The following is a 72089-nucleotide window of genomic DNA, read 5'->3' on the forward strand; positions in this document are numbered from 1 at the left end:
AAAGAGGTGAATAACGCCCTGAATATTCTGCCGTAATCGACGATTTTTGCGTTAGAATCAACAAAATATTAATATATATATATTATATATATACATATATATATATATATACACACATATACAATATATATACATATATGTATATATATATACATATATGTTTATATATATATATATACATATACATATATATATATACATATATATAATATATACATATATATATATATATGAATATATATAATATATATATATATATATATATATATATATATATATATATATGCTAATAAGAACACGGGTACGTGTGTTCACTTATGCAAAGTAGACCACTTGGAAAAAGAAACTAACGAAGCAGAGCGCTTTCGTATATTACATCTTCAGTGCAACAAGTGAAGATGTAATATACGAAAGCGCTCTGCTTCATTAGTTTCTTTTTCCAAGTGGTCTACTTTGCATATATATATATATATATAAATATATATGTATATACATATATATATATATATATATATATCCATTAGATACAAAATCTTAAATTTGTTAAATTATTTCACAAGCCAATAGCTAAAATGTCTGAGTGAGAAATTATTAAGTTTGACTAAAAATATCTACATTTTCTTTTTTATTTGGCGGAGGTGAAGAGGTGAAGGGAGTGATGGGAGTGGGAGGGGGGGGGGTGCTGAGAACTTTGCCCCGGGGCAGGGGCAGCGCTTTGGCATGTAAGGTCTCTGGTAGTGAGAAAGTTTGAAGAGCAAGGTAAAAAATCATGGTGGAGAGATGATGTTGAAGATGTGTTTAGCAATAAGAGTTGATGATAGTAAAAACATTGTTTATGAAGAAAGTCAAGCATAAATTTACATGTGAAAGGGTGGTGGATAGAAAGATGGGTGCTAAGTCATTATTTTAGTAGTATCCAAAGGAAGGATAGGAAGAGTTCTTATTATCTATATTCTTAGGGGATAGAGTAGGGGGAGTGTCTGATAATTTTTGGTGGAAGGGAAGTTGAGAGTGGAGGATAGGTGGAGAAAGAGGAAAAGGGCAGAAGGTAGAGAGGTGTTTAGAGTAAACATTTTAAATAAGAAGGAAAGGGGGAAGGAATACCAGGAAAAACTGAAAGGAGTGTGGGGGAGGGGGTAATGAAGGATAGAGTCAAGGTAGGAGTAGAAGAGGAATGGGTTTGTTTCAAAAAGGGAGCAACAAGGTGCACAATGGTGGTATGTGGAACTAGGAGGATGGCAGGGAGTAGAAAAGTAGCAAGTGGTGGTATGATGAGGTGAAGATTTCAGTAGAGAAGTGAGTATATATGGATTGGTTGTAAAGCATGACTCGGGAAGCATATAAAAGGTACAAGAAAAAGAGAGGAGATAAGAAAATGATTGTGATGGGGAGGAAAATGGAAGAGATATAGGAAAAGGTGAGGTACAAGGAGCTTGGAAAATTATGAGAGCTGGTAAGGCCCTGAGTTTGATGGATGTCAATTGGAGTATCTTAAAAAGGGAGACACAATCATAGTGGATTGGTTGGTGAGGTCGTTTAATGTGTGTCTGAGGGAGGGAAGATGACAGAGGACTGGAGATATAGTTCTGCTTTATATAAGAAAAGGGGGCAAATGGGAATGTAGTAATTTTAGAGGGATTAATTTGTTGAGCATTGTTGGGAAGGCTTATGGAATTTTGAGATGATTAAGAGAGGAACAGAGTGAGTTAGTGAGGAGAGGCAAAGGTATTTCAAAGAGCCAACAGATGTCCGGCTCTTTGGCAAGTAGCAGATCTAACCTCATGGGAATGTAATCTCCTCTTACTCTCATCACTTCCTATAAACACTGGGTCATTGTGTTCTCCATTGTTACATCTACCCCTTCCAGTTGACCTCACTACAATCAAAATCTCCAACAAAGACTATATTGTTACTTCAATATATCTATGTATGTATATATATATATATATATATATAGCCTAAGTGCCACCCCTGAGAAAGTTCTCAGTGACACCCCCCCTCCCCCATCACCATTTTCCATCTTCACCATCTCTTACAGCCTGTTTTAGCTATTGGCTTGTGATATTGAATGGATTTTAAAAATTGTACTTCATGTCCCGATTGCAGAAAGGATAACGTAAAAATATTTCATATTCTGTTGATTCTAATGCAAAATTTATATATTACGGTAAAATATTCAGTGTTCCTTTGACCTTTTTTTTATTATCATTTCATCAGCCTTGTGGGCAGCATGCCCAGACTAGAATTGCCACCCCCCTAAATGTGCCACCCCAGGGCATATGCCCTGCCCTCCCCCAATGTAAGGGCCCTGTATATATATATATGTATAATTTTTAGGAAGAGTTATATCCAAAATTTCTTGATATTCAATTTCATCCCAAGCTCTTGCTCTTGGGGTGTGGGGGTGTGGGGCATGGCATGTGCCACCATGAGTTATCTTCTATTCAACCCTTTAGTTCTAATTCTCAAATTGATTGCCACATCCTTGCCTTCATTCAGATTGCTTTTTTCACTACTATGACATTTCTCACAACATCCACCAACCCACCAGGCATTTTGTTTTCTCTATTCTCTAGGTTGCATATATATTATTCCCCAACTGTAGATCAACATTTTTATAGGTCTGTACTAGGCACAGTATATTAGTCATCTTTACCATATAGTAAAGGGCAGTGAGAAGAGCATGGAAGAAAGGGAGGCCTTTTGGATAGATTTAAATGAGTGCATAGAGGGTTTAGGAAGAAATGTCAATGTAATAGTACTGGGAGACCTTAATGCTAGAGTGGGAAATGGTCCAATCGATGGAGTGGTTGGGAAGTGTGGAGTTCCAGGAAAGAATCGTAGTGGAGAGTTGATGGTGGAAATGTGTCTAGAAAGAGAGTTGATGATAGCAAATACAGTGTTTCGGAAGAAAGTCAAGCATAAGTACACATGGGAGAGGGTGGTGGAGGGAAGGGTGGTAGATAGAGCGCTAATGGATTATGTAGTGGTAAATAGGATTATGATAGGAAGAGTTAAGGATGTACATGTGCTAAGGGGAGAGGGTGGGGGAATATCAGATCATTTTTTGGTGGAAGGTAAGTTGAGAGTGGAGGATAGATGGAGAAGGAGGAAAGGGACAAAAGGTAGGGAGGTTCTTAGAGTGAACTCCTTGAATGAAAAGGAAAAGGAGAAGGAGTACGAAAAGAAGCTGAAGGAGGAGTGGGAGGGAGTAAAGGATAGAGCAGAGATGGGTGTGGAGGAGGAATGGGGATGGTTCAAGGAGGGAGTCTTAAAGTGTGCAAGGATGGTGTGTGGAACAAGAAGGACAGGGGGAAATAGAAGAAAGGGTAGTGAATGGTGGGATGAGGAAACAAAGAAGGTTGTAGAAGAGAAGAAGCGAGCATTCACAGATTGGTTACAAAAGAGGACAGGGGAGTCATATGAGACGTACAAAGAAAAGAAAAGAGAAGTAAAGCAAAAGGTAAAGGAGGCAAAGAGGAGAGCAGATGTGAAATGGGGTAGGAGTATGACAGAAAATTTTGAAAGTAATAAAAAGATGTTTTGGAAAGAAATTAAGAGAGGAAGAGGAGGCGAATCAAGTAGGGAAGAAAAGGTAAAAGGTACAGATGGAGAGTTGATCATGGAAGAGATGGCAGTGAGGGGAAGATGGGCAGAATATTTTAGGGAGTTGCTGAATGTGAAGGAGGATAGGGAAGGAAAGATAGCTGCAGTGGGAAATACGAAGAAAATGAGAGTGATGAGTGAGGAGAATGGAGGAGAAATAAGGAAGGATGAGGTGAAGGCAGTTGTAAAGATGATGAAAGCAGGTAAGGCACCTGGTCTGGATGGATGTCATGCAGAATGTCTGAAAAAGGGAGGTTCAGTGATGGTGGACTGGTTGGTGAGATTATTTAATGTTTGCTGGAGAGAGGGTAGAGTACCGGAGGACTGGAGTAGTGCCTGTATAGTTCCTCTTTACAAGGGAAAAGGGGACAAGTGTGAATGTAGTAATTTCAGAGGGATTAGCCTGTTGAGTGTAGTAGGGAAGGCTTATGGGAGAATCTTAATTGAGAGGATTAGGAGAGGAACAGAAGGAGTAATTGGTGAGGAACAGTGTGGATTTAGGACGGGTAGAGGTTGTGTAGATCAGATCTTTGTGGTAAGACAGATATGTGAGAAAGCTATAGGAAAGGGGAAGGATGTTTTTTGGGCTTTTATGGATCTGGAAAAGGCTTATGATAGGGTAGACAGAAAGGCACTGTGGGAGGTTATGCAGATTTATGGGATAGGAGGAAAGCTTTTGGGAGCTGTCAAGAGTTTTTATGTGAGTAGTAGAGCATGTGTTAGGATTGGAAATGGAGAGAGTGAGTGGTTTGAAGTAAAGGTGGGACTTCGTCAAGGATGCGTTATGTCGCCCTGGCTGTTCAACTTATACATGGATGGGGTGGTGCAAGAGGTGAATGCTAGGGTAGTGAGTCAGGGATTGGAGATGGTTAAAGAAAATGGAGAAAAGTGGGAGGTGAGCCAGCTGTTGTTTGCAGACGACACTGCGCTTGTGGCAGGGTCAGAGGAGGGATTGAGGAAGCTGGTGGCAGAGTTTGGGAGAGTATGTGATAGAAGAAAGCTAAAGATAAATGTGGGTAAAAGTAAGGTGATGAGATGTACAAGGGGTGAAAGTGGCAGTAGACTGGAAGTGAACATTAAGGGAGAGCGACTGGAGGAAGTGGATAGTTTTAGATACTTGGGTGCAAGTGTAGCAGGAAAAGGTGGAGTGAAGGTGGAGGTAGAATGTAGATTGAGAGAAGCGAGTAAATGCCTTGGTGGTTTAAAGAGTGTAATGAGAAATAGACATTTGGGAATGGATGCGAAGAGGAGACTGTATGAAGGAGTGATTGTGCCAACAGCACTGTATGGGGCAGAAACGTGGAACATAAGAGAAGAAGAGAGAAGGAGTTTGAATGTGTTTGAGATGAGGTGTCTGAGAAGTATGGTGGGGGTTACTAGGCTAGAGTGAGAAATGAGGAGGTGAGGAGGAGAACAGGGGTGAAAAAGGATTTGGGAGAGAGGGTTGATGAAAGAATATTAGGATGGTTTGGACACATGGAAAGAATGAGTGAAGAAAGACTAGTAAAGGAGGTATGGAAGGCAGATGTGGAGGGAGTGAACATGAGGGGACGTCCTAGGATGAGGTGGATGGATGGGGTGAAGGGGGCTTTGGGGAAGAGGGGAATGTCTGTTGAGGAAGGAAGGGAGAGAGGACGGAAGACAGAGGTGAGTGGAGAATGGTTGTATATGGATGATGTTGTGACTGCATGAGGAGGAATGGGCGGGGGGGGGGTGGGGGGGGGTAGTATGTGTGAGTAAATTTTGACGCAGCCCGAAGGGATTTCTCCCCGTCCTCTCCTTATATGCAAAGGGGGACGGAGAGGGGGGGTCGCCGATTAAATGAAGCGGCCTTGCTGTGGATGTACTGTGTCTTGCGACACTGCTTCTGACCCAGGGCGGTGGGCAGGGTTCAGGGATGACCCGTCATCCAGGAGGTGCTCAGATGAGAGGAAGGGTGGGAGGGGTGTGGAGTGTATTTAGGGATGAAATGGGTGGGAGTGTTTTTATGCCTTTCCCTTTGTGGCTACCTCCCTTGGAAGGGGGAAAAAGCCTTGGTATATGTATGTATGTATGTAATTATTCATCTCCCAACTGGCCAAAATATTAGCATAGGTTACTTTCAGTTTTCTCATAGTGTTTCCTGTGCAATATTGCCTTCCCATCTTTTCAGAAACCATTTCCTCACACCCTGAAAAAGAACTCTCCAGAAAAACTGCTGTTTGTTTCCTCTTCCATTCATGTTTCACTTTCATTTTTGACATCCTGTACACCATTTCTCAAACTGGGGTAAATAATTACTCTACCTACTAGCAAAAAAATAAAATAAAATAAAATAAAATCTCAGCTAGATTTTCTCATGCCTAAGAGAGTATGCCTGTTGTAGATGAGTGGAGTAGCTTACTACGTAACTATATGTTTATCAGTATATTTGTACATTTTTTAAATATATACATATACCAAGGCTTTTTCCCCCTTACAAGGGAGGTAACCAAAAAGAAAAAAGGCATAAAATCATTCCCACCCAATCCATCCCTAAATACACTCCACTCCCCTCCACCCTCCCTCTTATCTTAGCACCTCCTGGATGACGGGTCACCCCTGCACCCTGTCCACTGCCCCGGGTCAGAGGCAGTGTCACAAGGCACAGCACATCCACAGCAAGGCCCCTTCATTAAATCGGCGACCCCCCTCTCCGTCCCCCCATGCAGAAAAGGAGAAGATGGAGAGAAATCCCTTCGGGCTGCTTCAAATTTTGCTCACACATACTACCTTACCCCCCATCCCCCTACCCATTCCACCTCATGAATCACATCATCCATATACAACCATATTTTTTAAATGAATTAGTAGTCAATATTCTGCCATGAAAGGGAAATCTGGATGGTTGAACTGGTCATAAGGGGAAATGACAGAAAAGTTTGGGAACCACTGCTGTACACATTCCATTTATATATATTTATTTGCATATTCATTATCAGTTCCATCTTTCCTAACCCAAATATATTTAAACTTTTCTTTTCCAGCTAACCTCCATAACTTGCTTACTACTTCATTTCCTTATGGCTTGGGATTTTAACTTTATTTTCATCTGACATGAGCCATTTCTCCAATACTGAGCTAACTTATATACATCATCAACCTGATCAGTTGCATTCATTTTCCATAAATGTAATTTCCCTAGCCTTATCTTGTATTCCTAGCATACTTCATTACGTGAAGTGGTCTTCCTGCCATCAAAAATAAAATGTATTGGTACATGACAGACTACAAAACAAAGTTGTTGATAATTGAATATCAATTTCATTGGTTTAGCTATCATTTGCTTAATGCAAATGACTGACGTCTGAATTTCAATGCAAGTATATCGAGTTTAAGTTATCAGTGTATTTTTTGTTTTTCTTGGGTGGAATTAGACAGTTACATTAAGTCAAAAGAGGGTTTGTAATCTATCACCCTCATTTATCAACATCTATACACATCCATTTTCCACTTACCCCTACCTCCTACCTTCTCCCTTCCTTTCTCAACAGACATTCCCCTCTTAATGCCCCTACCACCTCATCCATCTCATCTTCAGTCAGCCTCTCAAGTTCACTCAATCCACTTTTGCCTTCCACACACTCATTCTTTCCATGTGTTCAAACCATCCCAGTGCTCTTTTACCAGCCCTATCTGGCATCTACTTTTCCACCTCGCTCTCCTCCTCACCTCACTTCTCACTCTATTCAACCTTACAGCCCCTACCATACTTCTCGGATATTTCATCTCAAACACATTTAAACTTTTCCTCTATGCCTCTCTTACATTCCAAGTCTGAGGTCCCTATGAACCAGAGCCACACATATTGTCTGTATTAGAGGAAATATCTACTCATAAAGAAATGATGCTACTTTACGAGTATTGTACTGCAACTGTATCTTCATTATGCAGTTGCCCACCTCTTAATACTGCCCTTCACCACTTCTTTGAATAAATACTTACATTTCTGCCTGTCCCCTGTGGTAAGGGGAAAAAAGAATACTGCCATCATGTTTTTCACTCGGGTCATAAAAGGCAGCTAAGACAGGATGGAGTGATGGGACTAGGCATTCTACTCGCTGTAACCAAAGATAGGGTGGTACAGGAGATAAATGCAGATATGATGGGAAGGGGTTTGGAGATTTGGAGAATGAAAGTGGAGGTGAGCCAACTGTTGTTTGCTGATAACACTACTTGTGGCTGAGTAAGAGAAGAAGAATCTAAGTCAGTGGCAGAGCTTGGGAGGATATATGGGGTGAAAGTTGAAAGTAAAATGGGTAAAAGGTGATGAGATACACAAGGGGGAGGCTAGAGGTGGTGGAGAGTTTTAAATATTTAGGGTTGTGTGTAGCAGGGAATGGAAGAGTAGAGGCGGAGGTCAACTGTAGAGCAAGGGAAAGTAGATAATGTCTTGGGGGAATGAAAAGTGCAATCAGAAATCTAGGGATAAATGCCATACTTCTCAGACAACCTTGTAGGAAGGCAGATGGACAAGAAATTTTTGGCAAAAGGTAAGGATATTTTCTGGATTTTTATGGGTCTAGAGAAGGCTTGTAACTTGGCAGGAAGGCATTGCAGGAGGTGTTGCAGATGTATGGGATAGGGGGAAAGTTGTTAGGGGTAGTTAAATGTTTTTACAGGAATAATAGAGCTTATATCAAAGTTGCAAATGGAACATAAGATAGGAAGAGAGGAGTTTGAATGTGTTTGAGATGAGGTGTCTGAGAAGTATGATACATACATACATACATATACCAAGGCTTTTTCCCCCTGAGGAGGTGAGAAGGAGAACAGGGGTGGAAAGGGAGTTGGGAGATAGGGCTGATGAAAGAGTACTGGGATGGTTTGGACACATGGAAAGAATGAGTGAAGACTAGTAAAAGAGGTGTGAAAGGCAGAGACGGAGGGAGTGAACATGAGGGGTCGACCTACGATGAGATGGATGGGGTAAAATGGGCTTTGGGAAAGAGGGAAATGTCTGTTGAGGAAGGACGGGAGAGGACAGATGATAGGAGTGAATGGAGAATGGTTGTACATGGATGATGTTGTGATGCATGAGATGGAATGGGTAGGGGATGGGGGGTGAGGGAATATGTGTGAAATAATTCAATGCAGTCCGAAAGGATTTCTCTCCGTCTTCTACTTTTCTGCATGAGGGGACAGAGGGAGGGTAGCCAATTTAATGAAGCAGCCTTGCTGTAGATGAGCTGTCTTGTGACAATGCTTCTGACCCAGGGCACTGGGTGAGATACAGGTATGACTTGTCATCCAGGAGGTGCCAAGAGGGAGGGAAGAGGGTGGAGGGGTGGAGTGTGATAGGTTATCTCCCTTATAAGAGGGAAAAGAGCCTTTGATATATGTATGTACGTTAAAGTTGCAAATGGAAAGTGACTGCCACCCTCTAACACCAGAAGTAGGTGAATAGTAGTTATAAGAATGAGTCGGCCTCCCAGCAGTTCATAACACTGACTCATGGGAAAGACAGAAGTCAAAACCAGTCAAGTATTGCTATTTATCAAATAAAAGCTTGACTACCCTTCACCCACAAACAGCACCAGACACCTTAAGTTGACTTATGTTCCAAGCTACATGCTGAAAAATCCTCCATAGCCAGGCAAAAATCATTTGTGATGAGTGTACCTGTAACAATATGTGGAGTAGAAACTTGGAATCAAAGGGAGACAGGAGGAATTAAAATTTGTTTGAAATGAAGTGTTTCAAAAGTATGGTGGTGGGGGGTTAGGTGGATGAGCAGAATGAAATATGTGGAGGTGAGGCAGAGATCAGGGGTTATTGGTTGTTATGGAATGTAGTTTACCACTGCTTCTACCCTTTCGGAATAGCTCATGCTGCTCACCATCCTACTCCCATGCAGTGGAATGTGAGAAACCCCAGGTAAGGCAAGCCCTGTTATTTGCAACAGCCGCCCCCCCTGGCTAGGGCTGCTGGGAACCAACACAGTAAGCCCACAGTGGGTCCTGGGACTCAAACTTATGACCACTTGATCATGAGTTCGAGTTGGTATTCATTGGGCTATTATGCAGCCCAACACTTTGTCCATGTATCTGTTGGCAATACTACTATTTCAAACAGACCTAGATCACACTCAGAGGAACCAGCCAATCATAACCCAGTTATTCACCCATCTTGGACAGTTTCTAATGCCGACCAAGAGCATGACATCAACACACATGGAGAGACAGTGGCATCCAATCATAACCTGGTTATCCTCCCATCTCCAACAGTTTCTCAAGTTGACCAATGGCAAAACAGCAGTGTATGAGGAGACACAATGTAATCCAATCACATGGCAGGGTCATCCAGGAAATTGAGGAACAAAGAACCACCCTCTAATACTAGAAGCAGGAGAACAGCAGTTGAAAGAGCAAGTCAACCTCCCTGCAGTTCATAACACTGACTCATGATACACTAAGTTCAAACCATTCAAGTATTGTTATTTATCTAATAAAAGCTTTTGACTACCCTTCATCCACAAACAGCACCAGACATCTTAAGTTGACTTATGTTCTGAGCTACATGTTGAAAAATCCTTCAAACCCTAGCAAAAATCCCATGAACTTCTAGTAGTCACACCATCCCTCTATTGAAGCATACAGCTAACCTGACATGAATCATCTTTATATAATGAATGTTCAAGCTGCATATAAAATATTCCACTGAGCCAGGCTAAGATTTCAAACTTCTAGTGGTAACATCATACTTCTTTCAAGGAATACAGCTTACCTAATGTCAATGACTACATATTCTTTATACATACATACATATACCAAAGGCTTTTTCCCCCTTACACGGGGTGTAGCCAAAAAGAAAAAGGCATAGAAACCACTCCCACCCATTCCATTCCCTACATATTCCACTCCCTTCCACCCTCCCTCTTATCTTGGCATCTCCTGGATGACTGGTCATCCTTGCATCCTGTCCACTGCCCTGGGTCAGAAGCAGTGTTGCAAGACACAGCTTCTTTATAATGGAAGGATATGCATCATCACTTCCCCTGGCTCCTCTAGTGCCTCAAGGTCGTGACTCTCGATGTCCACTGGGACTACACATCATGCAACATTCATCATAGCAAAAGTTAGGATTTTTTTTTTTTTCTTACTATTCTGTGCTTTATACGTCTGGTTTTATCTATGTACCAAGGGCTTCTTCCACTCGTACAAGGAAGGTAGCCAGGTTGAAGGCACCCACCCACTACCCTTGCTTCCTTATCTTAGCTCTTCATCCCTGCATCCTGCTCAGGTGGAAAACAGTCCAACACACAGCACATCCACAGCTGGGCCACTTCATTTGCATGGTGGCCACCCCTTGTGTGGAGAATAGAGGACAGGGAGAAATCCCTTCGGACTGCATCAAAATCACCCATACACAACTACTCTTCACTCACCCTTTTCTTCTCCCTTTTTTGCTCAAGAGACACTCTCTTGCTCTCAGCCCCTTTCACCCCATCCATCTCGTCCTTGGTCATCCCCTCAAGTTCAGTCCACCCACCTCTGCCTTCCATATCTTTTTTGCTAATCTTCCTTCACTCATTCTTTAGTTTTAAAGGCATATATATTTTTCAATAAAGTTTATTTTTGCCATTTACTGCGCCCCATACTGGGATATTTACTGCATGTTATTGTGCAGTATCAGTTGCATAGTAGCATGCACTCAATGTTTTAGGTACTGTTTTAGGGTACCCCTACAGACTACAGCCACACATTACTTGTCTTTATTAGAGTAAAATTTCTACTAGTGGAATGACGCTATATCTTATACAACTATCCATCTGTTATGCTGTTCCCTTAAAACTGTTTTTTGCCAATTCTTCGAGTAAAACTGTTCTTTTCCCCTAGGTCCCCTGTGAGGAAAGGTTTCTGCCCCCATAAATCCAACATAAGCCATAAAAGGCGACAAAATAGGATGGAGTGATGGGACTAGGTATCCTGCTTTCTTTGTGTTCATCCTACAAGATAGTCAAGACATAAGGATCTAGGAGAACTCCAACCACAACCCTAAAATTTGGGTCATTAAATGTGCTTGGTGAAGGAAGACCGATGGGTTAACAATAAGTGAAACTAAGTTGAAAGAAAGGGGTGATTTTCAGTTCAGGAGTGTGTGGTGGGGTGTGTGTTGGGGGTGATGAGAGGATGACGGAGGGAAAGAGTGGCACTGCTGATAAACAAGATAGAAAATCATGTGGTGGAGTGGAAGGATCTTTAACCCCTTCCATACGGTGCCGCACACGTAGGCGTCATGGGGAGCGAGTGTATTCGCGAGGCTGCCATATCGGTGTCTTGATTATATTTATTGTAGTCGCCCCTCCATAATGACATTCTTTCTAATTCTTTTGTAATCGCATTTTCTATGATTATCAAAATTCACGGGTGAAGAGAGAACGATCGATATAAGCGGTGACTATATTTTATGATGCGAGTATTATTACGACACGTCGTACGGCTGGCATTGGCTGCTGCCACCGAGATCTAAGTCCATGACGCCTACGTGTGCGGCACCGTATGGAAGGGGTTAAGGTTCAATTGAACTGTTAAAGTTTCACCAAGTGGAAAATCTGCAGGCCCACAGTGGCTGACTAGTTCTCAGAGCCTCCCACAGATCTCTCTGGAAAGAAATTTTCCCATGTGGGGTGAGCAGAGAATCCTGAATAGGACTGCTCAGTTGTGTAGGCTGGTGCCAAGCTATTATTCCGTCCTACCACAGGATGACTACTGGGCTGACACTACCTGCCATGTGAGCTGTAACAAGGCATTTCAGAGATCACCATCTTTTGTCTTTGCCATTACACACCATTGCCAGAGGAATTATGATTGTTAATGATTTCAATGTTAGTGGGAAAGAAAATTGACAATAACTGAACATAACCTCAGTCTCAGTCATTTGCTCATTTTTGTCATAACCCTGAGGCACCACCTAAGAGGTGAAGTAACAGTTGGTTTCCTTTTGACCCAATTTCAAATTCCACTTCAAAATCTTGCCTTCCTCTCTCTAGGTAGGAAATAGGACACTGAGGGTTGCTAGACCTCACAACAGGATTGATAGGTGTTAAGGAAAACCTAACCCCTATAAAGTGATGTTGATAATTCATCACAACAGACTGAATGCATTCATTCACAATGATCAGAACAGGTACATGAGGCCATGCAAAAATTGTTACTATCCATGCTGAGATCTTTGCAATCTGCATCCATGTGAACTTTATTCATGAGGGATTTTTTTGGGATGTACTGAGCTTTTCCTTCTACAAATAATTGTTTGTCCATATTAAACACAAATATCCGAGATCCTCGTACAGTAACTCATAATACACAAGTTTTCTTTTCTATTAAAATAAACATAATTCATGTGCTGTAGGTAGATGGAAAAAATTATAGCAGTGTTTTAACAACAGAGATGAAATTAATTATAAATCACATGCTGAAAGAATCTGTCAGCTGTCCCTTGTTTTTCTAAAGGTTGTGGTGTGAAATGCCTCTCCAATTAACCTTTTAATCTTTTGATAACTTGCACATAGTGTTTTACAGGCATTTCACAACTTTATGATCACAGTCAACAAATAAAATCTATACATAAGCATTTGCATCTATATGCCTTCCTGTATAATGCATAGAGGTTTTTATTGAAAACTACAGAGCATGACATTTCAGGTTCAACTTTACGAATCAGTGAAATATTTATTTATTGTGATTTACAAAGATTTGTCTTCCATAGTCAAAGCCCTGGCTTGGTTGTGCATTAATGCTGATGTTAGATTAGGTAGAGGGCCCTGTCCTCAGCAGTAAATACATAAGATCACAGTTGTTCCTGTCTGAGACTGTAAACTACTTGAGACACTACTACTCCGTACTAATTGACTCAAAGGGCACAACATTCATCAAATCTTGCTCATTGTAATTAGAATTTGTGCCATCAATTACTGTATACATCTTCAAATATAAATATCTTAGAGCACTTTTTGTTGATGTAAAATATATTGACAATATGACAACTAACCAAGTCTTCAATATCACCAAGGAAGCTACTTTGCCACATTCTTGCACATACCAAAAGTCCAATTTGTATATTAACAAAACAAGGCTTATATTTCATGCATAATTTTCTTCACTCAACGCAGTTATCATACGTACTATGTTGCAATTCATAACCCATTACACTTTTCTTAAAAAACTTCATCCTCATAACTTAAATGCAATTCCTTTCATGATTTGAAACTCAAAACTAAAATTCAATATTTTTCATGATTTAAAACTCAAAACTAAACCTTCAGACTAGTCTAGGAACTTCTATGAAAAAAAAAAGTTCTGATTTACCAAGTAACATTCAATGGCTGCTAAATGGAAATGAGAACTGCCTCCTTTTAACATACATGTGACAGAATATGCAGGCCGGTAACCACAGCACAGCTCCTCTGAACTGCACTGAATGACAGAAGGTCACTTACAACAGTGAAGGCATGGAGGAATTGTATTCTTCTATTACAATAATACCTAATAGATGTCCAACAGTGTAACAAAATCAACTTAACATATGAGATACAACATATGTACATGGCTAGAGGTGATTATCTATTGACTTTCTATTAAATAATTTTATGAATTTCAGGTAAATCGTCCATTCAACTTCAAAAAAACAATACAGATTTTCTGGGTGTTAAGATGTGTGGAGCTAGATTCAAGATTTGACGAGGGTCTTTTGAAGAACATGAGCATCAGCGGGTTCAATACGTTTGTAGTAACACTGCTTTGTTTCTACTACCTCAAAGCCAAATTTCCTGTAGAACTCCAATGCTCCATCATTGTTGACTTGCACATGCCTTCATGAAAGAAAGGGAGAAAAATTAAAAAGTTCATAGAGATCCTAAAAAGAAGAGTTAACAAGTCCACTTCAAAATTCAATGTATCTACTGTTACTAATACCTTGATTTCATTGATAAAAAAAAATTCAGCTCTTTGATATGAATATACATACTTTAATTCAGCTTACCTGATGCATCCTTATTAAAATGATTCATCCCATTATGTTATTTTAATACTTACAAGAAAATGGAGTGAAAATTGCCATCCTTTTCCACATAATTTAGGACATGCTGAAGCATTTTAGTGCCAATGCCAAGACGTCGATATGGTGCCAAGCATCCTAGTGTCATTATGTAGAGTTTACGCTGACCGTCTGTAACGTTTACTCGGCAACATACTGCACCAACTACGATGTCATTGTAGTATGCTGTAACATTACAATGTCATAGGAAATTTACAATCCTCTAAACTCATTAATACTAGACCTTTAGTTTACATATTCCTTAACTATTCATGCCACGCAAAATGTTTTAGTTGGTAAGTTTCCCAATAACAATGGTAAAAGGAGCAGCTGCAGAAAAATGAGAGTATTCAAAATCTTAAGTATGAAGTTTAACACTTCCATAAACACAATGATCCTGACCATAACCATTACACCGACTATGTACATGGTACTAACAGGTATAAAGTAAATTTAAGACACTATACAGGTATTTCTAGGATTGTATGTTTTTGAAATCGCATTATTAAGAAAATCCAGAATTTATCTATTTGCACATTTTATCTAAAATTGTATCATTCAAATTTATATGTAATTTATAGTATCTCTATGTATACTAATGATAACTTACTTTGCACAAACTTGAATTACATAATTGTTTTTAGCAACATTTCCCTCATGCAATTCAAGAAATATAAATACTATGTTCTCTTTACAGATACATGATACCATTGGCTCCAGTTCTGTGTTAACCTGCTAATTGACAAAGCAATGAGAAACTCTTATCTGAGACATTACAACAGGGGCCACTGATGGATATGTGCCAATAATGGTCCTGCAAAATGGATGCTGAACAGAATCATCTCCCTGCCACCCATCTTCAAAACCCATCAATACCCTCACCACCATCTGGAAATATAAAGGGGCTACGTAGTCTTCAGATCAAGATCAAAAGCCCTCTCCATCAATTTTAAATATTTCCCCTTACTTTTTCATAAAGGCGAGCCAAAAACCAGCAACTGTTCCCTTCCTCCTCCTCCTTCACCTTGCTTGTGACATAGAAACAGACCCTGATAAATAAAAAAGAGACAACCAAATTCATTCCCAAAGATCTATGGGAGCCTATGAAATAGTTGATGTGGGGCTCCAGGTTTCCAATAAGTGTAATTCAAGGCATTCCCACAGATAAACAACAAGGGTAAACAAGGATACAAAATCTACTGTTCATGCATGCATACTAAAAGACCTTTTCCCATTATACGCCCATCTCACACCTATCCAGAACATATTTGTCACATCCCTGTCACATTACTCAGGTCAAAGGCAATGAAGCAAAACACTTCCAAAGCAGGAAATGATTGATGAGTTGGTTTGCCCCTACTGCTTCATTACAGAAAGACCCGCTTTCCACTCATCTACTTAGAAATATGTATGGAGTAGATAAATCAATCAATTAATGGCCCAGGTCTCTTTTGTAGAGATAGGATTGAAGAGTGTTTAGTAGGGGAAGGTAAGGACCCAGTAGTTTGCTTAAGTGCCGGGGGAAATGATATAGGGAAGTTAGGGAGTGAGGAATTGTTTGCACAGTTCCGGGATGCACTAGACAAAATTAGAAATAGGGGAGGTGTTCTTGTTGTATGTGGAATCCTTGCGAGGCATAGAGTTGGAGGCATGTGGCATTCCAGGGCTATTGCAATGAATTGCAGGCTGGCAAAACACTGTAAGGCCAATGGATGGGCATTTGTCGACAACTGAGACCGCTTTTATGGTAAGAATCACCTATACACAAGGGACGGGGTGCACTTGTCGCCCAGAGGATTTCGGCTCCTTGCTGAATCCCTTGAGTGAGAAGTAGGCATCCTACAGGGTTTTTTCAGATAGATTACGTGGGAATAGGGGGGGAGGTATCGGAATATAGTTTAGGCAATAGAAGCAACTTAGAGAGGGACTGTGAAAAGAATCACCAAAGCAGGTGGAGGGAAGATAAACTTAAAGTTTACTATACAAATAGCAGGAGCATAATTAACAAAATTGATATGCTGCAAGGTAAAGCATGCGTAGAGAATTTTGATATTATAGCTATTACTGAATCCTGGATCAACATGGCTGATAAGCATTTCCTTCTGGAAATCGAAATAGAAGGATATAAGTTTTTTCACAAGGATAGGGTTGGCAGGAATGGGGGAGGTGTAGCACTTTTCGTTAAAAATACATTAAACTGTATAATTAATAATTCGATTAAGGAAGAGGACTGTACGGAATCTATTAGGGTAGAGATTATAGGCAAGAATACATACATACATACATACATATACCAAGGCTTTTTCCCCCTTCCAAGGGAGGTAGCCAAAAAGGGAAAGGCATAAAAACACTCCCACCCATTTCATCCCTAAATACACTCCACACCCCTCCCACCCTCCCTCTCATCTGAGCACCTCCTGGATGACGGGTCATCCCTGCACCCTGCCCACCGCCCTGGGTCAGAAGCAGTGTCGCAAGACACAGTACATCCACAGCAAGGCCGCTTCATTTAATCGGTGACCCCCCCTCTCCGTACCCCTCTGCATATAAGGCGAGGACGGGGAGAAAACCCTTCGGGCTGCGTCAAAATTTACTCACACATACTACCCCCCCCCCCCACCTATTCCTCCTCATGCAGTCACAACATCATCCATATACAACCATTCTCCACTCACCTCTGTCTTCCGTCCTCTCCCTTCCTTCCTCAACAGACATTCCCCTCTTCCCCAAAGCCCCCTTCACCCCATCCATCCACCTCATCCTAGGACGTCCCCTCATGTTCACTCCCTCCACATCTGCCTTCCATACCTCTTTTACTAGTCTTTCTTCACTCATTCTTTCCATGTGTCCAAACCATCCTAATATTCTTTCATCAACCCTATCTCCCAAATCCTTTTTCACCCCTGTTCTCCTCCTCACCTCCTCATTTCTCACTCTATCCAGCCTAGTAACCCCCACCATACTTCTCAGACACCTCATCTCAAACACATTCAAACTCCTTCTCTCTTCTTCTCTTATATTCCACGTTTCTGCCCCATACAGTGCTGTTGGCACAATCACTCCTTCATACAGTCTCCTCTTCGCATCCATTCCCAAATGTCTATTCCTCATTACACTCTTTAAACCACCAAGGTATTTACTCGCTTCTCTCAATCTACATTCTACCTCCACCTTCACTCCACCTTTTCCTGCTACACTTGCACCCAAGTATCTAAAACTATCCACTTCCTCCAGTCGCTCTCCCTTAATGTTCATTTCCAGTCTACTGCCACTTTCACCCCTTGTACATCTCATCACCTTACTTTTACCCACATTTATCTTTAGCTTTCTTCTATCACATACTCTCCCAAACTCTGCCACCAGCTTCCTCAATCCCTCCTCTGACCCTGCCACAAGCGCAGTGTCGTCCGCAAACAACAGCTGGCTCACCTCCCACTTTTCTCCATTTTCTTTAACCATCTCCAATCCCTGACCCACTACCCTAGCATTCACCTCTCGCACCACCCCATCCATGTATAAGTTGAACAGCCAGGGCGACATAACGCATCCTTGACGAAGTCCCACCTTTACTTCAAACCACTCACTCTCTCCATTTCTAATCCTGACACATGCTCTACTACTCTCATAAAAACTCTTGACAGCTCCCAAAAGCTTTCCTCCTATCCCATAAATCTGCATAACCTCCCACAGTGCCTTTCTGTCTACCCTATCATAAGCCTTTTCCAGATCCATAAAAGCCCAAAAAACATCCCTCCCCTTTCCTATAGCTTTCTCACATATCTGTCTTACCACAAAGATCTGATCTACACAACCTCTACCTGTCCTAAATCCACACTGTTCCTCACCAATTACTCCTTCTGTTCCTCTCCTAATCCTCTCAATTAAGATCCTCCCATAAGCCTTCCCTACTACACTTAACAGGCTAATCCCTCTGAAACTACTACATTCACACTTGTCCCCTTTTCCCTTGTAAAGAGGAACTATACAGGCACTTCTCCAGTCCTCCGGTACTCTACCCTCTCTCCAGCAAACATTAAATAACCTCACCAACCAGTCCACCATCACTGAACCTCCCTTTTTCAGACATTCTGCATGGCATCCATCCAGACCAGGTGCCTTACCTACTTTCATCATCTTTACAACTGCCTTCACCTCATCCTTCCCTATTTCTCCTCCATTCTCCTCACTCATCACTCTCATTTTCTTCGCATTTCCCACTGCAACTATCTTTCCTTCCCTATCCTCCTTCACATTTAGCAACTCCCTAAAATATTCTGCCCATCTTCCCCTTACTGCCATCTCTTCCATTATCATCTCTCCATCTGTACCTTTTACCTTTTCTTCCCTATTTGATTCGCCTCCTCTTCCTCTCTTAATTTCTTTCCAAAACATCTTTTTATTACTTTCAAAATTTTCTGTCATACTCCTACCCCATTTCACATCTGCTCTCCTCTTTGCCTCCTTTACCTTTTGCTTTACTTCTCTTTTCTTTTCTTTGTACATCTCATACGACTCCCCCGTCCTCTTTTGTAACCAATCTGTGAATGCTCGCTTCTTCTCTTCTACAACCTTCTTCGTTTCCTCATCCCACCATTCACTACCCTTTCTTCTATTTCCCCCTGCCCTTCTTGTTCCACACACCATCCTTGCACACTTTAAGACTCCCTCCTTGAACCATCCCCATTCCTCCTCCACACCCATCTCTGCTCTATCCTTTACTCCCTCCCACTCCTCCTTCAGCTTCTTTTCGTACTCCTTCTCCTTTTCCTTTTCATTCAAGGAGTTCACTCTAAGAACCTCCCTACCTTTTGTCCCTTTCCTCTTTCTCCATCTATCCTCCACTCTCAGCTTACCTTCCACCAAAAAATGATCTGATATTCCCCCACCCTCTCCCCTTAGCACATGTACATCCTTAACTCTTCCTATCATAATCCTATTTACCACTACATAATCCATTAGTGCTCTATCTACCACCCTTCCCTCCACCACCCTCTCCCATGTGTACTTATGCTTGACTTTCTTCCGAAACACTGTATTTGCTATCATCAACTCTCTTTCTAGACACATTTCCACCATCAACTCTCCACTACGATTCTTTCCTGGAACTCCACACTTCCCAACCACTCCATCGATTGGACCATTTCCCACCCTAGCATTAAGGTCTCCCAGTACTATTACATTGACATTTCTTCCTAAACCCTCTATGCACTCATTTAAATCTATCCAAAAGGCCTCCCTTTCTTCCACGCTCTTCTCACTTATAGGCAAGATTATAGGCAAGAATAAGAAAGTTATTATTGGCGTCTTGTATAGACCTCCTAACCTCAGCATTGAGCAAACTGATCCCCTGCTTCATGAAATTCACAGAGCGTCCCAGTGCAAAAACGTGATCATGGGAGATTTTGATTATAGAAACATTGACTGGGAAACTTTAATAGGAGATCATAAGGCGAAGAAATTCCTAGGTGTGGTGCAGGATAATTTCCTAAAACAAGTGATTACCGATCCTACGAGGGGACAAATTACCCTGGACTTAATTTTAACTAATAATGAGCACCAAATTAGCAGCGTAATAGTAGAAGATAGTCTAGGCTCTAGCGATCATCAAGAAATAAGATTTAATGTTATTTGGGACAAATTAAAAAGTAGGAATAACATCCAAGTACCAGACTTCAGGAAAGCAAACTTTGACAATATAAAAACCTATTTGAAATTGAATACGAAATGTCATACGGACATTTCGAACATTGTCAGGTCTTGGTGCGTGACTGGGGTCAGGTCAGGACTAGGGGTCAGGTCACGGAAGGTAATATGCATACCGTGGGTCAGGTCATTTGGGGACGAGGGCTCAACAGTCAGGTCAGCGATTTGGATGAAATGCATAGCAATCTAACTGATCTAATTATTAATGCACAAAACACATTTATCCCCCTAAAGTCAATACGGAAAAATAGTAATACTCCCAAATGGATGACAGACAGATTGAAACATGAGATTGGAATGAAAAGAGGACTTTATGTAAAACTAAAAAATGGGGAATCACACCTTTGATCAAGATATAACAAAATGGCAAAGCTGGTTAAAAGGAATACACGTACAGCGAAAAATAATTATGAAATCAAGGTTGCCAGTCAAGCAAAATCCAACACAAAGGGTTTCTTTCACCTCTATAGAACAAAATATAAAGAAAGAATAGGACCAATTACAAACGATGAAAATGTCATGATAGAATCAGAGGAAAAAATGAGTGAGGAGTTTAACAATTATTTTCTATCAGTGTTTACTAATGAGAGGTTAGATAAAGTACCTGACTGTGATCCTATTTTCAGAGGGGATGAAGAAAGTAGTCTATCTAATATCAGCATTAGTGAAGAAGTAGTCAAGTAGATTGAAAAACTAAAAGCTACAAAATCTCCAGGTCTAGACAAAATTTTTCCAAGAATGCTTAAGGAGTGTAAATTTGATATCTGCAACCAATTAACTGAAATATTCAATAAATCGATAGACAATAATTTTGTGCCTACTGCTCGGAGCCAGGCAAATGTTGTTCCTGTTTTTAAGAAGGGAGATAGATCGTCTATATGCAACTACAGGCCAATCAGTTTGACATCGGTTATAGGAAAAATGCTTGAATTGATAATAGAAGACTCAGAGAACACATCGAAGGACATAATTTAATTCGTGATTCACAGCACGATTTCTCCAAGGGTAAGTTATGTGTGACTAATCTTCTATCCTTTTACACTAAAGTATATAAGGTGTCAGATAACAATGATAATTACAATGTTATTTACCGTGATTTATAGCAAAGCATTCAACAAGGTGCCACACCAGAGAATACTAAATAAAATCAACGGCCATGGCATGGGAGGAAAAGTGTTAGAATGGATTAGAGCAGTGGTTCTTAGCCTTTTTTGGCAGCGACCCAAAATTTTGCACAAATCAAGCATCGCGACCCAAGCCTACATAGATATACAAATTGTCTTTATAAGTAATATGATTATGCTTTTAAAAGCGGGTTACAGAAACAAAATTACATGCTTAGAATCTGCTTAGAATCCTAAAACTAGGCATCATGTATTTTAATTATTACAGTATATAATTATGATATATTTGTAGTGGGAAAATAATTATTTTCTGCAAACCCTTAGCGACCCAATAAAATGGCTTGGCGACCCAAATTTGGGTCGCGACCCAGGGGTTAAGAACCAATGGATTAGAGCTTGGATTAGTAACAGAAAACAGCAGGTCACCATAAATGGAATAAAATCTAGGTGGGGCAATGTTACTAGCGGGGTCCCCCAGGGCTTGGTTTTGGGTCCCTTGTTGTTCATTATGTACATGAATGACTTGGACGACGGGATAAATAGTGATGTTAGTAAGTTTGCGGATGACACTAAAATAGGATGCCTAATTAGGTCAGGAGACGATGCAGAGATTCTGCAGGATGATCTTAATAAATTGTTAACATGGTCGGTGAAATGGCAAATGAACTTCAATATCTCTAAGTGTAGCATGTTAAACATAGGGCTACACAACCCCGAAAATAGATACAGCTTAGATAACACGTTTTTAGAAAAATCTGAGTGCGAGAGGGACTTGGGAGTTCTGGTGAGTCCAGACCTTAAAACCAGGAAGCAGTGCATTAGTGCCAGAAATAAAGCTAACAGAGCATTAGGTTTCATTGCTAGGACGGCAACGAATAGAAGTGCAGAGGTAATTATTAAATTCTATCTAGCGATAGTTAGACCCATCCTTCACTATGAGGTACAGTTTTGGTCTCTGTCCTACAAAATGGACATAAATTCACTAGAATCAGTACAGAGAAGAATGACCAAAATGATACATGGACTCAGAAATTTGCCTTACAAAGAGAGGCTTAGGCACCTTAACTTACACTCTCTGGAAAGACGCAGAGTGCGGGGTGATCTAATAGAAGTGTTCAAGTGGATCAAAGGTTATAACAAGAGTGATGCAAACAAGGTCATCATAATAAAACAACAGTGCAGGACTGGTCCTGGAGCCGCAGCGTCTGCATCGTGGGACCACCCCCCAACCCCAAGAGTTGGGGGCCAAACGGCGGCAACCAACCCTGGCCACCGGCTCTACACAGGTGGCACTGATCCCCAAGAGGAGCTACGACTGCCTTGGGGAGTACCACAATCCTTTTTTTTCAACATGCACTGTTACGTTTTTTCTGCACCGAGGGGTGATTCTCCGGCAATCACCCCTCTTCTACTTTTAGCCGGAGATGTAGAGAGCAATCATGGGCCCACCACAAAATACACATGCCCAACATGCTCTAAACCCATTACCTCGAGCAGACAGACAAAGGGCTCAGTTCAGTGCAATATGTGCAAAAACTGGGCCCACCTCACTTGTACAACACTTGCTGACACAAACCAATACACAAACACTTGGACATGTTCTACCTGCCCTCCAGTAACCCCACTCCCACCTCCCCAGCCACAGCCAGCACCCTTACCCACTCCCAATTTCCCTTTGCCCTTATCCTCAATCAGTACTTCCCTTCCTTTGTCCCCAATCTCTCCTTTCCCCCCACTAACCTAGATCCTATACCTTCCCCATCAACATCCCAGCCTCAACCCCAAATGGCAACATACAACACATACAGTACACACAACATCAACATATTACAACACAACATTGACGGTATTAACACGAAAAAACATGAACTCGAACACTTTCTTAAACAACACAACATACACATTGCAATTATACAAGAAACAAAATTAAGACACTCACACAAAACACCATCATTCCATAATTACACCACCATCAGACAAGACCAGACCGACGACAATGGCGGTGGACTCATCACCCTGATCCACCACTCCATCTGTTTTGTGGACACAAGCACCACAACCAAAATCCTCCTCCCTACCACAGATAACACTACAGAAATCCAATCCATTCAAATCCCCACAGGCAACAAATCAACACTAACAATAGTTAACATGTACATTCCCCCCAATCATCCCCCAGTTCCAAACACTTTCAGGCCTCAATTTAGCCGACTAGCCTCAATCCCCAACCTGATCATGGGTGGTGACTTCAACGCCAAGTCGTCGGCCTGGTATGTCGACAACCCTGACACAGACAGAGGGCTTGAAATACAGACTCAGCTTGACTCATTGACTATCATGAACAACACACATAATCATACACATATCCCACACCAAGCCCTCTACACTCCCTCCTCTCCTGATATCACCTTTTGTTCCCCTGCCTAACCCCAACAACGTCATGGAGAGTGGTCGGAACCCTTGGATCTGACCACCTTCCAATCATCACCACCACCAAAACAAGATGCACCCCAGTTGGCCACAGACACACATACACCAATTACAAGAGAGCTAACTGGGAAGCTTTTACTGAAGAGACAGAACAACATTTTGAATCACTTAACAGTACACCAATCACAAACATAAACAATGCTGTGTACACTTTTAATACAATCATACAAAACGCAGACAAGAGATACATCCCTAGAGGCAACAGAAAATCACACAACCCCAACTTCACACCAGAAATCCAAGGCCTCATCAAACAACGAGATGCACTCAAACACAATAACCCCACACCTACCCCTCAAAACATAGCAGACTAAATACAAACACTAAATACTGTGATTGCCAATAAAATACACAAACAAAAAATACAAAATTGGCAAAACTTTATCAATACACTTGATCACAAAACAAACACCAGCAAATTGTACAAAACACTCAACAGCATTACACTATCCAACAGTACCACAACACACTCTCATGCAGCAATAATCACAACAACAGACAATCTACCCTCAAACAGACAACAAGCAAACACACTCATAAATCATTTTGCACAGACAAGCCATCTCACTTCTCACCCTGACGACTGACGCACTATTCAACGTAAGAAAGACTTTCCCACAGACTCAGACTATATACCCTTCATAGACAGTCAGACAAAACACATAATACATAATCTCAAGCACTCATCTGCTTGTGGCCCTGATAACATAAGTAACATCCACATAAAACACATTGGACCACAAGGTATACATGCACTCACAAACATTGCAAACTACAGCTATTCACACAACACTATACCCGACATCTGGAAGCAGGGTAAAATAATCACCATTCCAAAACCAAACAAAGACCCAACATTCCAAACATCGCACTTCTCTGCACCCCCTCTAAAGTCATTGAACACCTAATACTTCAACTTGTCACACCACCTGCGTAGAGCCGGTGGCCCGGGCTGGTTGCCGCCATTTGGCCCCCAACCCTTGGGGTTGGGGGGTGGTGAAGAGGCTGGATGACCGCATTGTGAACAGCTGCCCAGGATGTAACACTTCACCCCATACCATACAACACATAATGGAAGACTGCATTATACACAATCATGCACGCAAACAACACAACATACACTCTATAAAGGATTTGTGGGAAAACCCAGTTTTGGCTGTGGCATTCCTTGGGGAGATGGGACTGCTCGGACAGACAGTCTAGGGAATGACAACAACAACAACAACTTGTCACGCCACATATTCCCCTTGCTGACTCACAACACGGTTTTAGGCCACTACACTCCACAAACACTCTTCTGATAAACCTCACACAAAGAATTTTAGATGGCATCAATTCAGATAGGCCCCACCACAGAACACTTCTTATAACATTAGACATTAATAAAGCTTTTGATGCTATCCCCCCCCGCCACAATCTAACAAATAAAATATTTAACACAGACATGCACAATAACACCAAAAGATGGTTGGCCAATTATCTGGCAGGTAGGAATGCTTATGTGTCATATAATGGCCAATCATCACACATCAGAAACATTAAGAATGGAGTACCACAGGGCTCTGTTCTATCGTATCAGGACAATTTCCCCCGGAGGACAATTGCCCCCTGGGACAATTGCCCCCTAGGACAATTGCCCTCTAGGACAATTTCCCCCGTTGTCAATTGCCCCCTGGGACAATTGCCCCCTAGGACATTTACCCCCGGAAGACAATTTCCCCCGTTGACAATTCAACTAAACTTGTAAACATACCTACTGAATGTTGTGTACATAATTGAATGTAATTGTACGTAATTACTAGAGCCCGGATTTCTAGCATTTATTCTATTATTGCTATTACGACTATAAATGCAAATAAAAATTTGCATTTATTGTAAAAAATTCTACTTTACTATATACGCTATTTTTGCCCCCTAGGACATTTACCCCCAGAAGACAATTTCCCCCGTTGACAATTCAACTAAACTTGTAAACATACCTACTGAATACCTCCTACAAAGTTTATTACTTCAAGTGATCTTCATTACTTCAAATAGTGATTGTGTCGTGTTGTGTACGTAATTGAAAGTAATTGTACGTAATTACTAGAGCCCGGATTTCTAGCATTTATTCTATTATTGCTATTACGACTATAAATGCAAATGAAAATTTGCATTCATTGCAAAAAATGCTACTTTACTATACAGACGCTCCTCAACTTACATTTTAGTTATGTTCTGAATGGCCGAACGTAACGTGAAAATGAATGTAAGTTGTTACTGTACATTCCAGTAATGTATGACCGTTCATACTGTACTATACATCCATAAATTCTTTTACCGTATCTTATAAAACACCCCTAAATCATTAATTATAAACATAACATTGTAAAATAATAACATTAATTTCAAATAAATTAAATTCAAGCAACATAAAGTGAGATGGTGGAGAAGGAGGAGGAGGAGGCAAGGCACATTCAGTCTGTAGTTTGTGCCATGTAAAATGGACGCAGTATCATGCGTAAGTATCGTTTGAACGTCTCGTGCTACGGAGAACACGCTAAACTCAAAAGTTCACAAAAAAAAAAAAAAATCAATCTTTTTTTTTTACAGTCAGTTCAAATGTAAAATCGAAAAACATAAAATGAATGAATGTAAGTAGAGGAGCGTCTGTATACGCTATTTTTGCCCCCTAGGACATTTACCCCCCGGAAGACAATTTAATTAGTAAACATACCTACTGAATACCTCCTATGAAGTTTATTACTTCAAGTGATCTTTATTACTTTGTGTCGTGTTGTGTACATAATTGAACATAATTGTACATAATTACTAGAGCCCGGGTTTCTAGCATTTATTCTATTGTTGCTATTACGACTATAAATGCAAATAAAAATTTGCATTAATTGCAAAAAATGCTACTTTACTATATACGCTATTTTTGCCCCCTAGGACATTTACCCCCGGAAGACAATTTCCCCCATTGACAATTCAACTAGTAAACATACCTACTGAATACCTCCTACAAAGTTTATTACTTCATGTGATCTTTATTACTTTGAATAGTGATTGTGTCATGTTGTGTACGTAATGGCATAGGAGTTTTCTTGCCAGTACTGGTTGCTGCCATCCCAATATTTGGATTTTTATTTAAAAACTCCAGAAAGAGCAGTCACTTCAAGAGTTTAGTATCAGTTTTGAACAAAATTAACTTTGTATTTGTATTTATTTCAATTGTCCATGGGGGAAATTGCAACTAAAAGTATTTTCACTCTTTGACTTTATAAGAGTTTAGTATCAGTCAGAGTGCAGCCGGCACTGCAAATGAAGGATCATGGAAAAGGTATAAAGATTGCTCCTAGCGAATAGTCGGTTTAGTGAACGATTACAACAACAGAGAGATTTTTTATTACTTAAGAGGAATTGCGTATAATCTAAGTTTTTAAACAAAACTAAGCTTATTTTCATTCTTTGCAACTAAATGTATTTTTACTCTTTGACTTTATAAATAAAGTTTTGAACAAAATTAACTTTGTATTTGTATTTATTTCAATTGTCCATGGGGGAAATTGCAACTAAAAGTATTTTCACTCTTCGACTTTATAAATAAAGTTTTGGGTAAAATTAACAGGGCACAGTCTGCGTTGTGTCACAGTATCTTGTTTAGTTGAATTGTCAATGGGGGAAATTGTCTTCCGGGGATAAATGTCCTAGGGGGCAATTGTCCTAGAGGGCAATTATCCTAGAGGGCAATTATCCTATGGGGCAATTGATTACAGGGACAATCGTCCTCCGGGGGAAATTGTCCTGGAACCCTGTTCTATCCCCCACGCTCTTTAATCTATACATGCATGACATACCCACACCAGACACCTCAGAAATACAAATCTCTTCCTATGCACACATCGTAACACAGACAAAGCTGCAGAAATAATCCAGCCATACCTTGATACACTCAACACATGGTTCATCACAGACTCAAAATAGCTCCAACCATATCTACAGCAACACTTCTCACCAACTGGACAAAGGAACACAAATACATACCTCATCTCTATATCAACAACACTCTAATACCACACACAAACACACCGAAAATTCTTGGTGTAACATACAATACATCCTTGTCTTTCAAACAACACATCACAAACATAAAAAACAAATGCACACCTACACTTAACGCACTTAAGTCAATCACTGGAACAACATTTGGACAAAACAAAGAAACTAATACAACAATATACAAACAATGCATATGCTCAGTGATGAATTATGCGAGTCCTGCATGGGCTCCTAATCTCAGTGAGACACACCACAACACCCTTCAAATCATACAAAACAAAGCCCTAAAAACAATTACAGGCTGCACAAATACAACACCTACAGACCATTTACACCATGAAACAAAAGTCCTCAAAGTCAAGGACCACCTCGACATGAGAGGCACACAAACACTTGCCGCAACCATCACAAACACATCACACCCACTACACTACATAGCAGAACACCCACACACACCAAGAAACATTAAAACAACACCCAAAGACCTATATCACACACAAATAATCTCCTCTCTTCCTCCACAACCACCAAATACCAGCCTCCGGAAACATATTCATAATCATATCACTCACCGCTCCATTAACACACTGAAAGACAACACATTGCTGCATGCCAGACCCCCTGATATCCACCTTTCTGAATCCTCTCTCCCACGAAAGGATAGAGTCCACTTGGCCAGACTGCGGTGCGGCCACCACCCAGCACTTCTAAGCTACCAGAAGAGGCTGGATGACCGCATTGTGAACAGCTGCCCAGGATGTAACACTTCACCCCATACCATACAACACATAATGGAAGACTGCATTATACACAATCGTGCATGCAAACAACACAACATACACTCTATAAAGGATTTGTAGGAAAACCCAGTTTCGGCTATGGCTTGGGGAGACAGGACTGCTCAGACAGACAGTCTATGGAACGACAACAACAACAACAACAACAGTGCAGGACTCAAAGTAATGGGGATAAACTGGACAAATTTAGATTTAACCTCTTCACTCCGGGGCACATCGCATGTCTGGCAGCATTAGCTGCCCGACATGCGATGTTGCGTCATAATAATCGCATTATAAAAAATAAACTCAGTGCTCAATCGTTCGTTTTCTTTCACCCGTGTATTTTGATAACCATAGAAAATTGATGAAGCCAGTTTAGAGAGAATGGAAATTATGTAGGTACGACTACAATAAATATAATCAAAATGGCGACGTCGGCATCATCGAGTACCCACTTGCTCCTCATGCCGCCTACGTAGGCGTCACCGTATGGAAATGGTTAAGAAGGAAATAGGCAAGAATTGGTTTACTAATAGGGTGGTCGATGAATGGAATAAACTTAGTAACCATGTAGTAAGCGCTGAAACTATCAGTTGTTTTAAAAAACGATAAGACAACTTTATGGATGAGGATGACAGGTGGTGCTGGATACGGAGCTGCCTAGTGTAGGCCTTATGGTCTCTTGCAGTCTCCTTTATTCTTATGTTCTTATGTTGTCCTAGGATGGAATACAAATACACATAAGTACTATGCACCCACATGATACAAAGTTTTTCTTTTCTTTGAAATTAAACCAACGCTACAAGATGAAACAAAAATAAAACCCCAATCCTATTAACCATAGTATCAACCAACCAATTATTGCCTTAGGTTTCTATCCAGAACCCAATAGCCTCATAACTGCTGGAAGTAGTTGTTCTCAAGCCATATCACAAATCTATATGGGAAGAAAAATTGAATTGCTGTCAGTACTGTAAGAGTGAGGGGCAGCTTCTATGTCACTGACTGGTACAAGGAGGGAAGTAGTTACCATTTAGAACCTCTCCTTATATGAAAAAGTGGTAGGGAAATAGTGTACAAGAGTTTAGCCACAGTCTGGAGACCATTTGATAAAATGTCGTGGAAAAGTAGTGGACAAAGGTGGTGGAGTGAGATATCGTGGCCATACTTTGGAGATCAAGAGCTATACCTCCAGATGGATGTGAGGGTGTTGTTAGGCTTTGGAGATGAGCAGCGGGGAGATGATTCTCTCTGATGTCTGTCCTCCATGACCACCTCATTCAGGTGTCCATGTTGGTCTCCATAACTAAGTAAATACACTTAAGTAAACTTAGTAAATACATGCATAACCAATACATATATACTAATATCCAAAGCACAAAAGTGAGAGGGCACAGGGAGATACAGTGAGAAATCCTTATATTTTCAGTAAACTAAATAGTATTAATATGAACTTCATCAAATTTCAGGAAGAAAATGTGTCTCCAGTAATCTCAATTCAAAGTAAAATCATCTACCCCTAATCCTAAGTATAACTAATACTCTACTCAGTCCTACACCAATGATTTAAAATAGTTCCAACTTACCTAGTTTGGCTAGTTCCCCTGCCTCTAAAACGTCTTTGTAGAATTTGTCATTGTAACTCACAGGAAACACAACTTGATTCAACCTTTTTAGCTGCTTTATGTTATGGGGTGTTACATCACCCAATTCTATACGTCCCCTGAAAAAAGTATGAAAGTTTGTTAGTACAGCAAACCTTGCTTAGTCAACACAATTGAAAATTAAGCTATGCTACCTTATAGAAAGTGCTGACATAATGCAAAGTTTCTCCTTGCATTTTAAATTTAGCCTAAGAAAATTTTCTAAAGTTATAATGAAATATATACATATATATATATATATATATATATATATATATATATAAATATATATATATATATATATATATATATATATATATATATGACCCAGCGCTAACTGGCACATCCCTGATGGGGAACAGGGAAATTCCTCATAGATATACAGGGTACCATCATTTTAATGACGGCGTGGACCATTGGGCACCCTATAGATATACAGAGCTCCACCCAAAATTCCTTCATACCAAAAATGAATTGTACAACCAAAAGAAAACCAGGCATTCCTGTTGGATCATCTTCTCAAGGTCCAATAACAATGCTTTGTGTGCTTATGGGTGGTGTGCCACTGAATGTGAGTAAGCACTGTCCAAGCAGATCCTAGTCTTGGACATTAAATAGCATGAAGAAAATGAGGATCTACACTTACAATGTAAGAACCCTCTCAGAAGACCACAGGCTGGAGAGTTTAATGGAAGAGCTTGACAACATCAAGTGGGACATCATGGAACTGAGCAAAGTCCAATGAGCAAAAGAAAAGCTCATAAGTTACAAGATAGTCACATGTTCTACTATAAAGGCAAAGAAAAAGAAAGATCTAGTGGAGTAAGACCCTTGATAAACCAAGAGGTTGCCGGTAATGTAGTCAAGTTCAGTAGTTTATCAGATAGACTTGGATTGTGATTAGGCTGTGTAATAGGTACACTCTAAAAATATTTCAGGTTTATGCACCAACTTCACAAGAGTTCAAATGATGAAATTGAGTCCTTCTATGATGATTTAAGTCAGGTTAAGATCAAGCAAAAAGTAACTACATGTTAGTAATAAGAAACTTTAATGCTAAAGTGGGGAAGAAGATGGGAGACAAGTCGTGTATTGGGAAGTTTGGAGTAGGTGAGAGAAATGAGAAGCGAGATATTCGTCAATTTTGCTGAGAACTACAACATAAAAATAATGAATACTTTCTTCCAAAAGTGTGTAGGTCATAAACGGACCTGGAGAAGTCCAAATGGAACAACAAAGATTGAAGAAGACTTCATATTATATGAGAGCAAGAGCATTAGAAATGTTATGGTCATAAATATGTCAACATAGGTAGTGCCATAGAATGGTAGGTTGCACAGCTAAATCAAATTTCAGAGCAGAGAAAAATGAACTAGTTTTAAAAAAGAAAACAAGCCTTGCAAAGATTAAGGACAACAAGAAGGAATTTGTTAGAAATTAAAAATAGATTTGAAGCTCTAAGAATTAATGAGGACACTGTCGAAGGTATGAATTTTAATTGAGTGAACATCATTAGGGAATCAGCAGAGAAAGTAGGAGGAACAAAAAGTATTAGTGAAAACAAATACTCCAAAGCAACAAATGACTAAATTAAAAGAAGGACTGTACAGATTAAAAGCAGAAGAGATGAAATCAAGATAGTAGAATTCAACAAGCTTATCATCAAAAGGCAAAGATCACAGAAAAGAAAGAGAAATATGGATGAAATAGAGGAAACTATTCAGAAATGGGAGGTGAGCCAGCTGTTGTTTGCGGATGACACTGCGCTTGTGGCAGGATTGGAGGAGGGATTGAGGAAGTTGGTGACAGAGTTTGGGAGAGTGTGTGATAGAAGAAAGCTAAAGATAATTGTGGGTAAAAGTAAGGTGATGAGATGTTCAAGTGAGCAATAAGGGAGAGCGACTGGAGGAAGTGGATAGTTTTAGATACTTGGGTGCAAATGTGGCAGGAAAAGGTGGAGTGGAGGTGGAGGTAGAATGTAGATTGAGAGAAGCGAGTAAATGCCTTGGTGGATTAAAAAGTGTAATGAGGAATAGACATTTGGGAATGGATGCTAAGAGGAGACTGTATGAAGGAGTGATTGTGCCAACAGCACTGTATGGGGCAGAAACATGGAACATAAGAGAGGAAAAGAGGAGTTTGAATGTGTCTGAGATGAGGCGTCTGAGAAGTATGATGGGGGTTACTAGGCTAGAGTGAGAAATGAGGAGGCGAGGAGGAGAACAGGGGTGGAAAGGGGGTTGGGAGATAGGGTTGATGAAAGAGTATTAGGATGGTTTGGGCACATGGAAAGAATGAGTGAAGAAAGACTAGTGAAAGAGGTATGGAAGGCAGATGTGGAGGGAGTGAACATGAAGGGACGTCCTAGGATGAGGTGGATGGATGGGGTGAAGAGGGCTTTGGGGAAGAGGGGAATGTCTGTTGAGGAAGGACGGGAGAGGACATAAGACAGGTGAATGGGGAATGGTTGTATATGGATGATGTTGTGATGCATAAAGTGGAATGGGCGGGGGGGATGGGGGTTGAGGTAGTATGTGTGAACAAAATTTGACACAGCCCGAAGGGATTTCTCCCTGTCTTCTTCTTTTATGCATGGGGGGGACGGAGAGGGGGGGTCACCGATTTAATGAAGTGGCCTTGCTGTGGATGTGCTGTGTCTTGCGACACTGCTTCTGACCCAGGGCAGTGGACAAGGTGTAGGGATGACCCGTCATCCAGGAGGTACTAAGATAAGAGGGAGGGTGGAGGGGTGTGGAGTGTATTCAGGGATGGAATGGGTGGGAATGATTTTATGCCTTTTCCTTTTTGGCTACCTCCCTTGTAAGGGGGAAAAAGCCTTGGTATATGTATGTAAAAGTATTAAAGGGACCAAACACAGACATGTTTTAGAAAGACAGCAAATAATACATTTGAAAGATAGAAATAGAGAGATCATTAAATGCAGACAGAATGGTAAAAAGAGAAGAATTTTACCAAGATCTTTACTTGTGGAAGACCATAATTGAGTCAGTAAATTTATCTGTGGATGTTAGTTGTGTATCAGAAATTACAAAAAAGTAGAATTTGCTCTGAAAAATATGAAACGAGGAAAAACACCTGGGGAAGATGGTATATCAATAAATCTTTTGAAAGATGCAGGACAAGAAGTACATATTAAGTTAGCTCAGTTGTACACCCAGTGCTTACACCAAGAAAGCATTCCTGAATCCTGGTGCAATGCTATAGTGATTTTGCTTCATAAAAAAGGAGACCAGAAGGATCTTAGTAACTACCAACTGATTAGCTTGCAATCAAAAGTATCTCCAAGATCCTTATAAATAGACTAATTCAAGTTTTAGATGGAATCCAACCGAAAGAACAGGCAGGTTTTAGAAGTGGATATTCAACTCCAGACTATTTGCAGGTGATGAACCAACTAATCGAGAAAATGAGAGAATACAATATCCCTCTTTGTATAGCTTTAATAGATTACGAGGTCTTTGACTCAGTAGAACAAATAACAATACTAAACTCACTACACAAGCAGGGTGCAAATAAACAGATCATTAGGATTCTAGAAAAAAATTATGCAAAAGCATCTGTTATAATTGAACTACATAAAGATACAGAAAAGCTCAAGATCAAGAAAGGAGTATGGCAAGGCAGTACAATTTTACCCAAATTATTTACATCTTGCTTGGAAGAGATTTGCAGAAAGTTGAGTTGGGATGGGAAGAGAAAGGTATGAAGATTAACCAGTTTGGTATGATGACACATACATAGTCATTATGAGACACGAGTGGGTACACAAGGATGTTGGCATCAGTGTCTTGATTATATATTTTTGTAGTTGTACATGAATTATCCCTGGATTCTGTGAACTGGTTTGATAATTTTTTCTCTGTTTATTATGAGAGTAAAAGAGAATGAGTAATACAGCAGTGACTTTATATTTTATAATGCAAGTGGTGTGATGCAATTCATATGGCAGCCAAAGCTGCACGTGAGAATTTGACTTGTACTGAAATTGTTAACCACCTAATATTAGCAAATGACATTATTCTTATTTCAGAAAGAGCAGAATACTTGCAAGATAAGCTGAGTGATCTGAAAAAGGAGAGTCTTAAGGTAGGTTTAATAATAAATAACAGTAAAACCAAAGTAATAAAATCCTGAGAGGCTCACTACCTTCATGTCTGAAACATTATGTTTACAATCAATACATTCTGCCAGCAATAATCTACAGGTGTGAGGCTTGGAAACTAATGAAGGCGATGGAGACAAAGCTAAGGAATGCACTGAGAAGAATGGAGATCAATAATGGGAAAAACACTGAGAGACCAAACGAGACCAAGTTGGGTAAGAAAGCAGACTAGAGTGAAATATATTGTGGAGGCAGTAAAAGAGAGGAAGTTGGGCAGGTTAGCACAAACAACTGATGAGTGATGGAGCAAGTGTGTTACTAAGTGGACACCACAAGATGAGAAGTATGGAAGAGGTAGACCAGAGAGAAGGTTGGAAGATGAGATAGAGAAGTTTGCAGGAGTGATGTTGCAGAGGTTGGTGTGGTTGTGTCAATCATGGAATGCTATGAAAATGGCTTTTGTTCAGCAGTGGACTCAAGATGGTTGATTTGATTGATTGACTGACTGATGTATGTATATAACATTTATAAAAGCATTTACTGCTAAACTACGTAACATAAATAAACTGGTAACATTTTACTACACTACATTTTTTTCTCAAGAGAGGGAGGGTATGGGAGCAAAGGGTGTTGACTGTGGAGGGAAAATTTAGTGTCTGAAATCAGAGGGGAAAGTGATTTTTCACTTTCTGAGGAAGTGTCTTGCCTCTTCACAGTTTCTGAAGCAATGTGAAAAAGTCAGGGAGTGGAAAAAAGCACAGGATTTTCTGATAACCAAAACACTCAACTGTTTTTCAGAGATCTGTGGAAGGGCTCAGGGACAGTTTCCAGCCATTGTGGGACTGTGAATTTTTGACTTGGTAAAACTCAAGGCAACAATTATTACTATTATACCTCCCTCCACTCTACCGTACACTTACCTACCTCATCATGGACCAGCATTGCCACTCCAATCATCTCTCTCACCCTTAACACTCCTGACACTCTACCAATGACACTCCCAAGCTTAAACTTCCCCTTCCCTTCCAATTTACTTTTTCTCAATGTCTTCTTGGAAACTTACTGCAAATCTCTTTCACTTTACCCTAATCTGTACCACATCCACACACTTTTAATGACCTAATCATTAGGATTCTGACTACATTCCTCCTCTCAGACCCTTTGGTGCCTTGACTTTTTGTGGAGACAAATAGTGGAGAATCCCTAGTACACTCACTCCATCCCATTTGGCTGTCCTTTACAATACATGTGAGAACACAATGGCAGAAATATTTTTCCTCACCACAGGAGGATCAGGAATATATAGTCATAGATGTAAAGGAAAGGCTCAAGGGAACAGCATAGAGGTAATCCAAAAGTATCATTCCTTTATGGATAGACATTCAAAACTTAAACATAGACAAATGATGTGTGACTCTGGTCTATGTAGGCACCCAAAACAATCCTTGAAGTACTGACTGTACATTACCATAAAGTTAACTCCCCAGTGCTAAAATAGGGAAGGGATGAGTTTGAGTTTGGTAGTGTAGTGGGGAGGGTGTTGGGAGGGAGGAGAGCATGAGGGAAGGAAGGGGTGGATATGCTAGTAAGTGAAGAGATAGGTAGGCATGTGGTGGAGTGGAAGATTTCCTCAAGGTTAATATGGATGAAGGTGAAACTGGGAAAGATGTGGGTCTTTGTAAGTACATATGAATCTGGTAGTGAGAAAAGTGTAGAGGAAAGGGAGGCCTTATGGATAGACTTAAATGAGTATATCGAGAGTTTTGGGAGAAATGTCAATATAAAGGTATTGGGAGATTTTACTGTTACAGCAGGGGATGAACCAGTAAATAGTGGTTGGGAAGTGCTAAAGGCTATTAACAAACAAACATAGCCGCTTTGACTACTTGAGACGACATCTATGTTTTGGTAGAGGTGGAGGTTGAAGAAATTAAAGTATGCTAAATTCATTTATTCTAACCTAACCTAACCTGCATTTAGTAATGCAGTACCTGTAATTCTAGAGGTCATCAGACCTTCGTCATCATCTCCGACCTCCGAATCTATCAAAACAAAGATGGTGTCTAAAGGAGTCTATGCAACTTTTTTCATTTCTGCATAGTTTTTAGCAACTTTTTTTATATTGATTTCTGCCAAGAATAGTATCTACTACATTGATGTATTATAATTAATACTTAAATTTTCTAATGTTATACCTTGCAGGTGTGTACTTCTAAAAAAAATACTTAATTTTGTAAATTATTATACATTAATGTAATAAATATTTTTCTTGGTGGAAATCAATATCAGAAAACATTGCTAAAACTTATACAGAAATGAATAAAGTTGTTTCGACTCCTTTAGATGCCATCTTTGTTTTAACAGATTTGGAGGACGGAGATGATAAAGGCCTGATGACCTCTAGGTACCACATTACTAAATGCAGGTTGGTTTAGGTAAGTAGGTTAGGTTTGAATAGACAAATTTATCATACTTTAATTTCTTTGGCCTCCACCTCTATCAGAACAAACATGATGTCTCAAGCAACTGAAGCAGCTGTGTTTGTTTGTTTATAGCTTTTAGCAACAATTCTATTATTAATTTCTGCCAAGAATAATGTATATTACATTGATGTATTATATTTTACAAAATCCGTATTTAATTTTCTACTATCATGTAGGTGTGCACTTCTAAAAAATTTCAAAAACAATATTTGTTAACCAACACCAATGCTTCCTACAGATATTAGTACACTATTATATAACAGCTTCACAAGGGATGGGTTCATCTTTTCAATTCTGTGCCAAAGGCAATCCAAAAGCTGACAAGGATTGCAACATACTCTTTCACATGTCAGCTGGATAGATGGCTGGCAATAATACCTGACAAGCTCCCAATACCAGCATACCCCAGCACTACTACAAACTGCCTTGATACCATACACAATACTAGAGTGGCAGAGTTGACCAGTCACATCAGACCCTTAGCTGCACTCACCAAGAGTGAAATTCTTTAGAGATAAAAAATATTCTCTTTAGGTACCTGAGGCATCGGCTGAAAGACATGTGTATAGCAAAGGTGAATACCATGATACAGAGCCCAATCAACTGCTTTACTAGGCACCCCCCCCTCCCTAAAAAAGAAGTAAAATTCCAATATCACTCAACTGGGATATATAACATGAAATTTCCATTGTTCAATAGCTCCTAACCTAACCTAACCTAACCTGGTAAACCTAACCACTTCGATCTTCATGGAAAACATAGATCTTTGACATATGAATTAATAATAATAAAAAAATAAATAAATAAAATTAGTAATGCATGTGAATGATACTAGATTAGAAAAAAATATATGGTTTTTACAAACCACATATTCTGATTCTCTCCCACAGTTCAACCATGCTCAAGCCATGCAAAGCACTTTCAAGGATTTATATCACAAGAACTAAGCACCCCATAGCATAGGGCCATACCTTTCTTCTTCAACCATCTTAGCTCATACCAATTACAAAAGCTTTAGCTCTTACAAAATATAAACAAGATACATGGATTAGATATGAAAACCAGGTATCAACAGTACTCAAATATTGATAAGACAAAAATCACACAACTTAAGTATTGATGAAACCATGTCACTTATAACTAACTTTACAAATTGGTCTCGTTTGTTTACTCATTACTGTAACTTAAAACATGACTAGATTAAATGTGGTGTATGAATACTTTTAAAAATAGATTAACTGCTGTTAATTACATTTGTGTTGTTGAGCTCAACATAGTACATATCTATTTTGACGTGTTTAAGTTATTTTAGGAAATTGCCAACTTTCTATAATATGACAAATCCATCATTATGTATTCTGTGCAAATAAATATCGTTTCTAATAATCTTAGAAGATGATATCCTTAAGACAAGTACAATAATTGAAAAAGTACCTCCTCATTTTCGACTATTTTTCGGTGGCCGTTGATGCCCACAAGCAGTGTTTAATGCACAACACTGGGCGCAGCCATCTTTCCTGAATCGTGACGTCATATCCCACTTCGTTGACCAATCGGCAGATCGGTAGTTGGCGTCCATAGCAACGTGCGTAGAAACCAATCTCACCGATCATAATCGAAAATGTTACATTTGCCAATTCTGAAACAAATCAGTCATCACATAGATCTGTTATATATACATGTAATTTAATTTTTGTAATGATTTAAGTAGACAATAGTGAAGTTCCGAATCCACATTTACAACCCTGCATGGAGGTATATGTTTTATCAAGGTCTAAATATATTCTTAGATCTTGTGTTTTGTGGGGCAATAATAAATATACGATGTCCCATCTCACTCTATTTTGCACCTTTCAGATATTTTTATTTGATCAAGCCTTGGATTAAAATAACTTATAATTATTCACTATATATAAGTTCGTTTGTGAATTTTCCTTAATTTAGTCATTTTGTACAAATTTAGTCTCGTGTTTTCTCATACCCTATTGGTTATCGTCTGCTGGGTATAGTTTTATATTTTTCTTTATTTCTTTACGAATTCTCTCCAGTTAGTACATGTGTGTAAAGGGATTACGTCATATTTCAATTCTTTCTGTCAGGTAGGGTATCGATAGCTGTTTTTGGAGTCAATGAGAAAATACTACCAACTAGTAAAGTAGTTGTATAAGTAGTATTATGATTTTTTATGCAGCAATGAATTTTTTCAAGCTATATCAGAATCTAGTGTTTTAAATAGTATAACTTTGGTATATGATATTACTAAAGCTCGAACTAATTTCCAAACTTAAAAAAATTAGATTGGAGTATCCGAGAGTTGATACTTAGACACAGTGAGTAGGTTTGAGAATCCTAATGACTACAAGAGCTATGTTGATCAAGATGACAATATCTGTGCAGAGTCACCTATATTGAACAGATTATGTAAAAAAAAAAAAAAGATAAGACAAAGAGCAGCTCGCAGACATAGTCGCAGGACGCACTTCACGGCAAACGGATTTCCTCATACATATAGGGTTGCCAACCGTCCTTTATTTCAAAGGACAGTCCTTTATTCAGCTCTATTTGTCCTTGTCCTTTATTGACATTTGAAATTATACTGTTTGTCCTTTATTTTGAAATCGTTTGGACTGGTAGTTAAATTTCCTGCTCTCAAGACGTGATTGCAAAAGTGTTTATTTCTTGTAAGGGTGCAGACTCTGTCAACTCTAGTCCGCACAATACCAGAACCACAGAGCAGCAGACACCAGACCGCAGACCGCATACCGCATAGCCTCATTTTATGTATAACTCAATTCTCCATTAAAAAAAAAATGCGTTCATTTAGGGGAAACCAGAAAATCATAAACGATGTTCCTAAATCTGAGAATCACCACAAAGAGAGAGAAAAAAAAAGTAAATAGATGAAGAAAGGAGTTGCCGTTGGACGTTTGGAAAGGCAATACCTCCGTCTATCAACTGAACTCACGAAGAACCAAAACAAATATGGCGCATTATACAAGGTAGTGATGAAGCCCCTCACAAAATCGAGCCGTAATTTGTTATAGATACCAGAAGAACAGTGAAATTTATGTGAGAAAACTTGTAATAGTAGTGCCAACATTTCATGTTACTATCAGATATTTGGAAAAACGGAATAGATTTCGATGAAAATTCAACATTCGGCTAATTATCAAACCTGAGTTTCTTAGGCCATTCATTCCCAAAGTTTCAGAAATTTGTAGAGGTAGTAGAATATTTGAAGTTAGAAGGAAAGCTTAAATTAAAGATGGATGAACTTTTTGATGAAGTAGTATTAATTCAAAGAAACTTCGACATTATCAAAAGCTCTGAACTCTCCATAAACTCAAAAACAAAAAGCAGATAGTGGTATTTTATTTTGAAATCTATGGACTTTAAATGTATCAATGTTTTCAAAATAGTTTCTTTTGTACTATCAATTCAGACCATCATCTTATTATGAGAAAGTTTTTAGATTAATGTCATCTAAATGAAGAGATGAAAGGAATTGATGCCCTGTTGAATTAAGAATGAGCTCATATATTTTAACATAAAAGACAGTTGCTTGGAATTCGCTAAAAACATCAAAGATGATACAAATTTTCTGAAGGCAACAAAAAGCTAAGGCAAATATGATTTTAAAAATTAAAATTCTTTGATCAAGGTAAAATAAATGTCTTCTCATTCTTGTTTTTTTTTTCATTTTCATCTGCATTTATTATTGGCATCTATTATGATCTATAGCCACTTAGATAAATATCAATAACGTTTTTGTGTCCTTTATTGTAGCTTAACAGAGTTGGTAACCTACATACATATATAACATCATAATAACGATGTGGGCCAATGGGTGCCTGTAAGGGCCCATCCCCCTTCCCCCGGCCACAAGTCAATTCATCGCGGCTGCACTGATAGTCGTTTGGCTCCCCATCTCGGCGAATCGGCTTGTTTGCACGCCAGTTCAACGAGCAAGTCAGCTTCGAACTTTTGAAGCCCGAGAAGACTGCGCCTGCGTTGAGCGGCCACGTCGGCAGTTTCAGGGGTATGTATACCCCTCCTCCCCAACGTCGAATAGAACTTGGTCTTTTCATTTTCCTACAGACATTCTTCCCCTCCCACAAAACCCGATCCCGCGCAAGCGAGGTGGTCTTTCCTTGGAATCCAGAATCCAGAACTTGGTCAGAAGACGTCCTGCGAAGACTACCCACTGCCACGCCAATCCCAAGTCTTCATTAAGGGCCGCATTCACGACAACGATTTTCAACCCCAACCCAGACCAAATTTGCTCGTGTATGGGCTCCAACAACCTACATCGCAACCGCGATTTGCAGGTCGTGGTTGGAGTTGGAGTCGTTTAGATTTTCCTGATATTTTGTGGGTGGAGCTTCATGTCTGTGTTGGGGTTGGTGTGGTGAGTGGGTGCGGACAACCAAATCTATCACTTGTGCCCAAATTCTCGTACCGTGCGCTTGTAGCTGTAGTTGTGCTGCCTAAGTAAAAAAAATGGAAGCGTACAGTAAATATTTCGTAAGAGAGATTATTGGGATATATCGTCAACATCCATGCCTGTGGAAAGTTGAAAGTAAAGAATACTCAAATAAAATTATGAGAAACAATGCTTATGAAATACTCGTTTCAAAATTTAAGGAAGTAAACCCCGCAGCTACGCGTGATGTAGTTAAAAAATTGGCTCGTTAATTAAGAACTGTATGGAGGAAAATTTGAGGTCTTCATATGACCTCCCTGTTGCTAGGAATCGTAATGTACATACGAGACATTCATGAGGTGTAATAGCCTTCCTCATCATCGTATCCTGTTTTTTTCATGATTGGTATTACCAAGGACAGAAGTTCTAAAAATGTGGATTCATCCATTCTTAAATACTTCATATAGTCTTTAGGCTCTAGTCTCAGTTCCTCTAATAATTGAATATGGGATAGTTTTTCTTTTTTGAAGCCAAGATTTACCACTTTGACTTTTTTTTTTTGCGCTTTCTATCTGCCTCTAAAAAAAAAAGCAATATCAAAAAGATCGTCAGAGTCGAGATCAGACATCTTATCACAATAGAACTGCGGATCAACTGCGAAAATTTGAACAATTGGTTGTTGCAGTGAGTGGCGAAGCCGCCAACCACAACTCCAACCCAGACCATGTTCGAAATCTGGGTTGGGGTTGAAAATCGTTGTCGTGAATGGGGCCCTTTACTCCAGTCGTAGGCTACTCGACGTCGGGTCTTCTCACCTTTGCTGTTCTCAAGACACTCCGCATCCGATTGGGCCGGAACTGTTTGTCCATACCACTGATCTATATAACACCTGGATAGCGTATACGGGCCGTGGGCTGCCCCAGGAGTGAGGCCAGCGGGCGGGACATGGCCGCCATAATGGAAGTACCAAAACAGCTAGTGTGAATCGCTCCGCCGGTCATTATAACACATTTTTAGATCAGTGTCATGGGAGCTGTCGTGTTACTCTCGTGGCCTGTGATCCAAGCATGATTGGGTATATAATGGCCACACAATTCGTCGCTGCTGGGCCCTCCATGTACATACATACATACATACGTACGTACGTACATACATATACAAGGTGTATATCAAAATAGCATCATCACAATAAAACAATATATTGATATTTATTACCTCTGGCAGAAATAACCACTTATATACATAAACTTGTGCATGTACGGTATATGGATGAGTTGGCATTGACAAATTATAATTCCAGTATATATTATAACTTCAAGGGAATGTTACACAGACAACAAATGGGATAATGATATATAGTCAAAATATTATAGGGATAATAATAGATCTATACTAGCATTTAACGGAATAAATATCCCTATAACATTTGATTACTGTACTGCTTATCGTTATTGGTGCTTGAATAAAAAAAAAGAATTATAACTCCTTCCTCACTTTGACACCGGTTACTTTTTGAGAATACATTTTGGAGATATGATGGAGCCTGATTTTGCAGAAGCACGTGACGATACACTTGATCAAATTGACGATGAGGTTAGAATCCGGGGTTGTGTCGATCATGTGGAAAGATAGAGAAATTGCCATATCTATGATCTAAATTGTTTCAAATAGTAAAATATCGCATTAAAGTGGTGAAATGTAAGGGGCCATTCAAAGAGTATGTAACGCTGGGGGGGGGTGCATGGTAGATGCGATGCGTTACGAGGATGTGGGAGTGTTTTCAATAGTGCTACGCAACGCTAATAATGGTTATTTATATTCATTTATTAATTTATGTCATAAATTATGCACTGAAATAGCATATCCTTAACAAATCGAGCAATAAATATCGAGCAAAAAAATCCAAAAACATCATACCATGTTTCATTCTTTGATGCAATCGTAAACAATTTCACACAGGACAAATAAAAATGAGTATGTTTTGGTGAGAAGTCAAGGGGGAGGGGTGTTTGGCGGATCTGGCCTACACTTGATGGGGGTGCCGAGTTGTAATTAGTTGTAATCAGTGTTATGTAATACAGGGAGATGTAACACCCAGTGTTACGCAATGTTACATGAGGTGGGGGGTGTCGAATTTCACCAGAAAAAATGTTACATAATTTTTGAACGGGCCCCGAATAGTAATTCAGCCCATCTAATATGAATTCCTCACACTTCACAATATAGAAAAAGCCTACACATGTAATCAGGAAGAACAACTGGTTCTATACAGCTACACAGCTCTGGACAGCGTTTGAGCCTTATAAGATATTTTTAAATGATAAATATCTATCCTGCTATTGCCACGATTACATTCGTGACAAATGGGTTGCTGCTAGATCTCTATTTCTTACGATAATAAATACAAAGCATTAACATGACAACACTTAACAAAACAGTTGGTGGGCAACATTTTATGGCTCCTGATGGCCGCATCATTTCTTGATGGGTATCGGGATATTTTGGGTAATAAAACCTTAATTTACTTACGAGTGGAAGGACTGCTCACATCCACCTTTTCTCCGGTTGGTGCAGTTGAATGCAGCACAAGTTGGCATTGTAAAATTATCGTTGAATATGTATATGGGAGCGAAAGCTGCCGAGAACTGTAACTGTATCAGATCAGTGATCGCGTGGCGCGACTTTGTTTTGGTACTAACATCATGGCTGCCGCCGACCTCATAATCTCGACAGCGATCCGTGATCCAGTTATATCTAGATCAGTGGTCCATACGCACCCCAACATCGCTGCTGTTGTTACGATACGGAGGTGCTGAGCACCTCGAATCAGATGTTCCCCTCCTACAGCATTGTATTGTACACTTTTGATGGTTTAATGTATTCGTTAACTCTTTTAAATCCATTAATTCATTTTGATGTTTGATTAAGCCCCAGCAGATCCAGTAGCACCCGAACTGGTATTACTTTTCAGGGCCGAGAGAACATAGTTCCTCGTTCGCCCTCAGTGCCCTACATAGGCTTATATATATGGATATACTTAATATACCGAATAAGGTGGCACTAAGAAATATCTTGTCAAAAATCATTAGGCATGGAGTTGAGATTACTGCTATAATTCCATCATGGCAAACATGACTTTAACAGCCAAAACATCTCCGGACGTTCCTATTGGATAATCATCCCCTTGTGCGCTTATGGGCAGTATACCACATAATGAGTAAGTACGTGGAGATCTTCACGCAGTCTCACAATGTCCCACATGTTTTCCAATTATTCCATTAAACTCTAGCTTCTGGTTTTCTGAGAGGGTTCCTATGTACCGTATGTACTTACCTAATGTACAATTATTTAGTAATTACCTTGCTAGGTACCGTATGTACTTACCTAATGTAATTAGGTATAATGTAAATATATACGTGATAATCTAGGAAGACAACAGGCTGGAGAGCTTAAAGGCTGGAGAACATCAAGTGGGATATTGCAGGAAAGGAGGAGGTACTGAGGAGCTGATACAGTACAAGATAGTCCCCCACCTGTTCTTTTTTAAAGGTTGTGGAATAAGATTCTTGACAAACCGAGGGGTTGCTGGTAATGTGGAGTTCAGTAGTATATCAGATGGGTAGTTTGGATTGTGGTAAGACCGTGTAAAAGATACACGCTGAAAATAATTCAAGTTTATACACCAACTTCAGAGTTCAGACTATGAAATAGTCCTTCCATGGTGATCTAATTCGGGTAATGAAAAGTTTGTAGTAGGTGAGAGATATGACAGGCGAATTACTGGTAAATCTTGTAGAGAATTACAACATAAGAACAATGAACTCTTTCAAAAGCGTGTAGGCCATAAATTACTTCGAGAAGTAAAGAAAAAAAAATAAATGCTTCATATTAGGGGATGAGAACAAAAGTGTTATGCTAGGGATTTGGATGTATGAAGAAATACCCAACTGGTCTTAAATTACAATTAATACGACCTCTTGGTTGGGATGTAACTACAAAACAAATATGTATAGTGCTGCCACCCAAACATATATCCCAAGATAGGCCAAAATACCCCAAGGTTTACAAATATTGTAAATCAATGCAACTGAAACGTTGATTCTGGTATATTCCTTACCTGGATATCGAACTTATGAAGAACTATTGAAGAAATACAGGAAGGCTTTTCATCACTGGGAGCCTCGGGATGCAGGGTTGCCACTTCTCTCTGCTTCCTGGTAGCTTCTCTGCCGATGCACTTATAACATCTTTTATTAGTGATGTTGATGGCTCCCACTGGTTGCAAGTTGTTTCTTGTCGTACAATTGCTTGCTTAGCTAGAAGTCGGTTTGCAACAGTTGACACATGGAAGCTGTTTGTTCGTTTAGTTTTGATAATGTTAAGTTGAGAAAATACTCTCTCAACGCTTGCAGACGACTGGGGTAGAACCAGTAGACAACACATGAAGTTAGAGAGGAGGTAGAATTTCTGGCGGTTATGGACATCTTTTACAGTCCACAGTTCATGCCAGAAATTAGTTGCAGAGTCACTCATATTTTTCAGTGATTCCTTGAAATACAACAAATCTTTCCATTCATCCTGTAGGTTGTCTAGTCTTCTTTAATCAGTGTAGGAAACTTGACCGCCAATTTCACAATAGAGTGTAAGGTTCTCTCACCGGGGAATGCTTCTTTGGGTTCAACAACTCTCAGCATGACCAGAATATTGTTGTAGTAGTTTTAATTCGGAACAACGGCAGGACAAATGAAAATCAACACAAAATATCTAATCTCTTTCTTTTGGTAATTAGCCACAAGGTGCGACACTAGAAGTGTCACATGAAAAATATAGGTGAAGCTCGGACTAAGGCCACAGCTTAGTGGAGCTTATGGTTGTAGCTGGACGTGGAGCCTAACGTCAGCGAGGCGATAGCAGATGATGACGGCGAGGCTCGATGGGACGGCTAGAAGATTGGACGAGATGTTGTTGTGTGTGCTGGTCGGTACTGTTCTGGATTCCGGATTCCAAGAAAAGACCACCTCGCTTGCGCGGGATCGGGTTTTGTGGGAGGGGAAGAATGTCTGTTAGAAAATGAAAAGATAGTGGTGTATAAAAGAGGGCTATTGCCACCAGGCGAATTGCGAGCGATTTGGGGCTAGATTGTTGTCATGGCTTAGGAGGACTGGACCAGGAGCTTGGAGGGAAGCGCCTGACGCCGGAGGTTAGGAGGTTAGGATTACCAACGGGGTTAGGATCACCAACGAAAGTTTAGAAAATGGTAGGAGGCGTAGTAGTAGTAGAGAAAGGTGGAAAAACGGAAAAATCATTAGTGGGAGGTAAACTGAAATGAGAAGATGTAGCAGAAATGAAAGTTAGAAGGGAAGCGAATGTTAGTCGAAGAAAAAGTAAGTGTAGATGTTTGTGCGTGATTTGTGGCTCTGTTCGTGAGAGGTGTATGTGTGTATCTTACGAGAAGTGAGTTGATTTCACTTTCCGCGTGTAGAGGGCGAACCTGATAAGCCACAGGTGGGGCGAGCGTACCCTGATTATCCCCAGGTTTTGGGTTTGAAGTCCTTTTAGAGTTGATCAAGGGGCGGTGCGAGGGGGGGCAGACGGGCGGTGTACACCCGCCTGCCGACCTTTTAAGGGAGGCTGGCGGGAACGTGAGGAGCTTTCCAAGTTCCTGATTGGCTGACCGCTGGCTGGCAGGGACACCCTTGCGAACTACGCTTGCCAACTACAGGAACTTGGAAAGGCTAGTTCCGAAGATTTCTTTGATCAGTGTGTGACGGGTTGTAGGATGCATCACGTCACTACACTGTCTTCCTCAAAAGCAGATCTCTTTCGCGTTTGAGCACAAAGTTGCACCAAAAGCTTCTAGCAGTCGAGACGAAATATTTTTTCATCTTCTAGAGGGTCATTAATAAGCACGGACTCGCAACTGCCACTAAGTTCAATATCATACACTTCCTTGTGTATTGCATGATCACGGGGATCAATGCTGCTAAGCCCTTGTGACTGAAGTACTTCTTTTTTCACAAACATTGCTAAAATGCTTCTATATTCATCAGATATTGTAAAATACAGAATTGAAAGTCGAAAGTACTGTGACTGGAATTCAATATTCATTTTGTCTACTTTCCGAAGAATATAGTTGAGGAAGAGCAACACGTGCTTTGTCCCTGGAATTGTCATCGTTTTGTGTATCCTGGCTACTCCACCTATTTTATCTGCGCTGGATTCTCTCTGAAAAAAAAAAAAAAAAATGTAGGACACCCCATTGTTCTGATGTTCTAAAGACAACAGAACCTCTAGACAACCATCGGGTCTGTGACAACTTTAACATTTTATGCTTAGGAGTCTGAGCAACATCTCCGATCACCTGAAAAAGGTGTTGACGTTTGCTGCTACGAGCAAAATAACGGCAATCATCTTTCAGAAAAGATTCAAGCCATGAAGGCAGGGTATTGCTGGCTTGACTAGCATACACATACCAAAGGCTTCTTTTCCCTTACACGGGAAGTAGCCAAAAGACAAAGCCATAGAAACCACTCCCACCCATTCCATCCCCTGCATACTCCACTCCCCTCCACCCTCTTCCCTCCCTCTTATATTGGCACCTCCTGGATGACAGGTCATCTCTGCATCTTGTCCACTGCCCTGGGTCAGAACCAGTGTCACAAGACACAACACATCCACAGCAAGGCCGCTTCATAAATTCGGCGACACCCCACTCCGTCACCTCGTGCAGAAAAGGAGAAGACGGGGAGAAATCCCTTCGGGCTGCATCAGTTTATTTCTCATATATACTCCCTCACACCCCATCCCCCACCCACTACCCCTCATGCATCACAGCATCATCCATACACAACCCTTCTCCATTCACCCCCATCTTCTGTCCTCTCTCGTCTTTCCTCAGCAGACATTCCCCTCCTTCCCAATGCCCCTTTTACCCCATCCATCCATCTCATCCTAGGACGCCCCCTCATGTTCACTCATTCCACCTCCGCCTTCCACACCTCTTTTACTAATCTTTCTTCACTCATTCTTTCCATGTGTCCAAACCATCCCAATACTCTTTCATCAACTTTATTTCCCAACTCCCTTTCCACCTCTGTTCTTCTCCTCACCTCCTCATTTCTCACTCCATCTAGCCTGGTAACCCCTATCATGCTTCTCAGGCATTTCATCTCAAACACATTCAAATTCCTTCTCTCAAAGGTTTACAAAAGCGGAGCATGCCGTCAGGAGACCTTTTGGTCCATATCTAGGTCGGAAGCGAAAAAACAAATCATAATAATGATAAATAAATAAAGAGAAATAAATGAATAAATAAAAACTATAATAATGTAAATAATAAATAAAACACATAAATAAATGCATAGGTATAGTTAAGTAATAAACAAACAGGTAAATAGTAAATAATAATAAATTGACATATAACTAATAATAAATGAGAATCAAGTAAAAATAATAAACAGACAAATGATAACAAAACAAATAAACAAATAATGTAAAACAAATTATATTACAGCATCTTGCTTAGGTGTTTATCTAAATGATTCTTAAAACTTCGAACTGCACTACATTGCACTGCCTCTGCAGGAAGTTTATTCAATTCATTAACTACATGGTTGGTGAAGTTGTTTCTACCCACTTCCAAATTAAATCTATTTCCAAACAGTTTGAGACCATTGTTTCTTGTCTGATGATCTCATTTAGTGTGAAAATTTTGTCACTTTTGATGTTGTCAATTCCCTTTAGTATCTATATCAGGTCACCTCGGAGTCTACGTTTTTTTAAGGAAAACAGATTCATATGTTTTAGTCGATTTTCGTATTATTTATTCTTTATATTTAGAATAAGTCATCACATCCCATCGTGATCTTTTGTCCTCCATTGTCATTACATCCCATCGTGATATTTTGTCCTTCGTTGACATTCTGTCCGGCATCCCTTCCTAAAAGCATATTTTGTCCTGCTCTGACGTTATATCCTCCCGTGATATTTTGTCCTCCACTATCATTACATCCCATTGTGATATTTTGTCTTCCACTGTCATTACATCCTACCGTGATATTTTGTCCTTTAACATTACATACTAATGTAATATTTCGTCCTCTACCGACATTGTATCCTAAAATTATATTTTGTCGTATACTGGCATATTGTTCTATATTATTGCTATACTCTACTCTGTTTTTCCCAGTACATTCTATTTCCCCTTGCCTTTGGGTTCCTACCCCCAAAAAGGGAACTAGTTCATTACAAACTCCTACAATGAGGTTTGTAAGAACATCTTTGCCTCTGCGGGTAAGGTGGATCCCATCAGAAGCGTAAAGGTCATGACACCTGGAAAACAGATACCAAGGATCAAGAAAGTGGTATCCCAGTTGCGTGCACAATCGTGATATCCTCTCATTAATCCCTATGGCTCTACTGTTCCAACACGAGCCTGCATAGATCCTCGGGAGGATCCCACAGACTACGTGACGGCTCCCACGTTCCTTCATCTCCTGAAGGAGGACCTTGTAATTCCAAACAATTTCCTCTGATCTCACCCTACCCACATCGTTACTTCCCGTATGAACAATCGTAACCGTGTTCGTCCGTCTTTGCTCCCTGATGGTCTGGGTACAATCGGCGATCCCACAGTCCGGTTGACATACAAGCTTGCAACGCCGTTTAGTCTTCCGCTGCAGGATGCCGTCATAGCCTCGCACCATGGAGTCCCTCACCACAAAGAACTCCTGGTTTTCAGCCACTTCATCCTCCAGCTGAGCAAAACTATTGGCTTGAGCCAGCGGTTGCTCCGCAGGGCACCCGCTTACCGAACGCGGAGCACCACTCGCTCACGGCAGTGGCAGAAGGGGAAGAAATGGAACGCTCTTTGGGTTGTAGGGAGGATTCTCTCTTCTCACAGAGCGCACTCATGAGAAGACGAATTTCCTCCTCAAATATCCTGAGACGGTCCTCCAGGTTCACACAACCTTTTTCACTCCTCCTTCAGCAATACAAACTGCAAAGAGAAAATAGAAATCAACAAAAGAAACCAAAGCGGTCTCTAAATAAACTAAATACACGAAGCTTACTCTGCTTACCTTATACTATTACTAATACCTTTGGAGTACAGTAATAAAATACGGCTTTGATTCTAAATTAATAGAACACTACACTTTATCTTATAACCGTAACTGTATAGCGCTATACGTATACAATTACAAAAACACACCACAACCAATTGTCACTATTCGGAGATATAAATTTCATAGGTATTTGCTAGCTGGTGCCTCTGCAGAAAACGAGCTCTCTAGCTGAGGTTCCATGTTTCTGCCCTGTTCAGTGCTGTCGGCACAATCTCCTTTTAGCATCCATTCCCAAATGTCTATTTCTCATTACACTTTTTAATCCCCCAACGCATTTACTCGCTTCTCTCGATCTACATTCTACCTCCACCCCCACTCCTCCCTTTCCTGCCACATTCGCACCCAAGTATCTAAAACTATCCACTTCCTCCAGTCTCTCTCCCTTAATACTCACTTCTAGCCTGCTGCCACTCTCTCCCCTTGTACATATGATCACTTTACTATGTTTACATTTATCTTCAGCTTCCTTTCGCACAACTTCCCAAACTCTGTCACTAACTTCCTCAATCCCTCCTCTGATCCTGCTACAAGCGCAGTGTCGTCAGTAAACTACAGCTGGCTTATCTCCCACTTTTCTCCATTTTCTTTAACCATCTCCAATCCCCAACCCACTACCCTTGCATTCACCTCTCGCACCACCCCATCCATGTATAAATTGAACAGCCAGGATGACATAACACATCCCTGATGAAGTCCCACATTTTCCTTGAACCACTAGCTCTCTCCATTTCTAATCCTAACACAATCTTTATTACTCTCGCAAAAACTCTTGACTGTTCCTAACGGATTGACTAAGACACAAGGCAAATGAATGACACACACATCCTAAAATAAAAACAAATGGAATTTTATGTTTAAAGTAAGCCTGAAATCCTAGCAAACCCTATTCTGTTTTGTATGGGTATACCCTTACTTTTCAGTATATCTCCTTTACTGATTTAAACAATCCTTCAGCACTCGCATTATCAACTTCTACTACATCTAAAAGTGCGTCAGTAACTTTACACTTTTGTTCATCATAAAACCGGACCATCACTGCAAGGACTTGTGATACAGAAACATCTGTACATTCATCTATAATTAAAGAAAACTTGTTTTCTTTGCATATTTTCGCAGGAGACGCACTTTCTTCCCATGTAATTCCATCCTGTCATATGTAAAAAGCTTTATTTTTTCATTTTCATACCTTATCAGGGGCCATTTTCTTTATAACTTCCACTAAATGATCAACTTGTACAAAAGGGACCCCATATTCTGCTATATATACTTCTAAAAGCAATTCCGTCTTGGCTATCTTATCTTGAATTTTTTCTGATTCTGTGGGCTTTTTAAAATACTCCTGAATGTTAACAGTGCGTTTTCTTCAAAACACTTTATGTGTTTTAATGAAGCTTTACGCTTCATAAGGTCAGACTTATTACAGTTTTTGAGTTTCCAGTCACTCACACAACAAAATACACCATTCTTGTCCTTTGGGTCTGTTTTTCCCAGTTTTCAGTTCAGGGTCTTGCAGCCACTCAGGATTAAACGACTGCTGGTACCATCCTTTGCCTTTTTTTTTCCTTGGTGAGGTATTACCGCCACTTACCCCAGGCTCAGGATCTCCAGACTCACTTATTGTAATAACAACACACGCTTACACATTTATCATACAAGCACTGCTCACTTGAGTCACTATTGCTGTGATCTGTGAAGTTATAGAGACCATGCCAAATGTAGATGGTGTTGCTAGATTTAGGAGAACAAAGTACCTGGATATTACTATTGCATTCAGATATAATGTTAATTTGCAAACCTAAATAATGAAAGATACAACGAGAAGGCTTTAAAATACCAAGATATCTAGTTTTTTTTTTAAATATAAAATCCCAATATCACATTCTTACACACACACACACACACAAAAAAAAAAAAAAAAATCCCAAGACCTTGGGGGGAAATTCCAAGGAGTGGCAGACTGTAAATATGATCTCAGACGACCATGAAAAGCATGATTCACCTAGTCGCAGCAGGCTAACTAAACACTACATTTCTCCCCTTTTAATAAACACATTTCAAGTTACAAATCCAACCTATCAGATGGTCTACCGATGTGACCGGATCATTATATCTCTTCTGTCTGTATTAAACAATCTTGGTTATCACAGGGTCTTCTCTTAGAATATTTTTATTTAGACTTAGATATATATTTAGTTATTCGTCTGTTTGATTCTCATTTATAATTAGTTATATATAAATTTATTATTTACTATTTACCTGTTTATGTAACTATAACTATGCACTTATTTATTTTATTGATTATTTACGCTATTATTGTTTTTATTTATTCATTTATTTATTTATCATTATTATGATTTTTTTCGCATCCGACCTAGATATGGACCAGAGGGTCTCCTGTCGGCATGCTCCGCCTTTGTAATCCTTTGTACATTAGTACTATCTTCAGTCATAGGTAGGGTGGCCATTTCCAAATTTCCAAAAAGGAGGACAAAGGAGGACACTGCATATCTATGATTATAATATACAGTAATATGCATACATACATACATACATACATACATATATATATATATATATATATATATATATATATATATATATATATATATATAATAAAGAAACTGAAAGTGTTTAATATTTTTCACTTCTAATGACACCGAAAAAAAACTATTTCTTACTAAGTTACAACACAAACAAAACCTAGTTGTATCCTCACCTTGATTGCCAAACTCTTTGGCCCAGAGTTAAACAAAGTCTTTCTTTTCGGCATTTTCAGACTCCTTAACCTCATAAATTAATTGCCAAACCACACTGCGCCGTGGCCACCTCAGGTCTTTATGACTGGTGATGTTTCACAGTATGATACACTTTACAAATTTTTGCAGCTGTGATTTTGTCATCCTGAGATGATCGAGCTGAGGAAACAAATGATAGCAGTGACGAGGTGCCACCACTGCGAGTGTTAAGTCTATGTTTGTCTGTGGCTGCATGTCGTTCAACTGCACTCTTCCCCTTACCTCCTATATGCACAGCACAACGACACAGTGTACAAAAAAAAACATGAAACTCATCCTTTCTGCTTTTATCAATGAATCCAATCTCTTTGGCCCAGTCAGAGTTAAACAAAGTATTTCTTTTCGGCATTTTCAGACTCCTTGACCTCATAAATTAATTGCTAAACCACACTGCACCGTGGTCACCTCAGGACTGCAGCCCAATGTATGATATTTGAATCATGTAATCACACGTTCACAACGTTAATCCTGTGCAGTTCCTGTCTACTTCGGCTGCCAAGTTACGACGTTGACCTTGGCCTAGGTATTCCCACATAATCTAATTGTACGACATTATTGTATACCTTACGTTATTTATTTATCTATTTATTTATATATTCTTTATTAATTTTATTTATTTGTTTGTTTATTCGTTTATTTTTGTCATACCCCAAGAAAGGAGTATGACTTTTTTAAATATCGTTTGAATGTTGATAAACATTTTCTTAGGTAATTCCTTTTCAAGTTTATTCCATGTGTTAACACCTATAACAGATAACACATGGAATGAACTTGAAAAGGAATTACCTAAGGCAAAATGTTTATCAAGATTCAAACTATATTTAAAAAAGTAATTAATCTATAAGTATTAGTATATTGAACATTTCAGGTCCATTTCATGATTGTATTCATGGAGAAACTGTCATGTACCGTCCAAGTCTGCCGCCCTTTTTTTTTTCTTGTTCCTGCAGGTGACGGTGACCCGGATCCGTGCAGTAAGCAATTATCGTCCCGTCAACAATCGACCTGACATCTCACCTCCCACCTGACCCCCACAAGATGCGTTGCTCGCACGTGACCCCGATTCATACGTGAGGTCGGAGTTAATGGGCGTCGTGTAGCATCTCATTGAATATATATATATATATATATATATATATATATATGTATATATATATATATATATATATACATATATATATATATACATATATATATATATATATATATATATATATATATGTATATGTATGTATGTGTGTATGTATGTGTGTGTGTGTGTATGTGTGTATGTATATATGTGTGTTTAAATGTATATATGTGTATGTATCATACTAACATGTAAAAAATAAATAAATAAAATACAAATAATGCTTTCCTTAAAGGGAGAGCAATTCCCCATAAGCTTTGCTTCACGCTCTCCCTTTTCAACAAGCAATTTTGTAAAAATTTTGTATATATGTATGTATAAATTGTATTTCATTTTGTTGAATAAACCTTAACTAACCAACTAACTAAGGAGGACAAATGCACGTCCGGCGTGAGGTTGCGCCGGATGGAGGACAAAGTGCTCAAAAGGAGGACTGTCCTCCCTAAAGGAGGACGTCTGACCACCCTATTCATAGGTGAATCCAACATTGGACTACTAGAAACGTCTACTCTAACTGAAGAGTTATCCATGGAAGTATCAACTAAATGGTTACTCTTTAGCTGGCCAAAATCACCCACAAATCTAGGTATAATTTGATCTGCATATCTTTTCCAAATTATGTTTCCCAAACTTTGAACCTTCACCTTATGATTTCTTAAACCAAGCACTTCCTCAATCTTACCTTCCACCCACGGAGAACCTTTACTAAAATTGCAAACAAACACTGCATCATTCAATCCCTACAAGGGTTCTTCCTCCACAACCCATTATTCAATCTATCGGAAGATCTGTCCTGCACTCTAACAGCTTCTACAGCACCCTTGAAAACTCTATTAAGCATCAACTCTACTGGAAATTTACCAGTGGAAGAATTGATGGTTCTTTGGTAACTATATAGAAATCTACATACTCTGGTATGCATATATCTCTTTGAATGTTCTAATTACTGCCCTTTGAGCTAATCCATTCGAGGATGGATGATAAGGTGTTACATGTCTATTGCACTTTTCTTTAGAAACTCCTCCATCTCATTAGAAACCAGATTAAGGACATTACTTGACACTATAACATCCAAAGTTATCAAATGACTCTCTTAAATGTCTTATAGTTACTATCGAGGTTGCAGACAGGCGCGGATCCAGGGGGGGGGCTGAGGGGGCTGAAGCCCCCCCCCAAATTTGTTCTTCCATGAATCATTGTAAGGATGTCATTTAATCGATTTTAGTACTTTCTGATGTTTTGCCAGGTCCAGGGGTTAAATAAACTGACAGCATGTGTGCGGTATTTGGGCGGAATTGTGCTGTGTTTGGCATTTGTTTAATTCCATTTATCTGTTTTGTGCTGCGCGTGTTGTAGGGTTGCCAGGGTTGTGTCTCAGTTGCGCTGAAAAGGGATAGAAAGGAGATATACCACGTTCGTTGGCCGTTTAACATACCTGTATTGTCACCTATATGATTGTTTTGTGTTGTGTTGTCCATGTGCACTAACACTACACACGGATCCTGCAATAATTTCTCTCTATGCGAGAGTATACGCCTGCCAGTGCCTTATCACTGACTAGCACAAGCGTATAACAATATAAAACGAACATACATTCTATTATATATGTCTAAAATACAGAAAAATCCGAAAAACATTATTAAGTATACCTCAGACTTCTGATACATCAGACTACTCAGAGGAAGGAATTCAGGTTGCCCCCCCCCCAAATTTTTATCCTGGATCCGCCACTGGTTGCAGGAATAGCAAAATGAGCATCCAAGAACTTACCGTGGAAATGTTTCCCTTTAATAGGTCCAGCATAGTCTATACGCAATCCCAACCATTGTTTACCAGTGTTAGGCTAAGACAATATTGGAGTTTTAGGATCCTTAAAGTCTCTATAACAAATACTACAATTCTTCGTGATTCCTCCAATGCCTTGATCTATCTTTGGCCACCATATCCAATTCCTAGCTGCTGCTTTTATGGTATCGATACCATCATGGCCACTGTGTAAATGGTTTAACACTTTAACTCTTAAATCCACAGGAATCAATACTCTGTTTCTATACAAAATTATATCATTATCCAGAGACAATTTTCCTTTTACAGCAGCATATTCTAGCAAAGACACACGCTCTTTTGACCATCCCAGTTTTAAACAATTCTTTAACTGAGCCAGTACAGGATCTTTATTGTTTCAGGGCATCCCGAAAACCACGTGTGCTCTTCAATTACATCAACCCAGTCACGTAAAACACTGTTTAAGAGTATTTCCACTATACCAGCACTGCGTCTGGTTCTCTTCGTTTCTTCTCGTCGCCACATTCTGGGGTACAATATGAGGTTGGTCAGTTGGTGGCGAGTGATACAGCCGAGAGGTCGTATTAAATCTATCGGCTATATTACTCAACCACATACTATAGAGTACCCCAGAATAATAATAATAATAAAAAAAACATTGGTTACGCTATAATTATGAATAAAGTAAATATAGGTCGTAAAAATATAATGATAATTTACATAAATAAATTTATTTTCATGGCCAAGAGAAATAAACTAGTTTTGAAGAAGAAAATAAGTCTTGCGAAAGTTAAGTATCAATGGCGGATCGTACCTAAAATTAGTTTAGGAGCTACTTGAGAAAAAACAAACAATTACTTTAAAATTGTATAAAACGAAATAAACACATAAAAAACATGCATACACACATTCATACATACATATACCAAGGGCTCTTCCCCCTTACAAGGGATAGGGTACGTTTTGGCGCAGCCGTTTGGGCGCGGTCGTTTAGGCGCCGGCTGTTTTGGCGCCATTTTTTTTTATTTGTAAATTTTGTTTTATAAATTTGTCATCTTATAAATTCTATTTTATAAATCAATACAAAATTACAATATATCAGTTAAAATTTAAAGATGATATACATAATTAGAAACAGGAAAACTAGCTCGTTTAGCTGTTTGCTAAGGTTACTCGTACATATAGATATTACAGAGGGCACTTTTATTCCTGCCAACGAATGACCTTTGAGTCGAGTCCGTCAATCCTTTCCCTCAATTGAGTTAGCTCTGTTCAAGGTCCATATACTATATGGACCTTGGCTCTGTTAGCGCTGTTGCAAATGTTCTTTTACAATCTTTTTATATATCTTTTTATCTAAAAACTTTGGTTTTATCCATATGGTGGCTGCATAGGTATTGACGAAACGTGGTAAAGAAAAATTTACTCATAACGGATTCCTATACGTCTCTGACAAAACAAGCAAAGCTGACAGCAAGTTGAAATATTGGCGTTATGAGAAAAAAATTGGTGCAAAGCACGGCTCCATACTAAAGCTGAAGAGGTGGTGGAAGACCTGAACAACTATTCGTATGAAGCCTGTGCTGCACAAATATAGGTTGCACTTGTGAAAACTAATATAAAAAAGAGAGCAGAGGAAACCCTTGAATCACCGACTGTAGTTGTTAATGAATGTTTGACAGACATATCCCAGTCTAGTCTAGCTGCCATTCCTAATATGTCTGCTTTGAGGAAAATAATACGGAGGAAGCGTAATTCAGTAATAAACGCCCCCACCAATCCAGCTGACTTACAACAATTGTTTGTGCCAGAATGCTACAGAAAACATGTCCCTCAACCAGGAGTGGAAGATTTTTTTTTTTTTTACTGTGTGATAATGGACCAGGACACGACCGGATATTAATCGCTACACTTAGTGACATCTGATATGTGGTTTGCCGATGGCACATTCAGTATTGCTCCCAGCCTCTTTTGTCAGATTTATATAATCATGGTAAAAAAAACACGGAGGAGTTCACCCTACAGTTTATACTCTTTTGCCCAACAAGCAACGCACCACATACGTGAAAATGTTCGAGTTATTGAAAGAAATAGAACCAAACTTGAAACCCAGTTCAATCGTCTGTGATTTTGAACAAGCCGCACACAATGCTATGAAGGAAACCTTCCCTGATGTTCAAATAAAAGGATGTTTTTTTCACTTAGCTCAAAATATGCAAAAACAATCCAGCTAGACTAGGGTTCACTAGTTTGTATAACACTGATCCAGATTTTGTGTTAAAAGCTAAAATGATTATTGTCATGGCCTTTGAACAAGATCGATGAATATGTGGATACTCTAGCGACCTAACTGCCGCAAGAACTTCAAGATTTACTCAACTGGTTTGAAGATAATGTTGGTCGTCAGAACAGACGAGGAAATGGAAGACAAACTCCTCTATTTCTCCCTGAAATTTGGAACCTTTATCAGAGAACGTTAATGGGGAAGACCGCACAAATAATAATGCTGAGGTAGCCCACCGTCAACTTAAATACGAACTTGGCATGCAACGTCCCAACATACGGAAATTAATTGATGGCCTGAGTAAAGTACAGAAACGTAGAGATGTATATTATGAAAATTTACTGGCCGGTCATGAACCACCACAGAAACTAAAAAAGTAGAGAGATGCAGACAGAAGAATACATGAAACTGTTCTTAGGTTTGAAAACATGGATGCTGTCAAGTACTTGAGAAGCCTTGCTCATAATTACCAAATGAACTAAATAAAGCTTTGTTGCTGTTTTTTATTAAGATTTTTAAAATATTATATAAAATGAACTAAATAAAACTGTGTTACGGTTTTATATATATATAGAGAAAATAGAATATATAAACTTTGACTGGCGCCAAAAGAGCCGGTGCCTAAACGGCCGCGCCCAACTGTCAGCTGTCGACCAAACGGCCGCGCCCAACTGTCAGCTGTCGACCAAACGGCCGCGCCCAACTGTCAGCTGTCGACCAAACGGCCGCGCCCAATAGTCCCATTCCGCCTTACAAGGGAGGTAGCCAAGTCAAAAGGCATAAATCCACTCCCACCCATTTCATCCCCATATACTCCACTCCCATCCCTCCCTCTTGGCTCCTCCTTGATGACGGGTCATCCCTGCATATCGCCCACTGCCCTGGGTCAGCATTGTTGCAAGACACATCACATCTACAGCAAGGCCGCTTCATTTGATCGCCCCCCCCCCGTCTCCTCATGCAGAAAAAGAGAAGACTGAGAGCAATCCCTTCGGGCTGCGTCAAAATATCATTCACACATACTCCCCCACCCCCATCCCACTCACTCCCTTCCATGCATCACAACATCCATACTCAACCGTTCTCCACTCACCCCTATCTTCTGTCTGATCCCTTCCTTCAACAAACATCCCCCTCTTTCCCATTGCCCCTTTTACCCCATCCATCCATCTCGTCCTTGGTCGCCCCCTCATGTTCACTCCATCCAACTCTGTCTTCCACGCTTCTTTTACTAGTATTTCTTCACTCATTTTCTCATGTGTCCAAACCATCCCAATACTCTTTCATCAACCCTATCTTCCAACTCCCTTTTCCTCACCTCGTTTCTAATTCTCTCTAGCCTAGTAACTCATATCATACTTCTCAGGCATTTCATCTCAAATACATTTAAATTCTTCCTCTCTTATGTTCCATGTTTCTGCCCCATACAGTGCTGTCAGCACTATCCTTTCTTTATACAATCTCCTCTTAGCATTCATTCTCAAAGGTCTATTTCTCACTGCACATTTTAATCCCCCAAAGCATTTACTTGCTTCTCTCAATCTACATTCTACCTCCACTCCCACCCCTCCCTTTCCCACCACATTCGCACCTAAGTATCCAAAACTATCCACTTCCTCCAGTCTCTCTCCCTTAATACTCACTTCCAATATGCTGCCATCCTTTCTCCTTGTACATCTCATCACCTTACTTTTACCCACCTTTAGCTTCAACTTCCCTCTTTCGCACACCTTTACAGCTCAGTCACTAACTTCCTTAACCCCTCTGATCCTGCTACAATCACAGTGTTGTAAGCAAACAACAACTGGCTTATCTCCCATTTTCCATTTTCTTTAAACATCTCCAATCCCCTTCACATTTACCTCTTGCACTACTTCATGTATAAATTGAACAGTCATGGTGACATGACACATCCCTGGTGAAGTCCCACCTTTACCACAAACCACTAGCTCTCTCCATTTCTAATTCTATCACAAGCTCTACTACTCTCCTAAAAACTCTTGACTGATCTTAACAGCTTTCCTCCTATCCCATATATCTGCAATATCTCCCATGGTGCCTTCCTGTCTACCCTGTCATAAGCCTCTTCCAAATCCATTTAGAATCTCCCTAAAATACTATGGCCACCTTCCTCTTACTACTGCCTCTTCCATTATCATCTCTCCATCTGCACCTAAACAAAACAAATATCCTTGATTCTGGATAAATGTTGGGATTTCTTTTTTCTCCAATGAAAGAATTGCTAGTGTCCATCAGGAAACAGTGCTCATTAGAAATTTTTTTTTTATTTTTTTTTTTTTATTTTCAGAGTTGAATGTATCATGAGTATTGTCAAGAGAATTTTTATTAGTTTTGCAATTTCACTAAGAACATTGTCGACAGGTATATTATTTCCCGAGATGTATTTCATCAGCTCAATTAATTTGCAATATTCATGCATACTGGATCTACATTAGAATATTTTTAATTCAGTTTCAAGTTTTTCTTTGTCAATCATGGGATGCTTCGGTGGTCAGTACTATCTCTTCTGTAGGCAGTTCATTCTTAAAATTAGTGAAGCTTTTCTTGTTGAATAAGTCAGCAGTTTCAAGTGTTTGGTGGAAGAATATCTGTCCATTATATCAACACTTATACAGTCACACACTTCCTTAGCTTCTACCATGGGTATCTTTGAAGGATTCTCACAGTACTTTGAGGTTATTTCTTAAATAGCAGTTTTGAAATCCGTTACATATTGACTTTAAACACACTAATTTCTCAAGAATACATTTAGTTGTAAATTACTTTAACATGAGGTATAAACTGATGAAAAAGCACTAACCAAAACCTGAAATTATCATCATTCATGTATTTCAAAATGCAAGTTGCTTCTGCAATGGTTTCATTTGCACTTTGTATTGACTGATGTGCAGTGGTGGTGGTGGTGGTGGGGGGGGGGCGATTCACCTAGCAGACAGGAAGGTCAGCCGTGCAAAAGCAGGATCAGTGCCCGCCACAGAGCGTGCCAGGTGCAACCCCCCCTCGCCCTAGTTGGTATAAAAAGGTAACAAAAATAATTTTTCATGGTCAGTGAGTCCACGAGCTGCCGGCTGGCCTGACCTCTCCCTGTCTACAAGTCCTGTGCGACTGCCAGGCCAGACCCAGAGCCCCTTGTATACAAATCCTGTGCTGCAGTTGGGCCAGACCCAAAATCCCGTCTATAAGTCCTGTGCAGCCGCTGGGCCAGACCCAAAGCCTGTTTCTAAGTTCTGTGCTGTTGCCTGGCCAGAACTATCTTCAAAGTATTGTCTATCACCGGCCGTGGACCCCCTGGAGTTCCCGACGAGAATCAGTGCAACGATCCCCCAGGGGGAGACTCCGTGGCGGCTGACACCCATCAGCCGCACGCCCAGTACTACTGCTGCAGGTCGCCCACTGCAGCCACTGTACTAACTGGAAGATTTGCCAAAGGACCTCCAGCTCACCGCCACTCTGGTGCCAGTAAACTTGCCATCGGTGGTAGGGACCCCGTGGGACCCCACACCCACTTGGGACTGGCTGCAGGGTCCTCTGCTCATCTTGCTTTGCTTGCTGGTAGCACGGACATTGGAGTTCTAACAAAATGGCCTTCCTCTTAGCCAGTCATACATAGAAATGCTTATGTAGATGGGACTCCCATTGTAATGAATATACTTTGTATTTGTCGCGTGTTTGGCTGTCTTCCCCTTCACCCCATGCCTAACAACTGAATTTCAGTAGGAGAGCTTCAAGTTTGCAAGTTTTCATGAACTTTGTTTACAGTCCCTTTGTTAAAGTTTCACCTTGTTGAGGATGGACATAGAATGCTTGAGTCAGTATGTTTTTTGAGGATGGATACACATTGTGGTGATCTTGAGAAGAATGTTGGAATAGCCAAAATGTTAAAGAAAAGTATTCTTGCATTTTTCTACCTCCTCTGATTATGTGGAATTTTTGTAGCTAACCTAAGGTGATCCATCTTCTTGGGTTCACACAATCAGGCCACCCATGCTGGGTATGTTTTAGGCATGAAAATGCAGAGGATGTGGTAGGAGTGGAGAGGAGGGTCTGGTCCCTGTTGCTAACTATGCACTCCATCCAAGTCATGTAGGCTTGGAGAAAGAAAAAGAGGGTGGAAAGGGCATACTGTACATGACATCACGATGAACAATAACACTAAATAAATATAAATATGAATATATATTATATATATATATATATATCACATATAAAGAAATCCCAGCACTACACCCTAATAACATAGAAAAAAAAAAAAAGCAAATGTCCACCAAATGTCTAAAGATATTAACAGTCCAGGCATCTCCAAAATTCCATGCCAATACTCTAAAAGTTTATTGGGGCCACATGGGAAAGGATCTTCCCACTAGGATCAGGGAGCACAAAAACTCAAGTCAAGTACACCCATGAAAATTTGGTAGTATTCTTGGTAGTAGTATTCTTCCATACTGCTAAATTAAGTCATTGTATGGACTGGGACAAGGCTGATATATACAAATCACATTGCACATACAGAAGAAAAATTGTTGAGTCCTCCCTATAAGCAATTTCCTTATTTTTCAATTTCAAGCAATTCTTCCATACTGCTGAATTAAGTCATTGCATGGACTGGGACAAGGCTGATATTATGTACAAATCACATTGCACATACAGAAGAAAAATTGTTGAGTCCTTGATCAAGCAATTTCTTAATTTTACATACATACATACATATACCAAGGCTTTTTCCCCCTTACAAGGGGGGTAGCCAAAAAGAAAAAGGCATAAAATCATTCCCACCCATTCCATCCCTGAATACACTCCACACCCCTCCAACCTCCCTCTTATCTTAGCACCTCCTGAATGACGGGTCATCCCTGCACCTTGTCCACTGCCCTGGGTCAGCAGCAGTGTCGCAAGACACAGCACATCCACAGCAAGGCCGCTTCATTAAATCGGCGACCCCCCCTCTCCGTCCCCCCATTGCATAAAATGAGAGGACGGGGAGAAATCCCTTCAGGCTGCGTCAAATTTTGCTCACACATACTACCTCACCCCCCCATTCCACCTCATGCTATCACAACATCATCCATATACAACCACTCTCCATTCACCCCCGTCTTCTGTCCTCTCCCGTCCTTCCTCAACAGACATTCCCCTCTTCCCCAAAGCCCCCTTCACCCCATCCATCCACCTCATCCTAGGACGCCCCCTCATGTTCACTCCCTCCACATCTGCCTTCCACACCTCTTTTACTAGTCTTTCTTCACTCATTCTTTCCATGTGTCCAAACCATCCTAATATTCTTTCATCAACCCTATCTCCCTGCTCCCTTTCCACCCCCGTTCTCCTCCTCACCTCCTCATTTCTCACTCTATCTAGCCTAGTAACCCCCATCATACTTCTCAGACACCTTATCTCAAACACATTCAAACTCATTCTCTCTTCTTCTCTTATGTTCCACGTTTCTGTCCCATACAGTGCTGTTGGCACAATCACTCCTTCATACAGTCTCCTCTTAGCATCCATTCCCAAATGTCTATTCCTCATTACACTCTTTAATCCACCAAGGCATTTACTCGCTTCTCTCAATCTACATTCTACCTCCACTTTCACTCCACCTTTCCTAATTTTAGTACATCAAAAAGACAATGGTCCCCTGATGCCATTACTAGTTTGGCCATTAACAATATTGTCCATCAAATTGCTTGCCCAAACCTGAAACCACCAACCGTCATCATGACCTGGACTCAAACGGACCATGCATTAGCATGCCTACCTCCCCATGTCCCCTCTATATATCCTCTCCTAGTATATAAGAGTCCACCTACCCTTTTTACAACCATGCTGAAAATATCACAGGTAGTGATTGCAATATACATATCTTTGAACAACTCTTTAATTCTCTGATAGTGTGATATTTAGTATTATATATATATATATATATACATACATACATACATACATATACCAAGGCTTTTTCCCCCTTCCAAGGGAGGTAGCCAAAAAGGGAAAGGCATAAAAACACTCCCACCCATTTCATCCCCAAATACACTCCACACCCCTCCCACCCTTCCTCTCATCTGAGCACCTCCTGGATGACGGGTCATCCCTGCACCCTGCCCACCGCCCTGGGTCAGAAGCAGTGTCGCAGGACACAGTACATCCACAGCAAGGCCGCTTCATTTAATCGGCGACCCCCCCTCTCCATCCCCCTTTGCATATAAGGAGAGGACGGGGAGAAATCCCTTCGGGCTGCGTCAAAATTTACTCACACATACTACCCCACCCCCCACCCCCCCGCCCATTTCTCCTCATGCAGTCACAACATCATCCATATACAACCATTCTCCACTCACCTCTGTCTTCCGTCCTCTCCCTTCCTTCCTCAACAGACATTCCCCTCTTACCCAAAGCCCCCTTCACCCCATCCATCCACCTCATCCTAGGACGTCCCCTCATGTTCACTCCCTCCACATCTGCCTTCCATACCTCTTTTACTAGTCTTTCTTCACTCATTCTTTCCATGTGTCCAAACCATCCTAATATTCTTTCATCAACCCTCTCTCCCAAATCCTTTTTCACCCCTGTTCTCCTCCTCACCTCCTCATTTCTCACTCTATCTAGCCTAGTAACCCCCACCATACTTCTCAGACACCTCATCTCAAACACATTCAAACTCCTTCTCTCTTCTTCTCTTATGTTCCACGTTTCTGCCCCATACAGTGCTGTTGGCACAATCACTCCTTCATACAGTCTCCTCTTCGCATCCATTCCCAAATGTCTATTTCTCATTACACTCTTTAAACCACCAAGGCATTTACTCGCTTCTCTCAATCTACATTCTACCTCCACCTTCACTCCACCTTTTCCTGCTACACTTGCACCCAAGTATCTAAAACTATCCACTTCCTCCAGTCGCTCTCCCTTAATGTTCACTTCCAGTCTACTGCCACTTTCACCCCTTGTACATCTCATCACCTTACTTTTACCCACATTTATCTTTAGCTTTCTTCTATCACATACTCTCCCAAACTCTGCCACCAGCTTCCTCAATCCCTCCTCTGACCCTGCCACAAGCGCAGTGTCGTCCGCAAACAACAGCTGGCTCACCTCCCACTTTTCTCCATTTTCTTTAACCATCTCCAATCCCTGACTCACTACCCTAGCATTCACCTCTCGCACCACCCCATCCATGTATAAGTTGAACAGCCAGGGCGACATAACGCATCCTTGACGAAGTCCCACCTTTACTTCAAACCACTCACTCTCTCCATTTCCAATCCTAACACATGCTCTACTACTCACATAAAAACTCTTGACAGCTCCCAAAAGCTTTCCTCCTATCCCATAAATCTGCATAACCTCCCACAGTGCCTTTCTGTCTACCCTATCATAAGCCTTTTCCAGATCCATAAAAGCCCAAAAAACATCCTTCCCCTTTCCTATAGCTTTCTCACATATCTGTCTTACCACAAAGATCTGATCTACACAACCTCTACTCCTCCTAAATCCACACTGTTCCTCACCAATTACTCCTTCTGTTCCTCTCCTAATCCTCTCAATTAAGATTCTCCCATAAGCCTTCCCTACTACACTCAACAGGCTAATCCCTCTGAAATTACTACATTCACACTTGTCCCCTTTTCCCTTGTAAAGAGGAACTATACAGGCACTACTCCAGTCCTCCGGTACTCTACCCTCTCTCCAGCAAACATTAAATAATCTCACCAACCAGTCCACCATCACTGAACCTCCCTTTTTCAGACATTCTGCATGACATCCATCCAGACCAGGTGCCTTACCTGCTTTCATCATCTTTACAACTGCCTTCACCTCATCCTTCCTTATTTCTCCTCCATTCTCCTCACTCATCACTCTCATTTTCTTCGTATTTCCCACTGCAGCTATCTTTCCTTCTCTATCCTCCTTCACATTCAGCAACTCCCTAAAATATTCTGCCCATCTTCCCCTCACTGCCATCTCTTCCATTATCAACTCTCCATCTGTACCTTTTACCTTTTCTTCCCTACTTGATTCGCCTCCTCTTCCTCTCTTAATTTCTTTCCAAAACATCTTTTTATTACTTTCAAAATTTTCTGTCATACTCCTACCCCATTTCACATCTGCTCTCCTCTTTGCCTCCTTTACCTTTTGCTTTACTTCTCTTTTCTTTTCTTTGTACGTCTCATATGACCCCTGTCCTCTTTTGTAACCAATCTGTGAATGCTCGCTTCTTCTCTTCTACAACCTTCTTTGTTTCCTCATCCCACCATTCACTACCTTTCTTCTATTTCCCCCTGTCCTTCTTGTTCCACACACCATCCTTGCACACTTTAAGACTCCCTCCTTGAACCATCCCCATTCCTCCACCCACACCCATCTCTGCACTGTAATACTAAATGAAGTAATCCAATAGGAATTTCTCTTTCCATGTCAAAAGGATATGAAGAAATACATTTTCCATGTAGATGTATAGATATGTGGAATATCTTAGGTGATGTAGCCCAAGCTCAAACAACACACGAGTTCAATTCAAAATATGATAATTGGAAATCAAAGATATAGATTAAGTTGGAACCATACATGAATTTGAATCTAGGTACATACATATACCAATGGTTTTTTCCTCCTTACAAGGGAGGTAGCCAAAGTCAAAGGCATAAATCCACTCCCAACCATTCATCTCCACATAGGCTACTCTACTCCCATTCATCACCCCTCCCTCCCTCTTTTCTTAGTTTCTCCTGAATGATGGGTCATCCCTGCATCTCACCCACTGCCTTGGGTCAGAAGCAATATAGCAAGACACAGCACATCTACAGCAAGGCTGCTTCATTTAATTGGCAATCCCCCCTCTCCATCCCCTCATGCAGAAAAAGACAAGACTGGGAGAAATCCCTTCAGGCTATGTCAAAATATCATTCACACACACTCTCTCATCCCTACCATTCCATGCATCGCAGTATCATCCATACACAACCATTCTCCACTCACCCCTATCTTCTCCCTCCCTCAACAGACATCCCCCAATTTCCCAATGCCCATTTTACCCATCCATCTATCTCATCCTTGGTCACCCACTCATGTTCACTCCATCCACCTCTGCCTTCCACACTTCTTTTACTAACCTTTCTTTCCCAATTCTTTCCATGTGTCCAAACCATCTCAATACTCTTTCATCAACCCTTTCTTCCAACTCCCTTTCCACCTCAACTCTACTTCTTGTTTCTCACTCTATCCAGCCTGGTAATCCCTACCATACTTCTTGGACATTTCATTTCAAACACATTTAAACTCCTCTCTTATGTTCCATGTTTCTGACCCATACAATGCTGACAGTACAATCACTCCTTCATACAATCTTCTCTTTGCATCCATTCCCAAATGTCTATTTCTCATTACACTTTTTAATCCCCCAAAGCATTTACCTGTTTCTCTCAATCTACATTCTACCTCTAACTTCACTCCTCCCTCTCATGTCACATTTGCACCCAAGTATCTAAAACTATCCACTTCCTCCAGTCTCTTTCTTAATACTCACTTCAAATTTGCTGCCACTTTCACTCCTTATACATCTCATCACCTTACTTTTACCCACATTTATCATCAACTTACTTTTTTCACACACCTTCCCAAACTCCGTCACTAACTTCCTTAATTTCTCTTCTGATCCTGCTACAAGTCGTGTCATCAGCAAACAACAACTGGCCTATCTCCCCCTTTTCTCCATTTCTTTTAACTATCTCCAATCCCCAGCCCATTACCCTTGCATTTACCTCTTAAACCATCCCATCCATGTATGAAGTGAACAGCCAAGGTGACACAACATATCCTTGGCAAAGTCCCACCTTTACCTCAAACCACTCACTCTCTCCATTTCTAATTTTAACACAGGCTCTACTACTCTTGTAAAAACTCTTGACTGCTTTTAACAGCTTTCCTCCTATCCCATATATCTGCAATATCTCCCACAATGCCTTCCTGTCATAAGCCTTTTCCAAATCCGTAAAGACACCCCCAAAAAGATTCTTACCTTTCCCTAAAACTTTCTTACATATCAAGAACAGACAAATAAAGTACCTGAAAGAAAGCAATGTTAATAAACTGAGACAATATGGATTCAGACATGGAAGATCATGTGCCACAAACTTAATCTGTTTCTACTCAAGACTAATAGATATAATACAAGAAAGAGATGGATGAGCTGATTGCGTTTAGCTAGACTTACAAAAAGCCTTCAACAAAGTACCACACAAAAAATCTATTTATGATTCTATTTATAATTCTAACACAAGCTCTACTACTCTCCTAAAAACTCTTGACTGATCTTAACAGCTTTCCTCCTATCCCATATATCTGTTATACCTCCCACAGTGCCTTCCTGTCTACCCTGTCATAAGCCTTTTCCAAATCCATAGGTAAAAAAAAAAATCCTTACCTTTTCCTAAAGCTTTCTGACATATCTGTCTTACAACAAAAATCTGATCCACGCAACCCCTACCTGTCCTAAACCCACACAATTCTTCTAATCCTCTCAATCAAGACCTTCCCAACTACACTTAAACTGATTCCTCTAAAACTACTACCTCACACTTGTCCCCTTTTCCCTTGTAAAATGCAACTATACAGGCACTCCTCCAGTCCTCTGGCACTTTGCCCTCTCTTAAACATTAAATAACCTTACCAGCCAGTCCACCATCATTGTACCTCCTTTTTTTTTTAGACATTGTGCATGACACCCATCCAGCCCAGGTGCCTTACCTGCTCTCATCTTAACAACTGCCTTTACCTCATCTTACCTTATTTTTCCTCCATTTTCGTCACTGTCATTTTCTTATCACTATCCACTGCAGCTACCTTTCCCTCCCTACCCCTTCACATTTAGCAACTCCCTAAAATACTCTGCCCATCTTCCTCTTACTGCAGTCTCTTCCATTATCATCTCTCTATCTGCACCTTTTAACTTTTCTTTTCTACTTGATTCCCCTCCTCTTCCTCTCTTACTTTCTTTCCAAAATATCTTTTTATTACTTTCAAAATTTTCGGTCTCGTACCCCATTTTACATCTGCTCTCCTTTTTGCCCTCTTTATCTTATACTTTACTTCTCTTTTCTTTGTACCTCTCATATGATTCTCTCATTCTATTTTGTAAACAATCTGTGAGCAACACAACGCACATACTACTAGAATATCAGACAAACACAACACTTATCTGCTCACTTGAGCAGTGATACTACACCAAATTTTGAGTGATATCAATATTTCTGTTATCCCTCCATAGTTTTCAAAAAAAGAAGTTCTAGTTGAACTAAACTACCCTTGACTAACTGGAACAATACATAAAATACAACATTCAATGGCAGCATGAGATTGCCCACAAGGGTAGAAGTGCCGGTGAACCACAGGCCATAATCACTAACCAATCAATACTTCAACTAATTAACTTTTTTTACTTAACACCAAAAGGTCATTTGGTTATGGATGGTGATCTGCAAAAACCCTTTATTACATTCCATATGGCAGGTAGTATAGGTCCACTGGTCACATTATGGCAAGATTAGGGAGCAGCATAGCCCAACAGCAGCCTACACAACAGAGCAATCCTATACAGGATACACTCTGCTCACCCAACACATAGAAAGGTCATGGAAAGGCCAAGAAAAGGTGCCCTAAAGATCTTACTAATTCTAACTTGGCTGAGGAGCCACTCTCAGCAAGGTCAACCAAATGCAGTAAAATAATAAGGATGATAATGATAATAATGTGTGTGTATATATATATATATATATATATATATATATGCACACAGATGTATATGCAGTATTTTAATGAGCTAGTCTTTGGAGGGGAAAGGATACACATGGAGGATATCTTTGTTTATTTTATGCTTGGGTGCAGGAGAAAAATAAGGGATTACCTGATGAAATGGTGTAGTGCGATGAGGATGTGGGTGATGAGGCCACATGATCTTTTCTGGGGTAGCATGTCACCATGCACTGCATCAGCAGTGGAGGGCCAAGAAAGTGAATCATGGATCACCTAGATCAGATCACCTGCTTTTGTGGGATTGGTTTTTGTGGGAGAGGAGAAGTCAGTAGGAAATTGTAACGATAGTAGTGTATGAAAGGGGTATATCACCACTGAGTGCTTTTGAGGGATATTTATTAAGTATAGCAGCTCAGGAGGCATGTGGCAGGGGATTTGAGGATCGAGATTTGCATCTATTACAACTAATAAAAGTGGGTAAAATGGTCAGAGAAACAGTTGTAGAGAAAGGCACAAAGACAGAATAACTTTTTAACGAGAGGTAAACTGAAATGAGAAGATGCAGTGTGAGAGAAATTTTGAAATAAAGTGAATTTTAGTACAAGTTAAAGCTTGTATACATGTTTGTGCATGTGGATATGTGAAGGGACAAGTACATTGGTCAGGGACTTTTATACAGTCACCCCTTCCCGAACGTGAGTATTTTGTTCCTGGAGGACAGTGCTAACTGTAGTTGAGGAAGTTAATATCTAATGAGGAAAAATACATTTGGGGAACGACTTTTGTTACAACATCCAAATGTCCATTATAATGGGTCCTATTCCTCAAAATCAATAATTAAGATTATCATTACCTTAAAACAGTACATAATTATGTATCACTGTCCACAAATATACCTGCAAAAATAGATTAAGCAAACATTGGCAGTGTGGCTGTTGCATTACCTGTATGGCCTAGTGGGCAAAAATGTTTACCAATTTGCAGCAGCAACATATATGTTCACTCATGAATTACCAAAACCTGTTGGTAATAAGTCCTGAAATGCTGGTATATTTCACTATAACTCATTGAAAAGGTATTACCTTACAACAGTACATAATTATGTATCACTGTCCAAAAATAAACCTACAAAAATAGATTAAGCAAACATTGGCATAGTATGGCTGCTGCATTACTTGTATGGCCTGGTGGGCAAAAATGTTTACCAAGTCACAGCACCACACATATGTTCACTCATGAATTACCAAAACCTGTTGGCAATAACAGTCCTGAAATGCCGGTATATTTCACTATAATTTGTCAAAAAGGCACTAAATAAAACAGTGGCATTGCATGGTATGGGCATCTCGTTTATCTTTGGCAGGCAAAAATATAAACGTGTGGGCTGTGCAGTAACAGCATTGCCACATCTCAGTGCTGTGTTGCCACATCTCAGTGCAGAGTGCTGCCATGGCTCACCGTGGCATTGCTATGGATACACGTGTAACCCGTGGATACACAAAACCTTACCCTGCCATTGGTGTCTCAATACCTGAACTGCTAATATGCAAAACTGCGGTTCACAAAGCCACATTGGGGGAAGGGTAACTGTACTCAACTCCAGCCAGCAACCTGATAATTTCCATGGCAATTTGTTTTTCCTATACTTTACCTTTTCTTCCACCTAGTTGCCCCTCTGGTCTTTAGTGATTATAATTCAATCAGTTTAACACTGTGAAACTCCCCTCTATCAGAGGGC

At 40.1% G+C, this 72089-nt stretch overlaps 1 protein-coding gene and 1 long non-coding RNA gene across 4 annotated transcripts; both read right to left on the reverse strand.

Moving 5' to 3' along the window:
• Positions 1-13099: 13099 nt before the first annotated feature.
• Positions 13100-38634, reverse strand: san (Probable N-acetyltransferase san). 2 transcript variants are annotated; one of them, XM_076174479.1, is made up of 4 exons: positions 38482-38634; positions 30385-30521; positions 14661-14847; positions 13100-14437 (listed from the first exon to the last, which is right to left on the reverse strand). In XM_076174479.1, exons 1-4 carry the CDS (start codon positions 38487-38489, stop codon positions 14296-14298), a joined length of 474 nt encoding a protein of 157 aa, XP_076030594.1. In that variant the 5' UTR covers positions 38490-38634; the 3' UTR covers positions 13100-14295. The 2 variants fall into 2 exon arrangements, with proteins under 2 accessions (XP_076030594.1, XP_076030595.1); XM_076174480.1 differs by lacking the exon at positions 38482-38634 and adding an exon at positions 29988-30104.
• Positions 38635-46850: 8216 nt separating this feature from the next.
• On the reverse strand, positions 46851-54054 carry LOC143019138 (uncharacterized). Of its 2 annotated transcripts, none has more exons than XR_012965805.1 (3): positions 53312-54054; positions 50281-50468; positions 46851-47695 (listed from the first exon to the last, which is right to left on the reverse strand). It is a non-coding gene; the product is annotated as an uncharacterized LOC143019138 (long non-coding RNA). The 2 variants fall into 2 exon arrangements; XR_012965806.1 differs by lacking the exon at positions 53312-54054 and adding an exon at positions 51782-52400.
• Between the last annotated feature and the right edge of the window lie 18035 nt (positions 54055-72089).

This window comes from Oratosquilla oratoria, chromosome 36 (genome assembly GCF_046742065.1).
Source record: "Oratosquilla oratoria isolate Oo_2021 chromosome 36, ASM4674206v1, whole genome shotgun sequence".
Taxonomy (NCBI): domain Eukaryota; kingdom Metazoa; phylum Arthropoda; class Malacostraca; order Stomatopoda; family Squillidae; genus Oratosquilla; species Oratosquilla oratoria.

Coding starts and splice junctions, on each gene's coding strand:
- san (XM_076174479.1), bottom strand. Junction 14,848..30,384: donor AGGGGAACTAGCCAAACTAG/GTAAGTTGGAAC, acceptor GTAATGTTACAG/CATACTACAATGACATCGTA. Junction 14,438..14,660: donor AATTTTCACTCCATTTTCTT/GTAAGTATTAAA, acceptor TCTTTCATGAAG/GCATGTGCAAGTCAACAATG.